The sequence below is a fragment of the Hyposmocoma kahamanoa genome, unplaced genomic scaffold, assembly GCF_003589595.1.
Source record: "Hyposmocoma kahamanoa isolate Upper Pololo Valley unplaced genomic scaffold, ASM358959v1 116, whole genome shotgun sequence".
NCBI lineage: Eukaryota > Metazoa > Arthropoda > Insecta > Lepidoptera > Cosmopterigidae > Hyposmocoma > Hyposmocoma kahamanoa.
In genome coordinates, this window is record NW_020653391.1 from 4,541,209 (window position 1) to 4,613,297 (window position 72,089).

Consider the following 72,089-nt stretch of genomic DNA (forward strand, 5'->3'; position numbering starts at 1 on the left):
ATTATAGCAAAGCTCCAAGTTAAACTGGTCGATTAGAAGTGAAACAATTGACGACCTCCGTCAATTTTTTTAAATTCGGGCTGCCCAATCGGAGCGCAGTTGTCACAGTAATGATATGGCAGAATAGTTTTCAAACAAATTAAATGACAATCTTAAAATTAAAAGTCAATATCACAGGACTATATTACTAACATCATAAATGACAACTTTCGTTCCTTGACTTTTAATAATTCATTAGACTTTACATTCGTAGAAAAATAAAAATATGTAAATAGATCGCTTTAAATGGTGATAACTCTAACAAAAGAAAGCGCTAGCGTAAATACCAATTCGATGCATAACGCAGTAGTGGTAATCGGGGTTGGCGTGGAGGACGCTTGCACGTTTGAACTTACTACCACATGAATATCTAAAAACTGTCAGAGAGTATAACAAAAAATAAGTTTATTTTGTTAAATGTTTTGTAAAAAGTCATGGAACAAAAGTTGTTGTTTATGATGTTAGTAAATATAGATAGATGTTAATATTTTACAGATAATCTGATTTAAACCTTCACGATTTTCACACATTATTTGATGTTTAATTCGAGACTTAATCACGTATAAAACATATTTGAATTACCTCGACGTTTCGGATGTATTGCAACGTCCATGGTCTTGAAGGGAAGGGTCCCTTATCGCTTATAAGGGCCCCACAAATAATTTTACAAATAACCCTGTATTCCGGATATTAGAAGAGTACTTACGTTTCCAAATACTGGAACACCCGGTACACCGGCTTGCGGTACACCAAAAATCCATCGCAGCGTTCCATGATATTCTTTTTACACAAGTACACACCTATTTGATGAAGTCAATAACGTACAAAAGAATCACTTTCATTGCGCACGATTTTAGTTTAGTCGCAAATTTTCACTTTTTTTACAAAGTTACACTTTCTTTTTTTTATAACAAGCACCGAGCACAAAAAGTCGATAAAATATTAAGGCATAGGTATGTACGTAAGGTTTCTATTATCTATTCTTGGTCCATTAAATATTCGTTTGGATATAAGGCTGACTTATATTTACTGGTTAAATAGGTATAAATATTTGGTAAAGAAGCACTTATTTCTTATTTACTAACATTTAATGCCTATTGGCGATCACAGTCCAATTGAGTCTTTTTGGCAGACTAGTTTTTGTCTTAGTTCCACTGGAAAAAAAAATGATTTTGGTTTGTGAAATAGTTTATATAAAAAAGCATAATGGCGTATGTATGCGCTGGGTAATCTTCCTATAAAAAAATTGTGGTAAAAATTTGTAGTTAAATTAGTAAGTTAAGATGTAATCCTAAAACAACTTTAATTTAGCTAAGATGTATTTTCTCATATAGCAGATTGCGTATATATCCCACGATAACCATGAATGCTAAAAAGAGGCCAAGTTCTCTTTAGGTAATTGTTGGGCTGATAAAAGATTTGAAAATCAATTAAACGCCGAACTCAAAGAACTTTTTCGTATTACAAGAAATATAGGATTATATGATACAATTACCCCCTTTCCAACTTTTAAAATTTCTATCCTAAGGTTGCCAGGAAGAAATTGTTACCAAGCAATTCAGATCGCCTGTTGTACATTAGCTTATTCTATGATACCTACTTACTTTTAACTGCCTCTGTGGCAGAACGGTTACCATGCCGGACTGCCACGCAGAGGTCCCAGGTTCGATTCCCTAGCCGGGAGAAATATTTTTATATGACCTACATTTATTTCTCTCGTGAGTTTGGGTGTAATTTGTGGTTGTCTATGTGTGAGTTCATGGCACCCGCGACTCAGGGTTTCCCTAGTGCAGGGCTATGTTGAGTGTGTGCGTTATTATTATTATTATTACTTTACTTTTCTGTGTTGTCATTGTATTTTTTTAATGTGCAATAAAGAATATTTAATTTGTCCATTCATTGTATATTTATTTGTTTGCGCTTTAATGTATATCTATCACAGGCATCACTAATTATTTATTAGCATAAGACAGAAATAATTCGGTTTTACCAATTTTGCTCACTGAGACAATAACAAAGGAATACGGAAGAATAGGTAGTTAGTACTTGAAAAACATATTTCCGCGTAACTATAAATGTCAATTTATCGTTTTACGGCAGGACGCGCTCCATCCTGTTACAATTCAGATAAACTGTGTTTACCATAGGGATGACAATACTTATTCCACTCGTCATCATTTGGTACAATCAGTAGTATTAAAAATTTCCGTTATTCGGGACAGGCTTAGGCGTCTAAGCCATACTGCAGGATCTTAGATTTTAATTTTGTTCTTGATACTTAACTATATCTATGTACGAGCGTACTAGATGCGGCGTTCCATACACACGCTGTGTTTCGCTGATGTGCGGTGAAGACGCTGCACATCATTTAGTCGGTTGTCAAACATTCAAGATGGCGGACGCAGATGCGGTCCTCTTTGAAAATATCAATAATCTCAACAACTCGACTGTATTTTTTATCTTTTATCTAATTTGTTTTTATTTTTAGTTATATAATAATTATAAATAGTAGCGGAAGGCCCCTGAATCAAAGCAAAATATAATGTATTGTGCAACTAACAGCGACTTTGCCAAGGGCTTTACGTTAATTCCCCAACTATGGATAAATAGCATTGGTAAACACTCAATATTATCTACCTGCTTAGCTCATTCCTAATAGGTATAGACTGTCACGTCTGTCCACGGTACTATGGTACAGATACTACTCTTTGATAAAATTCAACTAAAAATTGTTTGCTATTGACATTTTCATTTCGAATAAAATTCATATCGACTGATATTAGAATGGAGGTCGAATCAAATTATTTTGTTTTTCAGAGATGTTCGAAATTTGAACGCAATAATAAAATCAAATTCAATGTTAATAAGCAATTAACATTTTCAGAGATAAGAAATTTGTTCTAACAAAACACCGTAAATTAAGACCAGCTTAAAGATAAACTCTTTATCTTAATTTGCGGTTTTTGAACAATCATAGAGAGTTTATGATAAAATATGTGTGTAGAATAAGGTTTGCTTATAATAGGCAAACTTTTATAAACCGCTTTTGAATTCTTATCGTATCTATGGCGTGCATACAATAATGCTTGCCACAGTGGTGAAGGATTTGCCAGTCGGCGTAAGGTACTCGCCGGTTGTTGCCCAGGGCCCAAGGTGCTCCAGACGTGCAGGAAAGACATGGTAAGTTGTTCGGGAAGACTCCTTGCATAGAAGGAGCGCTTTTGAATACTACATGATTCCTACTATATGACGTAAGCAATTGTCGACATGGAACGTTGTTCTTGGCTTTTCGCAGACAGCGTTTCAATTATAGGTATTTGACTTATTTTAAAAACGGGGAAACTTATATAACATAAATTTGAAATTTGGAAAGTGGATTAGGGAGGTGGAGAAAGTTTGCAAAAAAACGTGCAGTACAATGCCGTGTGAACGCGACATAAGGTCTGCCAACTTGTTCCGTAGCTTAGAAGATGGGAGGGCGATAGCCCGCGTTAAGGGCTGAGTAAGTCGCTAGTTCAAGTCCAACCAGACCGAAATAATTTTTCTTTGAATTTTTGTATCAATTATATTATATAAATAAAAACTACAACATAAGTTCAGCAGGAGACTTAATATAGGCAGAAAGTTTTAAAACAGCAAAAGTACACAATCCTATGTGATCGTCATGTATTTCATGCGCCTCAAAAGCCTAATTACTGTAATACGCATTCTATAGTCAAGTCATCGAACGTACGATGGCTGTTAGAATAGACGGAAGCAGGTGGCTCGAGTCCACACCGGGCGAATACCAAAACAGTGCTCGTCACTTGACACTGTGCTCTTGTAGGGCTTATTTAAACAACTGGCGAAGTATAAAACCGTCCTATCGTAAGTGAACTAGTGTAATTTAGATCTTAAGTCTAAAGTTGAACATGCTGCTGTTGTCGATATTGAATAATGGAGTCACTTACCAATATAATAATAATAGCACATAATAGTTAGCCTACATATCGTCGTCTTAGAGTGAATGCCTCGTATGTGATTTCTATGTAATTTTTCAGGTCGAAGATAATAATGTGGTGTAAAATGTAGTAAACGCAATAATGTTTGTAGTTAGCATTTTAATCAGTTAAATTATACCTCTTTGAGATAGGTTATTATTACTTTAATAATATATTTGGCAATGAAGTTTATAAGATTTTCTTCAACAAAAATCAGTAAAAATGAACTATGAAAACGCGTATGCGAGATTTTCACTCGGCAATGATATATAGTCCCACTGTTGAGCACAAGTCTCCTCTCCCAGTGTAAAATCCTAAAAGGCTTGGCAACTACACATACATCATTACATTGCTTGCAGATACGAGCTCTTCACAAGCTTTTTTTCACCGAAAAGTTCATGGTAAATTTAAAATTCAATTTTGTACATAAATTCCGAAAACCTCAGAGGTGCAAGCCCGGATTTGAACATGATTCTCTGCTTGAAAGCCGGTGGATCAAACCACAGCTACCACGGCTTTTTTTTACACTTATCGATACGGATTCGCATTAAGACGGCCAGAATAATTATTTTTGATACAAGTGCGGAAAGTTAGTCTTTATTCACGAGTCTCGAGGCTTCTTGGCCCGAGCCAGAGGCGAAGGTCAAGTCCGAGACAAGTGAAAATGACAAATCCGCACGTGTATCAAACGACGTTTTTAATACATTTGCCAAAAAACTACATTGAAAGTAAATTAAAACAGTATATTTTAGTGGCGCGGCGCGCAGCGGTCTTGCGTAATACTCACCTCCGGTCATTGTTAATGCTCAATCAGCCATCTTTATGGAAAATATTTTGGTATTTTTGAATGTAACCCGTTGTTTTATAAAACACCTATGCAATTTAAATAAATAAGATGCAAAGCACATAAATATAAAATAAATATACAACCTCTTTAGTTCTATATTTAAGACTTAAAACAACAGTAAATTAAAAAAAATGGAAAAGTAAAAAGCACTAGTCATTGTCTAGTGCGCAAAATCCAACTTTCGGCACGATTTGTAGTACGAAAAATGCCACGTTTTGAGCAACTGTATTAAAAAAAGTATATCCATTTAATAAGAACGAAAAAGACGAAGTAGTGCGACTTGTGCGTATATCCGCATCGTTCTATGGTCTGAATGGAAACGAAAGGAGTAAAATATTTTTTCGCACTTATTATATGGACATAAAGCTTTTCCTGAACAGCTGAAGTCGGATGCGGTGTTAACAAATGTATAGTCACATCCCAAGATAACAATAAAACTAAAACCTTTGAAACACAGTTAGATTACAGAGTCTGTAATTAGCATGTTCTAATAGATATTTTCGTAAAAAAGCTGGTATCGCTAAACGATTAATTAAGTTGTATTTATTTTTCTCCCTATATTTTATACGCAGCGGAGAAGTATAATACGCCGTAACGAGGAAAGAACACTGTAATTAGTGATAATCGTTTAATGTCCACGAAAGTCTTAAAATGAACATCGCTTTGTATATCGTGCGTGACTAGAACAAATTATGCCTGACATTTTGCAGTCACGCAATACCGTGCATATTTAGTACATGGCAAGGGTCGGGTTACGTTGGACTACCATATACTATCTCCAGAATGCTCCCTTGTAGTCCAGGCTTATGCCATAGTATAATAAAACAAGTATGCTAACTCCAAACAAACATAGCAGCGCGGGTTGTACGTGTGCACGCCCGCCGCCCGCAGTATACGGATGCACACATTCGCATAATCTCGCAGTGCACTCGCGATGCATAGCGCGAGTCGTCTCCCAAAATGACATCAAATGGTATTTATTATTACGTTTGCACAAGAGTGCTTCAAATCCAAAATTGTTCAGCATTTCATTTCTATTTTTATAATCACACTCCATAATTAAGATACCAATCCGGGATGCTGGTCTAATAATACCAATAAATATGTGCCTATATTAAAAGTTAATAAATATTATTTGAATATAGCACGAGAATACTAGTTAGTAAGTTATGAACACATTATTTATTTCTCGAATTATTTTTACAACCTGTAGGTACAACTAGAATAATAATGAAACAACCGTACGCTCCGAGTGAATTGTAGGCATTTTTTTTATAATATCAAGTGACGGGACGAACAAGTCGTGCACCTGGTCTTAGCGACACGCCAGTCCACAACAGTTGCAATGCCACTCAGAGCTTTAAATCGCAAAGAACTAAGGGATGCCGGAGACATAAATTGATAAGTCCCATGGCTGTATCTGTAATTTCATTTCCACAAGGGTTGGCCTTCTAGCTCTTATTATACTGTACTTATGCTCTCTATAAGTTTTGAGAAGTCCTCTAATTTAATGAACTTGTATTCCGTGCTCTATTAAAAAAAATAATCAAATCGAATGTATAGGAAAATCAATCTCAATTTGAAGCAGAATTTTTTTATTGGTATATCCGTAGATAAGGCCGAAGATACATGGGTGAATCAACTTGTTTGCTTTAATGAAAGATGTTACGATCAACTATAAACACACGAAACGACTATAGACGTGAATAAATTGGCGATCCAGGAAATTCGATAATGGTGATTTTCATCTTCCTAATAATTTTCTTGGCGACTGTGAACAGAAATGCAGAAATTCCGTACATTTACAAGGAACAAAGGTGTCCATTGGATCATTATCGAAATTCAAAAACATATTTCAAATAACAAACAAATTATAAATTATCTTTCAATATTTTATGCGTCCACCTTAATTAATTTTGCTGGTCAAAAAATGAGACAGCAGCAAAATGACGTGGCAGAAAAAGTTGATTCACTTAAAAGCTACTAACTGTGTAGATAAGTACTTTTGTTTATAATACAAATTAGAGTTTTGTTTTATTTTCAATTTGTAAACCGATTCTTAGTATAATGGAGGTTAACTCGATGATAAAGCTGCACGACCTTAAAGATGAAAGAAGTTAGTTTCAATCTATATCCACAATCTCTTTTTTAATTAGGTAGTTGGAAAGTAGAACATGTTTATGTGTCTAATAAAAGTGTAGCTATAAATAACTTTATAGATTTAGCATCTAAATTACGTTTTTTACAATGAAAGCCGATTTTAGGATGCGTCTGGTTCCACCATCAGGACAACAGAGATTCGCAAAAGGCTGAAATATGCTAACCTAGTCACGCGGGTCTTGCCTAATAATGAGTAACGCTCAGTCCACTTGAATTTTATTGTAGTAGGTACACGTAACAAGTAGGGAAAAGGTGAAAGAAAAGAAAGAAGAAAGGAACAGGCTATAACAAAAAGTAATGGTATAAATACAGGTACAACAGTATAAAAACATTCCCTACTTATTCGACATAAACGTAAGTGAACTTACCCCAAAAGGGCCTGTATTCGTATGTAATGATTGTTGCTTTATAATCAGCTTAGGTTTACATTATTGAAGGTCTTTTTTCCTCGAGAATTTTGATGCGAGTGGCGACGAAACGAAGCAAACTAAACGAAGAAAAAGAATTAGAGAACGATTCAAAATTTCAAAAGTACAATCACTTTCTCGAGACTATCAGTGCTTCTGCGTGCTATGTAACCAAAGATATTGCAGAATGCGGAGCAAACGAACGGAGGATAAGCGTTTGTGATGTTACAACTACAATTCCAATAGTTAAATAGATCGCTCTAAACGGTGATAACTGTGTGTTCGATGCAAAACGCAAGAGCGGGGGGTCGTCGGGGAGACGCTTGCACGTTTGAATTTACCATACTACCGAATACAGACCTAAAAAGTGTCAGATAGTACAACAAAACTTAAAAATATATTTTACCTAGAGTGGAGATTCAAAAGTAACCAGGAACCAGAGAACAGGGTCATAAAACGTTGAAATGATGATGAATGAGGACGCATCATCACAACCTTAGCCAGTGGCACTAGCCTTGTGTCTTTGGGTGGAAATCCTGGGTATCTTGGGAAAGGTCCTCGCCAGCGCCTCTGCTAACCTATGTAGCGCCTGGGTGCAATCAATACCCTGGTACACTCTAGTAGGCACGTGATTAAAATGGAATTCTTACAGTCTCATATCTTTCTACATAAGTTTTGTTTATAGTGCCCCTCCCTATCAACCTCTTGGTTATGCGGGAAGGGCACTGTGACCTGTGCGAGCTTGCACAGGGACCATCTGAGTCAGGTCCTAACCCCGGATCAGCACGTTTGCACGTATTTCATCCGGTTCTCTGTAAGGCTAATGCCTTAGGCGAGCCGCCCCGGGTGCACGTACAGCACCCTCCCTATTTGCCAGATAGGTACCGGAGCTGTAGGCACGCTCACTTCTCGTCGCGCTCCGCACGACTAACGGGTGCCACCGCTGAGCTGCCGACTCTAAGCCGACTACCAAATTTCCTCATTGGTGGCGGAGCTGTAGGGCACGCTCACTTCCCGACGCCGAATGAAAGGCGTCTCTCCAGTTTCCAGATTCCTACGAGGCCGGAGGGACCGGAAAATGGCTTGCTTATTCTCTACTAGCTCTCCGGGCTAGGATTTAGGTTAAAATTCAGCCGTTCAGTGGCCAGCTCGATCATGTGAATTAACACCACTGGATTATTTTTTATGGGGTTATGTTAAAGACAGAGTCTATACGGAGGCAATCGAATCGATTGCAGCCTTAAAACTTAAAATTCGTAAAGTGATTAACGAAATAGACCCACCATTTTGTCAAAAAGTGATTAAAAACTTTGATGAAAGAATCGACATCGTCGTGGTGGACATTTTTCAGATATCATTTTTCATTCATAATTGCCAAACCTTACTTTTTAAATACAATAAAAATGTGAATCACTGTCATCTAAATTTTTTGTTTTATTTTGACTTACAAAACAAAGTTCTTGTTGAAAAACCTTATCTTAGCTCCGCTATCCCTTTTCCGCCAGAGCTGCGCGAAGCGAGGCTAGAACATGTCTAAAAAATTCGTTTCGTTGATGTCTTCAATGACCAGTCTGGCAAGTACTTTGCTTCCTTCACTACCCCCAAAGGATGAACATTGTTAAACTCTTGAGCACCACGATCGACCGCGGCGTAGAAAGAAATATTCTACCTTCAATTCTTATACCATTTTATTTACTATGTAATTGGTTTCATTAAACACAGTGTTAACATTTATAAGCTTAAGTATATAGGAAGAATGATTTATAAACAAACCTTGGCATAACTCCGTACACACAAGATTTATAGATCATCATAGTTGATGTGTATAATTGTGACGCCACAAATAACTGTAACTTCATACCTATTTTAATTATGAATATTTTACATCGCCAATTTTTTTTGCTAATTATTAAATTGCGAACATAACAACAAAAAACGCGACACGCCATAACATTCCGTATAAAAACACACAATGTACAACAGGTTAATTATGAATTTTGAACGATTTTAATGTCATGAACCACATTCTGGCAGAAAGATGCTGAGTCAGAGCCTTTTTGTTTGCATGATACACATATACGACCGTTTGATACCACCATAACTAGAAGTCTCACCATTAAACGAGTGGAAGTTGTTGAAGCGTGATATAGGTATTTTTGAAATAGTGTGCAATCCAGGAAACAAATTAAAAATAGATAGCCTACCTACTTTAATCAAGAATCTTTAAAAGTTTTAAACGTTAGATAACAGAAAACCTAACGTAAAGCAAAAAAAAACTTCACTGTATTCTTTTTTAAATTCAAAATTACATTAATACTATTGCTCCATAACATAAATAACGTAATCGACAGTTTTAGCGAAATTGAGATAATAACATAATCTGGATTAAGCGAAACTAGGGACACGAAAAAAGTATCGATACTTTGAGGTAAAGATACTTATCTTATATAGTTTCATTATTATTATCAAAATCAAGGTTGATGACATTTTTCAAAGAAAAAATTACTTTAGATACCAATATCTCGAAAACTACTAAAATGCAAATGCGTTCATTATGACAAAAAGGGCAGAATAGATATTTTTAAAAGCAATTTTGTTCTTTGAAGCGTTATGTCCCAGATAAATTAAAAATCAAATACAAACTTGTTAGCTGTTCATGACTGTGTATCATTTTTTATCTACATTGAATCCAGTAGTCACGAATAAATTCAAAGTTATTCATAGTGGGTGAATCATGCCGAGCACTGGACAACAGCCTATTATTACGGCCATGTTTGTTATTAGGTAGTTTAATCAGAGGATGAAGGTTGCAAAAATCTTATTCATGTGCAAATACTGGTAAAATTCTGTACTTGATGTTTTTGTAACTGTAGTGTTGGAGAGGTCGGCTATCTGATCGATACATTATCTTGTATTACTGGTCACACATACGTATTCTTAATTTGAGAAGTGTTGAAATGTAACAAAATAAATTAAAAAAAGAACCACGTGAGAAATAAACAAATATCATTTTCCATTAACAAGTAGAATTATTTCATACTTGGCCCTTTTTTAATTATAAAATAAAAGTATAATCATAGATTGTCATATAACTATTTCTAATAATTATGTTCTTTGTGCCTACTCAAAAGTTTACATCAATGGAGGTTACGAGATTTAGGAATTTAGCCGCCAATATAATTTCCTTAAATGTTTCTGTTCTGGATTTGTTCTCGACATTATGCATCATCAGACTTCAACATGCTCATTGCTTCATTTAACCCTAGACTATTTTTTCCCATACTCTAAACTTTTAACACATTTCAAAATCATACTTTTTTCCATTTCCTCGTATAATTGGAAAGTCACAAAATTTGTCTTTGGCTAAAATAAAACGTTATCCGCGAATAGTTCATCACGATAGAAAGATTTCAGCAGAAATTTTAAAAATTTAGGTGCTAGTAGTTTAAACCCAAACCTATATAGATTACTATAGTACACGTTGCTTTTGCAAATTCAATTTGAAATTTGATACATTGCCACGTCTCCGAACAAATTTTTTTCTTTAATATCCATTGACTTTAATATCATTTATGAAAGCCAACAATAATCGAAGCGCAACGAGTGAAGCTTTCTTGGCGGCATGCACTCAAATTGCACAAACTACAAACGGAATGACCCGCCCGAACCTATATGCATGAAATTGAAACTACCATAGAAAAAGAAACCCCAATTTTGAATTTCGATCTGTGACTATTAAAAAGTTATAAAATAACATATGTAAGTAAAAAAAATTCAATTCGCGTGATTGTGAATAAAGAGAAGAAAAAAATAAGACAGGCGCTTATGTAAGGAAACATTCTGCCTAGTTAGGGTTTCTACATTACAGGGCATCATTTTAATTCAATAAAGTAGTTTTTAATTACATTAATTTTAATTCAGTATACAAAGCGCTAGTCCAATCTTGCATGGAGTATTGCAGTCACTTGTGGGTGTCTTACCGAAATATCAACTAGAGGCTCTTGACTCTGTTGAACGCAGAGTCAGCAAACTTAATGGCGACGATAAGTGCGAATCTAAACTTTATAGTTTAGCCCACAACCGGAGCCAAGTTGTCTGTTACTCGGTTTTGTACAGAATAAACTTCGGGGTGTCTGGCCACGAGCTATAACATTTCATTCCGCTCCTCATTTAGCAGTGGACATCGAGACGTACAGCGGGATAATTACCCTACTTGGTCAACATTCCCTTCGTATTAAGCGCTTTTCGTCATCTTTTATTATGCGCGCTGCCCTGGAACGGAAATCCCTCCCTGCGACTTTGTTTCCCAGCACATATAAATCGAGCATATTTAAGGTGCGACTGAATAGGCATCTTCTGGGCGAACTCGTTGCATCGTAGGCCCTATCTTTGCACCTAAGCCATGTAGTGGTCAAGAGCAAGTCCATAATGTACTCTCGATTTTTGCATTTTTTGGTGTTCTAACATAGGTTAAAAATTACGTCTCTTGGCATAATTCGATTCAGAATTTCATGTTGTGATAAATAATAAATAAATTTTCACAAAATTGTAAGCGACGTCCGTCCATCAGGGACGATACGATTACTGATTGCGATAGCGGCGGTAATCTTCTTGAGAAATTTCATAAAACACGAGAACGAAAATAGCAAAGCTAAATAATTAGCCTGTTGCCTTGGTTGGTTTGGTTGTGGCCTGAATGGATCAATTACTTAAAGGACAGGAAAATTTTATCATATTAATAGTTAGAAAAGGGAATATGTAGTATATGAGTATTGCATTATTTACATAACCAGTTGCGCTTAATGTGGTATTGACTGAAAATTATTTTATAGCCTCAACTTAAAAAAAAATAAAATAAAAAGAGAGTATTGGGTTCGAATCTCTGAGTCTGTCGGCATTTAAGTGCGAAATTTAATTTGAAATTTACAATGAGCTGGGGTGCACGAAAGGAGCCTCGCCACACAACGTACCATTACTTTCCTGTAAGTCTGGTCATCCTCGGCAAGAATTGGCGAGTACCTTACGCCAAAGCCAAAGTCAAATAATCTTTAGTTCATAGGTAAGCGAATTACACTTGAAATTAAAATCTACTGCTCATTCCTAAGGCAGATTCCTCTGAAAAGAATAAGCAAGAAACTCTAGTGGTTCCTCTTTGTAAATATACATTTGAATACACTTATCATTACAATTTTTAATTTAAACATCTTAGATCGAGAATACGTGAAAAAGTTAAACGGGTCACAACCATAAATATAGGAAAAAAGGGGAGATATGTCATGACTGTATGTATACTTTCTAGCTTGTGTGCAATTCAAACTTTACGCTCTATTATCTACTACCATAACTTAACCATTTTCATTAGTTAGGGCTTAAAACGTGAAAATGACTTAACACAATTATTAACCGGTGATATGTTATTCCACTGGTTTTTAAATATTTGTTATTTCAATTTCTATAAGCTATAACGCTACAACCAGGAATTTACACGTCTCTGTGGCGAAGTATGAAGGTCTGTCACCTCGATATGCGCGTCTCGCGCATATCGAGGCGACATACATGAACCACGCTTTTTGTTTCACAAGTTTTAAACCTCGTAAATGGCAAATTTTGAATATCAATCGGAATGTTATTATTGAAGTGTACATTGCCCCTTAAATGAATTTGAGACTTTATGAAGACGAAAACGCCGATTGGGAAATCCTTTCAAAGCGACAGCAAGCATTATATTGTATGCCACTGATATAATAAGAAAAACCGTGAGCTTTTCGGTGACGGAAAATATCCTGAGAAAACCTACACACATCTGTAAAGCAATTTAATGATGTGTGTGAATTCCCTATCCACATTGGGGCCGCGTGGGAACTGTAACCCAAACTCTGTCATTGTGAGAGGAGACATGTGTTTCGCAATGGGGCTGTTACAATCAACTTACACGAAATTAGTTTTTCGATAGGTAACTTAAGTTGAAGTGATATTCAAATAGACATTTTGACGAATTTTGAAATTCGCCAAAATTATGAATTCAACTTGTTTTTATAAATGATAACGAAAACAAAATAGGTAGTGAACCACGGGGTACGAAACATGACTACCTTTAGGTGGCTCGATAAAAAATAATCACAAAAATTCTGCAAAATTTTCTATTTTTCATCTACGGAAAAATCAGTTTCATTCGATGGTTGTCAGAGATATTTCCATGAAATTATTTCTCCCGTGTTCCATAATAAATACTTCACGGGACTTGAGCTTATTTTACAGTAAGAGAGTATATATTATTTCTAAAATGTTTAAAAATCGTGCAATGAATTTCTCCGCGTCTCCCCCAGACGCTTTAAAACCACAGCAAGCAACCATTTCGTCAAAAAATAAAAACAGGTTACATCAGTGCCACCAATAGCTGAAGTCATCGGGGGGTTGCGGTGAAAATGCTCCCGTCCTTTTTAGCAAAACGGTCATTAGTACGTGACTTGTACAGGGCCATTCCGGTTATGACGTCACAAACAAGTATTGCCATTCTTTTAACTCCTAGAATTAGATATGTTCTTTTTTAATGAATATAAATTCTATTTTCACTTAAGATTTTCACATTCGTTCATCATTATAAGTTTATATTTTAATGCTAACGAAAAGTTTTTTTCTATACATGTCCAACTATATATTTTTTTAAATGGATCGATATCAGCTCTTCTATTATTCATTGGAAAATATTTTGGGTGGTGATTATACGTATTTGTTACGAGTAGGTAAGGATGCGTTTATTTTCAATAACTTGACATAATATTTAGTTTGTTTTTTTATGACACTAAGCGATGGGACGAGCAAGTCGTGCGCCTGATGATAAACGACACGCCTGTCCATAACAGTTGCAGTGCCACTCAGAGCTTTAAATCGCTAAGAACCGAGGTGCACTGCCTCTGCGCCCATCATCCTAAGACATAAGTTGAAAAGTCCCATGTGCCTGTAATTTCCCCAGCACCGGAAAGCAGTAATGATCACTTTACTGCTTGGCTGCAGAAATAGGTAAGGTGGTGCTATTTCCCTGGGTGAATTATTTCACAAGGAGCTCTACTGCTACTCAGTTCATTGAATATCTTGATGTTCTATTACCATGATATTCAATCAGGCATGCTGAAGGCGCTGGTTCTAATCCAGCTGGATCGAAGGAAGTTCTCTTAGTGTTCGATCTTTGTATTAATAATTATAACTTGGAATAACTTAAAGATGTTAAAATTAAGTACGACGGACCACATACAGATAAAGTTGTACAATCTATCAGTGACGAAGGGTTAAATATAATACGACTCTCACCGGCTTGCCTAAGAAACATATTCTCCATTTTAGTAAGTAGCAGATATTGAACAAACAACTGCCAACAAATATTTTAGCAAATTATACCTAATTATGTTATCATAATGTCTGAATTGCTTATTTAAAAGCTCTTGTCCGTTGAGTAATCACCAACCATGTCTGTAAAACGCCCTATAAACGTCTATAAACCTGACGTATTAGAATTCCGGATTCATTGTTTGATCTAAATAACTTCATCTAGGTCTTTCCCTGCATGTCTATCCTTCCAACGTCTCTTCTATAATGCTACTAAGAAAACTGTTGTGTCGCATCAGACGCTCATACATGTTTCCCCTGCGGTTTTCCTATTATCTTTAATAACCTCATCTTTTCCTGCTCTATTCTTAACACATCCTCAATGGCTTTCCTTTCTGTCCAACTGATTCTCTTTTTCACTGATTCTTTCAAGCTTTCTGTCTCTCTGTGTCATTGTCCACGTCTCTTTATCGTAAAATTCCAATTTCAAATGTATACTTGCAAATTGGCAGTTGTTGTTTGAGCATACATAAAAATAATAAAAAGTTCTTTAAGTATGACCCCCAATAACGAAACGAAATTTTATTCACATGTTCGCTGCATTTCTGCTCACTTTTACATAAATATCTATAGTACTTATGTACACGACAGACGGTGCCATATAAACCCACAGAAAATTATATAAAACCCAATTACATTAATTAGAAAAATAAGCTTCATTCTTGTAATGGCGTCACGCGCCATATAACAAATTTAAGTATTCGTTTTGTCAATTCGAACAGGAAGGGGAGGTTATCCCTAACCTTTCGTGTCTATCCAACATTTAATACAATAAATAAATCAATCTCTCGTGTTTTGTTATTGTAATGTTTTGTTTTGTATTGTGTCATATTACATTTTTCATTCCCGATTCTCATTTATCTCTTTGTTGCTATTAATTCATTAATAATTTACTCCATTGATCGCATTTGATCGTGATAAAAAATAACGTATGTCATTTTGCGAGTCATTCGTCATCGATGAAATCTTCGCATAGATGTGGATAGACGCTTATAAGTACGCATACTTGCTACATGAACTTAGTCGTGTCGAACAATGACTGTGTTCTTATTTTCAATAGACTACATCATAATTACGCAATTGTAACATTGTTTATGTAGGAAATAAAATGTCTATTAAAAACCAAAACAAATCTTTAGAAGAAACTAGAATCTCGCTTTCGACTATCGACATACATATGTATTTAAAATGGTCGTTGCTCAAACACCCCATCAATACAAAGAGCATAGCTGGTACGACACGACACCCATCATTCAACAAAAAGAAAAAACAAACTGATTTCGTCGTATACGTACGCCATTATTTGTATACAAAATCGTCTCTCAATTGTTTAACTTTCACAAACCATTGAATCATTTACCGTGAAGTTTGCAGTCACATTTCACTATCACGGTTGTATAAAAAGCACTAGCAGTATTAGGCGTGAAAAATTGCCGAACTGGAACATTGTACGAACCTACCGCAATGCTCCGTTGGTTATCGAACGAGACGCTCGCGAACACTCCCGAATATTCCAGAAGAAATCGGCACGAGTGGCGAGGCCGGCGGCCGGCGCGGCACTGCGGAGACCGGCCGGCCGCGTGCTCGGCACACCCCTCACATCCATTACGACCTAACTCCTCGTAGCCAGGAGCAAAGCTACACCCTATGTTCTACCTAAAATGATCCTATCTCCTGGACGGAACCAGCAAATCGATTCTCACCAGGACACTGTGTAAGTAAAAATGTTTGTTTCACCGACACTGGACGAATTACGAAACGTAATGTAGAGGCGAAAATATAAACAAATCGCATGAACTGCTCGTCGTCTCTCGAATTTAATTAGCTGTCGATGTCCTCAGTTGACTCTTTAATGATCAAGAAGTAATCTGAAGCAATTGCGTCTTATGATTGACTGTCCTTTTTCTTTTTACGGCGCAATCCGCTCTACATACAATGTATAAACGTTTTCTGGTCGGTAGCCGCTTGTGATGCGAGTCTTTGGGCTAATCTTGCAAATTACATAGCAGTTTTTTTTTTACTTTTTTTGCAGATAAAAACGCAATATGCTGGCCGAGTCGCCACAGTAAAAAGGATACCGTCCGGAAAAACGGATGAAGAATTTCTTTGTAAAGAAAAAACAACACTTGCTTATATGTTTTATATTCTTTATTGATGTTGGTTCGTTTTCGTAAGCTTGCGTTTTCGGTAAATATTTAATAAAACGCGAAATCAAGAAACTAGGTCTTCAATTTATAAGATACTCAAATGGTCGTTACCAAGTTCAACACCCTCTAAACTTAACAATTTTATGCTTCTGCAAAATCTGTGTCGAAAATTCTGACCTCATCAAAGATTTTACAGTTAGAAAGCGGGCGAAGGATAATTTTAGTTTCAGAAAGGCGGTAGAATGTTTAACTTTGGGGAAAAAAGGAATTAAGGAAGACTAAGTGGTAGTAAATAAGAACAAAAAACTAACACTATTTTACCTAAAACGAATGAACAATATTTCAAGAGCTGTAGCGGACTGTTTAAATGGGGTTGGGGTGCTAACGAGTAGTGAGTAAATCCTCAGAAAATGTATCTAACAGTTTATTTAACACAAGTAATAGAAGAAACGAAAAAAGGTAGTTATATACGAGCATCAAATAATTACAAAACTGACAAATCACAGAAAAGGAGCCAAAAACAAATACATTTAAATTTAGAATTTAATGTTAAATTAAACAGACAAAAAAAATGTATATACAAAATGCAAAACATATTTGTAGCGACTGCTGTGCTGGAGCACGTTAGCAATCACAAACAAAAAAGATACAAACAGCAGTGTTTTCTCTTTCGCCGTCCAAAATGTTTTCGTATCGCGTCATAAAAAGGCGTCTTTATACGCAAAAATATTGTAGGCGGGACTTTGCATAATCCATTAATATATAAATAAAATAAGCAAATTCAGTGCATGGGATTTGGGAAAAATATTATATTCTGTCAATTTCATTGCGAAAATGAACTGAACGAAAGGTATGTCGTATCGTATTCGTGTCGTGTCCCAATGAACATGAATACACGATTATTTAGAGCTTGAGTTACCATACCCCGTTAATGTATAATCAAATAAAAGCGTATAAACATCCTTGAATTACAAATTGTTAGCCAAATCAAACCGAACTACAATTGTGGTAAAGTTTCCAACTAGTAATCTTGTTGCTATCTTGATATGCCCATTAAATGAAACTATAAATTTTCGAATGAGTATACATCAATGCTTTGAATTTTATACCCATAGTGCCATCCTTATCATAACTAAAGTAATCGATCGATATCTTTTAGCGCAATTGAGTTATTAACATATCAGTGATCAGCGAAACAAAATCTACAACCTCCTCGAATCGATTTTTTTAACACCTTACGAGTGTTTGGTTTTAGTTTTATTGTCAGCAAAATCAACGTAATTGAAAGTTTAAGGTAGCAACAAATTTGTGCAAATATCTCGAAACATTGAACAAATCAAGAATATTCTGCCATGTTTTTAAGATTCGTGCTTTCCTGGAAATAGATAAGTACGTATTGTAGATTGTGGCGCAAATTCCTTTTAAAGTTTCAAAGCTGCCAGTATTTAGTAGCTATCACAATACCCGTTCCAACAGTACACGTATACATACATCTGATGAAGCCCGTGTGAAACTGAACGGTTCACTTCATTGTAAAGTTTCTTTAGAGGACGTTAACATCTACCGAAGCGTGAAGCGACCCCATTTTGCGACGTCACATTTCCGGTTTTGTTGGCATGTTTTTACCTACACTTGATAAAAATAAAACTGAGTAACAAATATGTGTTATTTAGTAGAGTATTCGGGACGCAAGGATGGTGGGTTTCAGGGATACCAGGGTCTGTAAAAGAACGGAATAAAGTTAAAAATTTGTGTACAAAGTTCAGGGTCCAGGACTGAAATATGAGGGAAGCATTTCGACCTGTCAAAAGTATCGCTATCACAGATAATCTGTCATTATTGACTAAAATACTTACCAAAAACAAAGCCATCATTTTTTCTTGACAGGAACAACAAACAAATAACAGAAAAAATACTTACCCATTTGAACGGCTGCTGAGATGGTCAACGAGTTTCCTGTAAAAAGAGAGAAATATTTGTACAAATCAGATCCATTATGATTCATTATGCTTATAGCACTAGTAAACCATTTTCCTTCATTTTTCATCTTAATCTTAATAGCACTAGTAAAACCTTTTCCTCCATATTCCCTACATTAACCAACACAAGCGTATTGGGCAAAATGCAATAGGAAATATTACATTTTAAATACAAATTAAGGCTGCTACCAGATGGACTGTATGCCTGCAGTTAATGCGGTCATCGTGGGCTGCAGCCGATGTGAACGATAGTCCGAGAATCAAAAACAACAATTGACATTCTTAAGAGGATATATTATTTTTTGAATCTGAATCTATGCCTTGATTTTTTTCAGGAACTTACGTAAGGGTTTCATCACTATAGTGGTAAAATATAAAGACGATTGGTGAAGCTTTTCTCGACTGAATTATTTCACATTTGCACAATTCTTAAAATATTTTGTCTCTGTAATGGCACATCTATTTACATTTTTCTATCGCAAATTCTACCGCAGAGTATATATAGTCAAGGATTACGGACTGACATGACTTGTGTAAACGCGCTCATCAGTAGTTTGTTTATGTTATTAGAGAATCTTCTCAGTTTACAGACATACGGTGTGTTATTGCGCCATACATGCATACGTATGTAGCCGGCTTGGGTCTAATTCTATCATTTGGGATCCTCATGAAAAAAATACTGTTATAATTATTAATACAAAGATCGAACACTCAGAAAAAATTCCTTCGATCCGGTCGGATTCGAACCGACGTCTTCTTGCATACCGTGACAGACGCTATACCAACTAAGCCACGGAACGAACCAACGGACCTCACGAATTAGTTGGTGCACGTTTGTACTAATCGAGTACCTAATAAGTTAAAATGTAGTCATGTCGCTATTGTAAGTTTCTTTCTGTATTTTTAGTTCTCTTTTTTGGTATCTCTAATCAATGTACCTGTTTGGGAAACTGTTAGTGCAGAGTTATGGAAAATAAATAAATAAATTACTTTGATGACATATTAAAATGGAATATGTCCATAGAGACATGTTTATTTTCTTAATGAAAAGTGAGTCAGTGTTTGGAATCATAAATGTTTCGAATGCAGTGACAAACTACAAATGACATCTGGATAACAACAAATATACTGAGCTCGACGGTGTCGACTGCGCGCAGTCAGTTGTGCGTCTGGTAGCAGCCTTAATTATGGTGTTTCTGCGTCAAGTCATTAATTTTTTTGTTTTTTTTTTATATCATCAAGTGACGGGACGAACAAGTCGTGCGCCTGATGGTAAGCTACACGCCTGTCCATAACAGTTACAGTGCCACTCAGAGCATTAATTTGCAAAGATCTGAGGGGCCACTAGCACTGCGCCCGTCACCCTTACACATAAGTTGACAAGTCCCATGTGCCTGTAATTTCACCAGCACCTTTACCCTTAAAGATAAAGATAAAGATCATTTATTTGTGGTAGTAGGTACAGTGTGATAAAAAATAATACATGTAAGATCCACTACAACCAGTTTCGCCGAAACATACAAATATAATATAATGGTGGTGGTCGCATAATATTCAGACACGTATTAAAAAAAAAAATCACAAAAATATTAAAAATAAAAAGAATAAAAATGTAGAGATATCATAATAAAATAGTCAAAATTAATGTCAAAATATAAGGCTAAAAATTTACATGTCAAAATGCGAATGTCAAACTTATATACTCTACATTCCCATGTCTCCCTAGGTCACCATAATTATATGGTCCGCATGTCAAAAATTTATAAAAAACAAAATTCAATAAGTCCGTTAGAATTAATAAAAACTTTCACAAATTAAACTTAAATCCACGTCGAATTCATAAACTCTTCTATATTATAAAAACATTTGTCAATCAAATACTGCTTACATTTTTTTTAAAAGATTCTGAATGCAGTTCTCTGGTGGATTTGGGTACTTTGTTATACAATCTTGGCAGCATACAGAGCACACTTCAAAACCGGAACACAGTAATGCTAACATTATTGCTTGGCGGCAGAAATAGGTACGGTGGCAGTACTATCCTGGACGAGCTCTTTCACAAGGTGCTCTACTGCTTCGAAAAATCGTTGACAACTTTTTTATTTCCTAAAATATGAGTTCACTCTTGCCTGAAATCAAGATGAGGTCACCCTTGCTTTTTGTTTTACACATATCATAGACTACTATAATAACTCAAGAGGACTGCTAATTAGTAACTTTCAGGTAAGTTTTTTGTACTCAATCTTGGTGACAATTTTTATTATTTAATTCCTCGAATATATCATCGTGAAATATTAAAGAATATTTCAGGTTACCACACTCGAATATTAAATAATACTTCACGACGATTTTCTATAAATATTAAAAATAAAAAGAAATTGGCTACAAAAATTCAGTACAAAAAATTTACTTGAAAATAACCCTAATCTCGATACTACAGATCGTAACTCTGAAAAAGGTCAAAATTCCATTAGACATCTAGTTGACGCTGATCGATAGCCTGGAAGTAGTTTATAATATAAAACTGGCCGTAGGTATCAATTAATGTTTAACATGAAATATATGTACTCAGTTTTTTCCTTGTAATATTTATTCAAATATAATAATAATAATAATAAGAGAGTCTAAAATAGATATAATAATAATAACGCACACACTCAACATAGCCCCGCACTAGGGAAATCCTGTGTTGCGAGTGCTATGGACACAAACATAGACAACCACAAATTACACCCAACCTCAGGAGAGCAATAAATGTAGACCATACAAATATTTCTCTCGGCCCGGGAATTGATTCTGGGACTTATGCGTGGCAGTCCGGCATGGTAACCGTTGGGCCACGGAGGCAGTTAATACATATATTAGTATTAACCATAACCTAAAATTATTTTCTGAACTTTGACTTTGAATAGATTGCATTGTGTATTATAAGCTAATGTATAAATTAACGCCTGCTTATATTCTAGGTAGATACTAAACACTTACACACTACACACTTTAAAAGAATAGCCGGCGGTATCCATGAAAGTCTGTGCAATAAGTGCCATCTCTCATCAAGAAGCTTTGATAAATTGGACGTAGTTAAACGAAAAGGATCCCATCCACAAAATTATCGAAAAATGAGTTATATGTACCCAACGGTTCCTAAGTCTAATCTCTCAGATCAGCATAGTGTATCGATTTTATATTTTTTTTTATTTGATTTTTTTATTGATTGTATATCGATTTACAGTGTCTTTATTATTATTATTGTACAGTGTCTTTATTTATTTTCGTACATGAATAATACGTATCTATTATTTTTCTCATAAACTATGTGACAAATATAACACCGTAACTTACCAATAAATATTCATCCATGTTTTTGAACGTTACACTAAAAAGCACGAGCGAAAATAACCAGAGAGAAGTTGGCGAAAAATATGTATGTCCTAATACGAATTTTATCCAGTCAGATTTTGGGCGTAAAAAGAACTGCCTGGAAATTGCATGGTTTTTTAAAAGTTCATAATACGCCCCCTGTACCTAGCAGTGGGACGTAAAAATAGGTTGATGATGATATCTTTGTATTGTACATTACGCTTGCCAATTTTTCACCCTCTTTACATTATTTGCTATAAAAACATACGAAATTGAAAATGGCATTGCAACACGAGACGAACTCGACTTCTCAACAACTCCAACTTCTTGTCCCGTTGGAAATAGAACGCGGCTTCCAGACACTTGAGCTGAAACCTTCATTGTGCTGGGACAGTATTCTCTAAATGCACTTTACTTTTATACTTTTATCTATCCACTAACCAAAATGGGTAACGAACAAAGATTTAATACTTGTAGAGAGAGAGAACTTTTAGAGATTCTATACAATTATTGTCAAATGGATTGGTTGTGCGTAATATATAAATCAATTTAACAATTTCGATAAAGCTTTTTACTTTTACAAGTCGAGTGAAAAACAAAGTTTGTAAACATTTTTCCATGTCTTTTTCAAATTATAAGTATGATTACGTAAAAACAGCCAAATATCCAGGCTGGTAGGTACGTCTGAGTAAATATCGCGAGGAAACTTGCACACATCTGCGAAGCAATTTACTGACGCGTGCGAAGTTCCCAAACCCCATTGCACTCACGAGAGAACTACACCTCAAACCCTCTCATTGTGAGTGGAGGCCTGTGCAGTGACTATTAAACTATTGATTATTAGCCTCGGTTGCATTTTTAAAGTGGAGCCATTTGTTACTTTTAATCTAAACAGTATTTTTGTGAATTTTATATATTACTATTATATTATGTTTACGCAAAAAGGCGAATAAGAAAAACTTTTAGTAAAGTACATTTTTTTTGTATTGACTTTTACATCCTTTCTTATCCGAATCAGCGATTTTGTTTCAGTGTATCTATTTTGTAACAATCATACTTTATTTTTAACAAACTTCGGCTGTATGTATATTTTTTTGCATGCACGTTACGCGATCGCTCGACATTTTGATAATTCTTTTTGTTGGAAAGAGATTACCTCAGAATTGGTGCCATTTCAATTTGAAGAAACTATTCCACCTCTAAGAGTGGCAAACTAAGGGACGAATCCAGTTTCGCGCACTGTCCGGTAACCGATCTCAATGAAACTTTGGCAAATAGAAGTATTCCACAAACTTTTGAAGTGGGTTTTTATTAGTACTTTGTAGTGAGATTATTGACATTCATGATTTGATTTATAATGTCTGTTTATTTTAAAGTAATATTAATAATCCCAGAGCAATTGGCTAAGAAAATTGACAATGTGTATATCTTATTCAATCCATCCATCAATGTTTTTACATAATTATGTAGATTTGTTAAGTTACTTAAATACCATATCATTACAATAAAATTTCATAATCGGTCCGCCATATTGGTTTTATAAGTGGAACAAACATTCCTGCTACATTACCTGGTTTTGTAGCACGAATAATTTTTCTCCCCCAGTACTGTAGAGCTAGCACGACAGGGCGCGACTTACATGAGAGCGATATAAAGGCGAGATTTCTATGCGAGAATAGCCAGTATCTCGCGATTTATGTCTAGTGCTAGCCCTGCTGGTAATATAGCTTGTTTATATGTGGGGACAATCCTAAACTTTTTCGCAAAATCGCAGACAATTGAAACAATAGTTTCTGTTTGTGTTTAATGCCAACGAGGTCGCTGGAAATAGCTGGCCAGAAAAGACTTATTAAACCCAATACAAAGATCGGCAACAAGCACAAAGAAATTCGTAAGTTCTGCTGACTCGGTCTGTAGCTCAGTTGTTAAGAGCGGTAGCCCCGGTGTAGCAACAGATGCTGGTTCGAGTCCTGTCAGATCGAAGGAATTTTTCTTTTTTTCTCGACCTTTGTATCAATAATAATAATAAACAAGTGTGGTATTTTCACAATTTTTAACATTACCAAGTAACGTGATGAACAACTCGTACGCCTGATGGATGGTAAGCGACGCCTGTCCACAAGAGTAGGCACTGCACTACGCTCAGAGTTTTAAATCGCAAAGATCTGAGGGGCCTGCCACTGCGCCCGCCCGTGACCCCAAGACATAAGTTGAAAAGTCCCATGTGCCTGTAATTTCACCACCATTACCTTTCAAACGAATCGCAATAATGCGCACATTACTGCTTGACGGCATATATATAGAAATAGGTTACAGGGCAGTACGAACCCTTTCACAAGGAGCTCTACTGCTATGAATATCATGGTAGTAAAAGCATCACGATGTTCAATCAAATAAAAGAAAATAGCAAGATTTTTAAATTTCCTATCGTATTTTGAAGTAGCTCGTTGTCGCATCGCAACGCGTCAGGCTACTTCCTGGCTCGACAGACGGCGGCTCGACAATCGACGCGGGAAAATAGGACAACGTTTCTGTCGCACAAAAGTTGAAACATGCATTGTGTTTGGGACACTTTCCTGTTTTGTTAGATTTACACCATTATATTTATATGTAACAATATTTTTATTATGTTAGAATACGTAATTCTCCATTAACTATAACAAAATTATATCTGAAACAAACATCAAAGAAGCCTTTTGAGTTTCAAAACAGTTTTGTTTGCAAGCGGAGGTTCTAGCTAGCCCCATCCCTTAATTTGTGGACCCTTGTTTTAGAGTGGTTCACAAAGTTTCAGTTTTTTCGTCACTGGATATACTAGATCACAAAAAAAGTGAAATAGAAAATATTAGAGATCGCCCGGGAGAAATTGCTACTTAGCAATAGGCCCGCCTCTTGTACATTAGCTTACTTGCGTTACTGTTCTCTTAGAGACACACCACACTTATTAACGCGGGATCGGCTTGATGCGATCGTGTTTAACCACACTTGTCGCCTCCAAGATGCATGACGTCGATGCGCCTTTCAAGGGGCCGTTCGCGCGCCAAAATATGTGATCTCGAGGTTATTTTCTTGAAATCAATATCTCGAAAACCTAATTAACGTCCTAAGTTCGACGCCGCCGCTGTCGTCGGCTGGGCACGGACGCGATCAAAAATTAGCAAGAAGCAGTTTAGTTGCCGACCTGTGCCGAGTGAGGCAAAAGCACATCTTTTTCGCTCTTACGTCCAAGGAGATAAAGCTTTTTTTGATCGGCTTAATGCGATTCTGCGTTAATAAGTATGGTGATTCCCTTAAACAAGAAAAAGAATATTTTTTTTTTTTTAAATGCGTCACTTGGAATAGAACGTAGTAATATCCGTTATCAATATTTTTATGATTAAATATTTCTATAATGAGTGTTATGCGCTTTAGAAGTCCGTTGTGCATTTCTGTATATACCGAGATAAGAATTGCTGGGTTTCCTCCTTTACATTTCTTTGTTTTACTAATAATTCACATTTGACTATCATTTATTTATGAATTAATGTAATACACAGATTGTAATTCTATACTACCTTACAGTGTACATTATGTGATGGGAAGAATTTGTTGTTCAGCAATAACTCACTTTGATTTGTAATAAAATTTATCTACACAGCTCTGCAAAAATTTACCTAAGTACACTGAATCACTCATTAAGCATATTTTTTGAAACTGTATGCGGCAGGGCACAATATTCCACAAAGTAATTTGACAGCTTGTACAACTCTATCTGTGATCAATCGTACACATTTTACCGTTTTTGATCTGGCGCAGCGACACACATTTTGAGCAAGGTCCACGGGAAAAGTACACAGAACAACGTTATACGCCACATGGCAGATTCGGCACGAGCGAATGTACAGGAAGTGGTTTTACATTATTTTAAATCACTTGCTTTATTTTAAAAAAACTTGGTGATGCGGACGTTCAGTCCGACTAACTGCGTAAGGCGTCAGACCGGTGCTGGTATTGATGATACGTCTATCCAGCTTAATGTTGTTGTTGTGTAATTCACTGTTTTATCAGGGTTGCCAGGGCCCTTGAGTCGAAAATTACATTACCTTACCTGCAAAGTTACATTTTACAAGTTCGTTTTTTTGTAACTACACTCAAGAAAACTAGAAGCTATAACCAAGAATTGATCGATTTCATTAACCGGCTCCAAAAAAAGGGGAGGTTCTCAATTCGACTGTACGTTTTTTTTGTATGCATGTTACGCGATAATTACGGCATTTCTGAACCGATTTTGATGATCATTTTTTGTTACAAAGAGGATATCTCAGAAAGTGTTCCCGTTTCAATTTGAAGAAAATATTCCACCTCTAAGGGTGGCAAACTAGGAGATGAATGACTTTTGAAGTCGGTTTTTTTAGTACTCTGTACTGAGACTATTTTGTTTGAGTCATCTGTGAGTTTCTGTATCGTCTAATTTTGGTGCATTCGTAAATTATTTAAGAACATTAACAAATGTAGTAAGAAATGTAACCATTCTGGCAACACTGGTTTCTACTAATAACTATCCGTCAAACGGCAGTATTGCCATTTAATCCACTGTTTGAAATAGAGGTTTCAACGGCAACACTGAGCAGGAAAGATGAACATCGCCTTACCAGGTAAACCGACTGGTCTGATACATTGGTAGAATTCTACACAAGCCTGTTTACCGTTTGAGGCTTTAAAAATTTAGAAACAAATGGCAACTTCTACACAGAACGAGACAACTGGTTTAAACGGCAACATAGAGCTGGAAAGACAATGCCATTTGGTTGTCTATTACCATAAAAATTTTAATTATGACCTATATACTTCTTCGAGGAAACCCATTAATTAGACAATTATCGATAATACCTATAACTACCGAGATGAAAGAAGGTAAAAGTTTCCAAGACGATTACGTTTAAATTTTCGCCTTAAAATGCCTTTTTTGTGAATAACAAAACGCTGAAAAATGAGTAAACAAGTTTTCGCGATTGTTACACACAGGAAATGAAACTGCTGTCTGGCTGGCAGTTGTAACCAGTTGGTTTGTTTGAAAAAACTACAAATAAATATTTATATGATACTAAATGACGGGACGAAATGGCCGTACTCCTGGTGGTAAGCGACAGTTCAGTCCATAACAGGTGCAATGACATTCAGAGCTTTAGATCGCAAAGGTTTAAGGGGCACTGCCACTGGGCCCATCATCCTTGAACCATAAGTTGGCAAGTCCCATGTGCTTGTAATTTCATAAGCACCCTTAACCCTTCACAACCGAAACAAAGTAATATTCACATTACCTTGGCGGCAGAAATAGGTAAGGTGGCAGTATTTCCTTGGACGAACTCTTTCACAAGGAGCGTTACTACTACTAACTAGTTTCAATGTCTGTTTGAGCAAACAGATCGATTTAACAATTTTTTGATAAATTTGGCTTTAACGTTCTTTTTTCCCCGAAGTACACATCGATAAGTTAATACAGTACAAACATGCCATGCAATAGATAACGTGAAAGCTGCCTACATGAAATTAACACAGTGTTCAAAATGAGTTTATGATGAGTACCTAAGTGGTTAGATTAATTTGCAGTTTTGTAACATTAATTCTCATATGATGGAGCAATTTTGTTGGCTTACTTAATATCTATAGCTCGTGACTATGTGGTATAACTGACGTGACCATACGTCCCGCTTTAAACGGGACAGTCCCGCTTTTAAGCGTACCTCGCTGTCCCCAAAATAATAAAAAAGTCCTTCTTGACAAAAAAAGTCACACGTCACAATAAATTTAAAAGAATGGCGCGAAAGCGAAAAATATACATACAATGCCAACCCACCAGACTACACAAGATTTTTTGTTTTTTAATAAAAATTAAATTTAATCATTTAATCAAATAAAAATTAAAATTAAAACATTCAACATTCGCCATTCACGATCATTTAACAATTTTAGTTCGTTTTTAATTTTTAAAATCATTTTACATTGCGTAACTATCATAAACATGTATTTTTATAAACTTTAATAAATTTACAGGCGTCCCGCTTTGGCCGAAAGCAATAATGGTGACGTTAGGTCTAACATGTTAACTTTTGGTTGCTATATTCAATTATATAGCGTCCGACATCAATTTTACGTATTGTAACGTATTTAAATTCATTTACCTTTCCACACCTTTAAATAAACATAGTACCTAGAAGAACACAAGCTTTGTATGTACATAAGAAAAATTATTTCACAACAACATTTTGACAATTTTTAAGACACCATTTATATACTATAACCTTTACATCGAGTATTTGTTTCGGCTATTTAATATCGCCAGCTCAGAATAGTCGTGACCTTGTGACCAGTAAAGATCCCGAAACATGGATTTGTTTCAAAAAAACAAATATATTTTTTTTATTCCAATGTCTAGCAAGTATACTTAGTATTTAAATCAAAATTACATATACATGGGACTCTTAACGTGATGGTTGCAATGACAGTGCTCCTCAAATATTTGTTATTTAAAGCTCTGAGTGACACTGCAACTGCTACGGCCAGGAGTGTCGTTTAACACCAGGCGCATAAATATACAATAATAAAATCTGCAAATTCATAAAAATCATTCACAAAAGAAATTATTACACGTATAATTTGGAATCAATGTTATGTTACACTGACAATTAACACGCCAAAAAAATTTCTGTATGCAATTTCAAAAAATTAAATTGTACAACCCTAAACACGACGTATAAAAAAGCATTAACACGATAACATTTATGTAAACGTATTTAATTATGGCAGATACTATATTTATTCATAATTTATAATTACGATTCTTTTTTGATAAATTTTAATAGCAACTGGATAACAAGTATATTACACTGAAATAATGATTTAAAATTTGTAAAAACATAAAGTGGTGTTTGCATTGTAAAAATGTATTGTAATAAGATCATTATTCTAGTCAAGTAATTCGTAACAATGTAATGAAAAAATGTTAATAGAAAAAAAAGACTTAACATATATATATATATTTTTATATATAAAAATCTAAATGAGTTACATGAAGTAACTATGATGAAACGTAGTCAGCCAAACTAACAATTCCTTGTGAATCAAAACATGAGTCTTAACAATCTAATTAAATGTAATAAGATTTTTCCAATTGCTTGTTTTGTTACAAGATATAGTGTAATTATGAGAAAGTTTTATTGAAACTTCAAAAATAAATATTTTTGTATAACTGCACGAAAGTTGGTTAAAATCCTCTTAGTTTCACATAAAGTTATAAATTCTTATTGACTTCTTAGGTTATCGCGATTACTATATATTAAAAATGAATTTTCCCTTTTAAATACTAGCTAAATTCTCAAGGCAAAAAGTATAATGACATGCAAAATTCTTTCCAAGTTATGTTTACAATGTAAAGACAACCTAATTAGTGTAACAGTTCTTTTAGTAGCAACATTCTAGCTGTAAACTAGATAATGTAGAAAATATTAAATTAGCAATATTTTAATTCACAGACTACCGGTTCATACCTGCCTGGAAGGTCCAATTAGCATTTAAGATTAAATCAAATGCTTTTTTGATAAATAAAAATGGTAGTGTCGGAAAAGTGAAGAGATTAACCATATCCCGACGAACATCTAGAAAGTAGTTTCATAAAGTACAGTTTTAATGAAGAGATATATCTGGATTGCATGCACCCTGGGTCAGGTATACATAACGTGGCCATTTTATTCACTCAGAGCAGGAAGCCTGTAAATTTATTTTTGTTTTAAAAATAAAACACATGTTAATGATATTTACGTAATGTTTAATGATTAAAAAAAATTTAAAAAACCTAAAATATTTAATGATAAAAAATTTTAAAAAGGAGTCTGGCACTTCACGCCACCGATTGATTCCTGCCAATGCACATGGAGTACGGACGCACATAAAACTAAATAAAAGGTACCGGTGAGAAGGTTTACTTGCTGTTACGCTTTCGTGACATTTTTTGAAGTTTATTATCACGTGTGTCCTGTTTTGTCAAAGCGGGACATTTTTAAGTATTTTGGGGACAGCGGAACACGAAGCTCAGAAGCGGGACACTAGGCTTAGAAGCGGGACACTAAGCTTAGAAGTGGGACTATCCCGCTCAAGGCGGGACCTATGGTCACGTTGCGTATACAGTAATCAACATAAACAATTTAATCTCAACAATTGTTTATTTTCTATAATGCAGCTTTGGTATTAACTCAATATAGTGATTGAACAATGTCATTTTTATGTGTATTTACAGCAATAACAGAAGTGTCTAGAGCATTTAGGGGCACTACCACTGAGCCCGTCACACTGAGACTTAAGTTGACAAGTTCCATGTGCCTGTAATTTCACCAGCACCCTTACCCTTCAAAACCGGAACGCAGTAATGCTGACTTTACTGATTGACAGCAAGAATAGATAAGGTGGCAGTACTACCCAGTACGAACTATTTCACAAGGAGCTCTACTGCTACTGAAAGTAATTGTTTGGTAATTTTACATATTATTTGGTATGCGAATTTATGACATATTCATGTAATTATGAGTTATTAATAATAACATAATAACTTATTATGCTGGACTCATTGACCTACTAACAAATGAACGTCAGGTTCGCGATGGTAAAAAGTGTCCGCACCTGTAGGCTGTAGGGCGTTAAAATTGCATACAGAGCGTCAATCGCGCAACAGTCTTCGTTTGTACGACTGACAGCGCGATTGCCAATCATGCAGTACTATATAATGTAAAAATTACTACAGTCAAGTGTAAAAACAGGATTTTGTATCATATTTTCACTAACCAAATATATTGTATTACCATAGTTATTATTTATAAGTGTTATTTTGTACAATTGTATTGTATTTAATGAATAATTAATTTACGTTAGCTATTTTTACGGACTGTATTTAGTATTCGTCTTCGTTAGTTTCATGTGAAAATCATTATCCTTGTTCATCATACAGAACTCATTTTAAAAATTGTCTTACCTAGACGCCAAAGTTCTTAACTAAACTTATTTCAAGGAACTAACACTGACTAAAAAAGTCATCATCAGTTCTCCAAAGTCGTGTATAACTTTCAGGTTCATGTTCTTTATTGTTATCATGTACTTTTCATGTGTTTTTCCACAGATAATATCAGGCTATTTATATAGTCAAAGTCGACAGTCGCACTTAAACTCGCTTTGAGGTTTTTGTTCAAATATGAATTAAATAAAAATTGGATACGTAGTATTTATTAACTTAATAATGAGTTAAGCAAGATACAATTTCCCCACTTTTCTTTTTTTTAAATTCTAATTTGATGAACATAGTGATTAAGCATGCATGTCGAAGAAGATTCACAACCTTCGGTAAACATACATAGTACCCAACCTTCATTGAGCCAATATAGTGGACCATGGCCCAAACCCTTGCCTGAGAGGAGACCCATGCCCAGCAGTGGGGCATACAAATGGATTGATGATTAATGCGCGTAGAGTTCTTAGGTTTTTGTGATTGTTATACAAAATGAAACTATTTTTTCAGATCAAAATCGTATCCTATGGTCATTCTCAGCCATGACCATGGGCCTAGTAAAGGGCCCCGAAACTTCGTTTGTTTGAAAAAACAAATATATGCAATTTCGATTTCATTAACTATCTATAAAATGTGTATATGTAGTCAGAAGATACAATAGTAACACAAAAGGTACAAATGTGTACAAAAAATATTTTTGTTATGTACCAATTAGAAACCAACTTAAATTTTCATAAATCGATATTTTCCAAAGATCCTTATACTTTCGTTCAGGGAATTTCAAATAATAATAATCTATTCTCTCCCATTCACATTGAGTTTTAAAAATACATACAAGTGAGAACTTAACAGGACACTAGTGTCCAAACTAGGTAGACCCTGTGTCACTGACCTCCGTGCCATTACAAAAGATAGGTATAAAAAAAATTTTGTAGGTACTGAAAAGTTTGTAAAAAATCAAATGCTATCTTATTAGCTCATAGATACAAATCGTGAAATTACTATCTGTATAGACAACACGGTATATAGAGATTTGCCGCGTAATAAATAGTTCCACTTTACGCTTATTTGTTAGTAATTGGCTCAGATTGGTCACAGATTGGCGCTAGAAACCGGTCACGAAGGAAGACAGTTCAACCAAATTTTGACCCAACAATTTACGTGTCAATTGTCATATAATTACGATGAAATAACATCTTTTAAGATAACTATACACGACTAAAAGCTTTAAAATAGTTTATCAAGGTTTTAAACTGTATGGTACTATGCAATTTTTAAAAACAAAATCAAATGGACTTTCTATACAAAGGATTGTCTGACCAAAATTGAGTGAAATGACAAAGTACGAATAATATTACTTACCGTTATTGTGAGCTCCACTAATATTCGTAAAGCTTCATAAATAATATACACAAGATGTTGATGAAATTCACATTAATAACAAAATTGTTTATTCGCGATCTATACGTATTGATATTGACACCCTTTTGATTTGAGCATAGACAAACTAGTAGTTATAGGTCGGAATATTGCAAGATTGCAACATTGCGAATTCTTTCGTATGTGTTGAAGTTTACCATAGAGAATAAATCGGCTAGTGTAGCTCGTGTAGCGGGATAGCGTTTGTAAGTGGGGGGGGAAGCGACTTTTAAAAAACTGATTTCACAACAAAAACGTCAATACAATTTGCAAAATATAATAGACATATGACAAAAAAGGCTGTTTCGGTTCGACCTTGGAAAGGTAAAACGCTTAACGTGCATTTGGAAACTATTACAGGAGAGCGATTCAAAGTATTTTTTTTAAAAAGCCATCACAAATTTTATTTGTTACTTACTATCGAAATGTAATTTTAGACGCAAGGGCCCTGGCAACACTGTTGCGTAATTGTTTTGTTTTTGTTAATGTTAAAATGTTTCGATTGAAGGACTTTGTATCCAGGTCATGCAATAAATAAAAGAAACTATTGCGTAACCTGTTATTAGTGGTTCAATAGAAAATGGTGGCATTAACGCAATGAAATCATATCTGCTACTGTTATAATGCTATTCTTGTTGGTGACTATAATAACCATTAATCAATAAATCTAAACATAATGACTGTTTTTGGCACCAGTTGTATTGAAATTAAAAAATCAAGGGCCTATCTATATCGAATATTAAAATCTGTATAAATTGGAATAATATTAAAATACTTATAGCACAAAATGTGGTATAATTATGGATTCAAAATTGTCATTTAATTTTTACTTAGACCACATATTAAGCTCTGCATTTCGTAGACTGGGATTCATACTTAGAATCAGTAAACCATTTAATAAAACTAGTATCCTTAAAATTTTATATTTCGCTTTCGTCAGGTCTGTTTTGGACTTCGGGAGCGTTGTATGGAATCCATATTTTCAAATTCAAATCAATAGAATAGAAAGGCTCCAAAAAACGCTCGTTAAATCACTTAATTACCGTCGTAACATAAAGAGTGATTCTTACGAGGCATCCCTTAAAGAATATAATTTATTATCTCTTCAAAATAGACGTAAAATGTTTGACTTAGTTTCGCTATACAAAATTTTGAATAATGAAATTGATTCGTCTGCGCTTCTAAGCAGGATACGCTTCATTGCTAATGTGCGCCTTCCTATGCGGTCTTCTCGCAAACGACCACTATTTGTCCTCCCACCATTTACTAAATTATATACACGCAATTCCTTCATTTACCGTTCCACTAACATGTACAATATTTTTTTTTCTAATATTGATTTCTTTGACACCACTCTTCATAAATTAAAAAAAAAAATTGTAAATGACATTTAATGATTTTGTAATCGCTTATTAAACTCTGTCTTATATATTTAATCAATGATATTATACTTTGTTACTCATGCTCACTTAATTTAGAAAGATTAGTTAATGATATTAATGTAAAACTCTAGTAACGCATAAAACAAGAATGTTATCATTACAAATAACAGTATAAGATATATTACAGCCGTTCTTATCTATTTATAAATATTTATAATCTGCTGGCACTATAGGTCTATTTTAAGAGGAATATATGTAAATAATTATTATTTCATGTATGACTGTTTGTTGCCACAAATAAATGAAAAAAAAATCGTAGTCTGTAATAAGTAACTTATTAATAATAATACGATTATTTAGAATTAAGAAGATTATAATTGTATGATTTGCAAATCTAATATCGTCCAATCATTTGATTAGCGCCATTTTTCTATCACTGCCTGTTGACATTGGCATACTTGCTCGTTACTCGTTCGTCGAGAGCCGCGACGCGCAATCGCATAGCAGTATAATAACAGTTTAGACAGTTGTTGGTTATTGAGTTATTTATTTATTGCTAAAGAACATTATTAGTTTTGCTTTTCATTATCTGTTATTGTTTTATTGACCACTTTACGCCATTCTATCCATAGATAACACAATATACTTCTATTTCTATTCTTAAACCGCCATCCGTCAGTTATGTACGTAGTTGTCTATGATTTTGATTCTTGACTTGATCCGTCATTCGATTGTACAAGTTGTGCAGATTACAGATGTTCTGTGACGTTAATATCATTTTTCAATTATCTGTTGTGAACAATAAATGGCGTAGTCTTCTTATCAGTGTACGTGCTTTTCTCGTTACAAGTCATATTTGACTGGTATAGAGTGCAATTTAGTGTTGTTAAAGATGGGTGAACCGTCGAAAACCTTTGAAGGAAATACGGGGCCTAATTTATCTAATGCGGCAATTACGCCAGGTTTGGGTGAGGGACATTCTTTTAGAAATGCTATTCCGTCGACATCTACTGGAATAGGAGTGTTAGGACCTCCTGCTTTACCCCCCAGACCAGAATTAAATACGTCTGGTTACAATAGCTACGGAATGAATTCTGGGTATGGCGTAGGGGGATTCGGTAGTATGGGAGGATACGGAGGAGTTGGTGGTTACGGGTCGTATGGAGGATACGGGGGAATGGGCTATGGCGGTATGGGATACGGAATGGGGATGGGCGGAATGGGTGGATACGGATCCTATGGCGGTTTTAACAGATTCGGAGGTCCGATGTATGGAGGAGATATCGAAAGCAGGTAAGACTTATCGTTACGTCTAGGTTTATCATTATGGTACTTCGAAATAATGCGACCATTTTTTACTATAACAACAATTTTAAATAGAGTATAGTCTGTATTAAAGTTTTCTGTGATATCAAGCTATGGGACGAAATCATGCGCCCGATACTACAGCTAGACCAAAACCAATTCAGAGAAGTTCCTTTCCAAAATTGGTCCTTCCAGATATTGAACTCTGGACCTTCTCATACATAGCCTAGATTGTGAACCATGTAACTGAGGCACACATGGTCATTATTTTTGTTATGTTAGCATGTAATTGTCAATTATCAAGTGATGCAATGAACAAGTCTGGTATGCATGGTAATCTAGTATGGTAAGCCCCGCTTTGAATGGGACAGTTCCGCTTTTAAGCATCGCCTCCCATTGTCCCCAAAATACTTTAAAATGTCCCAGTTTCCAAAAATAGGACATAGTTGTCTATGCACCAGAGCACACAGGATTCGCTTTTTTTTTTTTTTAATTTTTGATCATTAAACATTTTTAGTTCTTTTTCACACTTTTTAATCATTTAATTTTTAAAAAGATGTGTTTTATTTTTAAAACAATAATAAAATTACCAGTGTCCCACTATGAGGAAAAAATAATAGTCACATTAGGTGTGTATCACGCTTATTCGTAGTAGTTGTAGTGCACTCAGAGCTTTAAATTACAAAGACCTGAAGGCCACTGCCACTGTGCCCACGCTGTCACACTGAAACAAATTTGATAAACCCCATGTTCCTCTAGTTTCACCAGCAATCCCAAAAAACTGGAATGCAATAATACTCTTAATGTTGTTGGGCAGCAGAAATAGATATATTGCAGTACTTCCCTGGATAAATTCTATCACAAGGACTCTACTGCTGTTTAAAATTACTATACATGCTTATTATTCAGATTTTTTGTGAAATAACTCCACTAGTTTTGTTATGATTATTATTACAAAGATCGATTGTATTTTTTAAATTGTGCAGACTGCACAATTTTTTTTAAATTTATTTATATACAACAAAAAATCTCAATATATTTGATCAAAAAGCTACATATACATCAATTGAGGCATCTGTAAAGATACCGGCTGCGGTGAGGTTGTTAAAAAATGTCTTACCAACCCCCGTAGCTTGGCTACACATGATAGGCGCGACCCACGCGATAAAATTGGAATAAGCGCGCGCTATTGGCTGTCTCAATAAGATCTTATTTAGATATAGATAGAATTAGAGATAGATGCACATGCATGGCCATACTACAGAGGCTGATGTCATTAGCGGCGCTGAAAGCCGAAAGCCATACAAAGATCTATAACAAAAACACATGGGACAATTTCAACAGCTTGTTAACTTGACCTGTGGCTCAGTTGGTAAGAGCAATGCTACAGTTGCAGCATGGCCATGGTTTCATGTACCACCAGGTCGAAGAAAAAATGTTTCTATGTGTTCAATCATATACATACTTCCAACTACACAGTACTTCCTAGGAGTTCCTATTGTCATGTTGATAGTTGCTTGACCTTGTAATGGTCCACCTGTTTCTGACTATAAATCCTCTGATCCCTTTTTTTATGATATCAAGTGACGGGACGAACAAGTTGTGCGCCTGATGGTAAACTACACGCCTGTCCATAACAGTTGCAATGCCACTCAGAGCTTTAAATCGCAAAGATCTTAGGGTTACTTATCAGTAGTCCGAAATGACATTTTCCAGAAATAACGTTTGGTCGAAATTTCATAACCCTGAAAGTAATTTTGAGAGGAAAATGCTTTTTCTTTTAAACCTAACTTAACCTAACCGAACCTAATCGTGTCTTTGCAATAAACATTCAACATATCCTGAATTTCAACTTATTCGTTATAATTCGGTTTTCGGTGTAATGAAAATTCGAACAAACGTTATTTCGGACAAAAAAATTTTCGACTTTGTGATAGGTTACCAGATCTGAAGTGCACTGCCACTACGCCCATCACCCTGAGACGTAAGTTGACAAGTCCCATGTGCCTGTAATTTCACCATAACCCACCCTTCAAAACTGGAACACAATAATGCTGACATTATTGCTTGGCGGCAGAAATAGGTAAGGTTGCAGTACCACCCTGGATGAACTCTTTCACAAGGAGCTTTACAGCTACTAAAAAATCCTCTAATGTGTGTACATATAAACTCCGACAGCCTTTTCTTTGCCGCCCTATATTGCCTCTCTTGTAGTAGGTACCTTCTGTAAAACAGTTCTCTTCAACTGTAATTCTAGTGAATAACTTGATACTTTATCCTCAGACCGTCATGACTACCAGTAGGTCTAGCACGACAGCGCGCGATGTCGCGCGAGAGCGACATAAAGCGCGAGATACTCGGGAAAGAAGTATATCGCGGTTTATGTCGCTCTCGCGTAAGTCGCGACCTGTTGTGATAAATGAATCGTAGTTAGCTATAAACACATGTAATGCAGTACCAATTCTTATAACCCAAGTTGATATCTTGATATCTTATCTTGAGACCTTTGACATTATTGAGCTAGTTTCTTAGTTTATCATGACTGATTAAGTTTTTTAAACATAATAGTATGTTAACTCCATAAGTTGGTTAAACCTTTTTGGTTACACTTTAATAAATATTATGCAAAATAATAACGATGTATGGAATGTTGTAGCTGGTTTTCGCTACTCGACGTGCAATCATAACTCACTTATCAAACTAATACTAAATAGATGCCATAATAATGACAGAGGGGCATTATTATATGTTTATATTTTATGTAAACAGTAACTTAATGTGAATAGCTGATAATATAAGTACGCTTTTGGTGGGCTCATGTTATCTTTTTATCTGTATACAAATGCAATTGCTTGGTGAACACCATTTATTGCCACATTTTGTCTTACAATTCTCATATTTTAGTAGCAGTAAAATGCCTTGTAAAATCGTTTGTCATTGAAGTACTGCCATCTTACTTCTTTTTGCCGCCAAGCAGTAATGTCAGCATTACTGTGTTCCGGTTTTGAAGGGTAAGGGTGCTGGTGAAATTACAGGCACACGGGACTTGTCAACTTATGTCTCAGGGTGACGGGCGCGGTAGTACTGTCCCGCAGATCTTTGCGATTTAAAGCTCTCAGTGGCACTTCAACTGCTATGGACAGGCGTGTCGCTTACCACCAGGTGCACGACTTGTTCTCTCATTCGTTCCATCGCTTATAATAATAACCCACACACTCATAGCCCCGCACTAGGAAAACCCTTTATCGCGAGTGCTATGGACGCACACAGACAACCATTACAACCAAACTTACGAGAAAAGTAAGTATACGCCATACAAATATTTGTCCCAGTTCGGCAATCGAACCCGAGACTTCTACGTGGCACTCCAGGATGGTAACCATTCGGCCACGGAGGCAGGTATCATAATTATATACATTGTATCATAAAAAAATACCCATTGCGCTTGCATTAATTATATAATAGATAGATCTGTTTAATTGTTTACATTGTGGCGCCGCACAAACGTGTTTCTTGTGTTGCGCATCGCCTAAAAGATAAAATTAAGTACCCCATTTACTGAGATAATGGTGATATGGAACAAATTGACAGTGAGTATAGATTGTTTTCGCATTTTATGAATTTTCAATGGCAACGAAATTATTTATGGTTTTAACTTTGTCTTTAGTACGAGGCTAGTGGTGGAACATACACTTGACACTTAGGCTCAATTTACATTGCGGAAAGGAGTGGAAGCAAATTTTATAACGACATTACACAAGGCATAATGAACTTTATGTTAATTGTGTAACAATCTTCCGAATAGTTCTCGCGCGTGCACGGGAATGCCCATAAATAAGTTCTCGGAAATGCTCGCATATTCACAGAAGTGCTTGCTCAGTGCGACATCAAGCGTCTACGAATGATATACGTCATGGATTCAGTTGAAAGATGATCTGTTTGGTGCAAAAATATGATTTTTCGTATAATCTATAAGCTAGGAACTACAGCGACAAAAATTTCAAGAATTATGCATGGGGAAAAGTCATAAAAAATAGGTGGATAAGATATAAATCTTTGAAAATGTTTTATACTGCCCAAAACTTTTGATAAATCATGAAGCCAAATATCTTTTTTCCTTTTTCTCTTCTTCTGTTTCACGAAATAAAATAAATATCCAGAACCATCGTTCTTGTCACGTAAAAGATCTAGACTGAACACCTACTACAAACTCAACGCGCAGTCGCGAGAATGTTCAAGTATTTTAGCACATGCTCGAGCATTCCCGCAAATGCGTGCGTCTTCTCGCACAGCGAGGCATGATACGCTTCCGTTCCGCCGCAATTAAAATTGCGCTTATGGGCCTAACCTTATTTATCTGCACGCTTCAGAACTTCAAAACAAATTGACAGTGTGCTTAAAGCTGAAGCAAACCCTTGTTTGATACTTTAGAAGTGTGTAAATTATCACTAGACATGAAACGGGTATCTGGGAGCTATCCATATATTTTTTCAGTATATAAGAACATTGCCGTATACTTTATAATTACGCCAAATAAATTGCTTTGTTGATTAAAGAGGATAGTAACAAAGTAAATAGAAACTACACAATCATTGTCAATTATGTTTATTACTTGTAGTTATAAGGAATTATGAGGTTAGAAAACGTGAGCTTATGATATAAGAACAAAAATTGAACCTAAGGCAAATTATATGATGGATGAAGATCAGTTTTTTTTTTCTACATTAAGTGATACATTTTCATATTCGAAACCAGCTTTAGAGAACAAATAGAACTTTCGTAATAAATCCTTTTCTATAAGTATATTGCAGCGAAGTGCGGCGGCAATTGAAAGCTTAGTTTTTCACATTTTCATACGTGAAAATAATAAACACATAACAGAAAAAAAGAACTTTAAGTTACTTTTAACTGTATATTGACAAATTGAAAAAAGACATGTAGTAAAAAACATGCAGTTGCTACTCAATACTCAATGCATTTATTGCATTCATATGGAACGTACATGTCATTGCATTCATATGGTACATACATGTCGTTACCTTCGTATGGTACATACATGTTATACATGCCAAGAAACCAATTATCAAGAAGGAGTTTTATTTTCAACATATGTATGGTCTTTGATGTTGCCATAAGGAGCTGGGAGTTAAACTCTCGTATCAAAACGCACCCTTCATGGAAGTAAAGTTTATTGCTCCATTGATTAATAATATCGATTAATATTGTCGATAGAGTTACAAGAATTGGGGAGGATGTAGGTTATATTTTTCTGTATCCAATCGAGCAATGAACATTTCTGACATAATTTCACTTATGCCATTCTTCCATGAGGGGTGCGAAGGTCATGATCAAAATTTATTTATAATGTCTTCAATCAATAATCGATTAATACGTTCGCAGCAAATAACTAGATATCTGGCCATCCGGCCCTGATGCTCGCCGGATATCCGGTATCCACCCAAATCACTCTTTTTCGTTTAATTTTTAATTATCATATATTACGTAATGGTACTATTTCTAGGTTCATTCAAATGGCAGAGGAAAATTCGAGGCCAGCGTTTGACTCAATACAGAGTCTTGTGAATGCTGTTGGCGGTGTCGCTATGATGCTGGAGAATACCTTCTTTGCTCTCACAAGCTCATTTAGAGCTATTCTAGGTAAGTGCTACACTTTTTAACTCTTAACAGATTGCTAGGTTCGGTATCTGGAGGTAGTAGTCGCGCAGCGACTGCGTGCGTCTAACTGTCACGGCAAAATACGCTCTATTTGCTTAGCTTTTACGTTTTAACTTAAATGAGCGTCTCGGGCACGCGGGCGAACCTGGCTTGAACTTGGTCTACTCGGCGGTCCGCGCGGTTGAATTATTCAGAGGAATTAAATGCTTTTGCCTAGTAAATAGAATACAGATTCGCTATTAATGTACATGAATGCGTAGTAACTGGACGGTCGCCGCGCGAAAACTTTCGCCTCATGTAACTGGGCGCTTACTATTTTGACATTTGATTTGATTTTATGGACAACAGCATGTTCTCTACACTTAAGATTTTAAATCAACTGTATGCTACTTCAATAGTGGCAGGTTTACACAAATTAAGTGCAATGTGGTAAGTAAAGGTACATACATATCGTGGTACATGACGATTGATGTACCATCTTTGAACACGTTAAACTCGCCAAGCAATGTACTTCTACCTATCACTTCACTCGTGTAAACGGGGCATTAGACAGTCCAAATTCCATAATATAAACTCCAGTAGGACTAACACGACAAGGCGCGATTTGAGCGAGAGTGATATAACGGAGTTACCACACTTATTAACGCGGAATCGGCTTGAAACGGTCAGAAAAATCTCTATGTCCATGTCATAAAGCCGTTACGTGTCTTTATCGCACTTATTACTTTTTTTTATAATATCAACTGACGGGACGAACAAGTCATGCGCGTGCTGGTAAGCTACACGCCTGTTCGTAACAGTTATAGTGCCACTCAACTCTTTAAATCGCAAAGGTCTGAGGCGCACTGCCATTGCGCCCGTCGCCATGAGACATAAATTGACAAGTCTCATGTGCCTGTAATTTCGCACAGGTCATAGTGCCCCTCCCGCATATCCAAGAGGTTGATAGGGAGGGTCACTATAAACAAAACTTATGTAGAATGATATGGGACTGGCCGGCTGAATGCGATACAATGTCCCCCTAAAGCGCGAGATACTGCTATATTCTTGTGCTTCTATGTCGCTCTCGCGCAAGTCGCGCCCTGCCGTGCTAGCCTTAGGGCGTGTATAAGTACGGTCAGGCGTAATAAGTAAATAAAAAAAGGCGTAAATAAGTACTAGCTTTAGAGCTAGCTCTTGACCGTACTTATTTATTTCTTCTCTGTACGCTTTTATCAACTTCTCAAATTAATTAATAAGTGACATTTTTTGCTGGTAATATCCATCTATGAAACAGGTTGATTGTATTATCAGAAACAAATTGTTTTATTTAATCGTCAGGTGTAGCAGAAAACTTTGGACGTTTAAGGACTTTGTTTGCCCAGTTCTGGTCGACATTCGCTGTAGTGCGTAGCCTCAACTGGCTTATAAGAAAACTTATGGTTATGCTTGGCATAAGGACCGAAAGTGAATTCAAGGTGAGTAAATTTTGCACTTGACAAATTCGACGTTTCCCCCAAATACCGTAAAGGCAAATGATCCTGATAAAAGATATCTTTTTTTTTTAAATCTTTATTTATTTAAGAACTTTTGTACAATGTATATGCCAGTTCCATCGTATCCTGAACTATAGCTTACATGTCTGGGTGGCGCTGTTGGAGAGCCAATTCAACAAATAGTAACAATATTTTTACCTGTTTCGTGTGGGGGATATTAGTATACAATTTATAGCACCTACTAAAGTTCGGTAGATCTGCAGGTCTCTCATCAACGCCGTCCTATGTTGCTCGTACCGGACACATTACAGTAATAAGTGATATGCAATCTGCCACTACTCCACATAACTCGCAATTAGGCGATTATCACACAGCACCGCGCCCCGCGACGGATCGCGGAACTGCGTTTTTTACCATTGTACTAAAGTACCTGAGTTTGTGTGAAAAACACGCGCCGTCGAACACACTAACAACGCTACTCCGCGCGGAGGGGCGTGGCGAACCGCAGGGTATGGCACACTACGCTCCGCACTACCGCGTAGATTTTTAAGCTTAAGGACATGTTCAGTTTTCTACAATAGATGTCGACGTCGATAAATTTATATTTGCTATTGAAAATCGACTAAATTTATCTTCATATTTTCTTAAATCTTTGCAATGAAGTTGAAATTATCCATTTATCGATTTTCTTCGTAAAAAGGGATGTATCCAATATATTCGGCGTCTTTTTATTTGAGTAAACAAAAACCAAATAGACCGTATAAACTGCAGCGTCCTGAATGAGTTCTGTATTATTAATCGTTCTTGTCAAAAAAGGATCTCGGCTACATATACAATCACTACGGTGATCAACTTCGAAGCGAGTACTTTAAGTGACGCGGGGCCGCTAGAAACGCAGATCTGCGTCTCCGCCACCGCGCGCGTGTGTCCGCGTCCCACGCTCCGTCGCGGGACGCGGTGCAGTGTGATAATCACCTTAGGAGAATTGTTTTCTTTTTTTTGTTTTCATTAAGAAAACAAAACTGTTTAATGGAACGTGTCCAGTTCTCGTCCTTAATGCGATGACAACTATTTTCCTACCATAGTCGCACTTTGCAAACCTAAGAGATCATTCGATATAAAGAGAAAACCACGATGAAAAAGCAAGCTTGTTTTGAACAAGTGTCTGTTCAGTAATCTAATTCAAATTCTGATGTTGAAATACTAAATTGTTTCAAAGTGTCCATAGGCAATAAAACAATAAACCAAGAAATAAAAAAAGTAAATAAGAAGATTTATGTGTTGTTTTATAAATGCGCTAAACAAACTAAGATATAATACTAATAATGTGTCAGATAACCACATCAATGTCCTGGTCTGAGACTATGCAATTCCTTACTAAGAGTACCAGAATAACTAGAAAATTCAAGTAAGAAGTAATTAGAAAAGTCCTCTTTTCAAACTGGTCCTAATCGAAACCGGGATATCTTCACCCAGTGCCCGCAGCGCGAACCGTTGGACCGCCATAATCTCGTTAACCAAAATAATAGTAAATACGTTTATTTCTATGGCGTACATATCCGCGTACATTGCGCGCAAACGTGTGTCTTGTATTGGATACACAGACATATATCTAGATAGACGCCTCAAGTGTACGTACTTCGCGTGCCCAAAGTAAGTGAAATTCAGTTACTTGCCTCTGCTACAGTTCAGAACGCGCTCGACCGTTACCGTAGATAAACACCAGTCGAAAAGTGTGTGCAAAAGCACCATAACTGTGGGTAAACGGGTAAACAGGGATGTTTCCTTCCACGGGAAAGTGATTTTGTAGCATGAGCATTGCTGAGGTTCTGTTTTGAAGGGTAAGGATGCTGGTGAAATTACAATCACATGGGACTTTTCAACTTATGTCTCAGGGTGAAGTGGAAGCGCCCCTCAGATCTTTGCGATTTAAAGATTTCAGCGGCACTGCAACTGTTATGCACAGGTGTGTTGCTTACCACCAGGCGCTCAACTTGTTTGTCCCCTCACTTGGTGTAATAAAAAAACCTTTCAATCGTATTATTAAGACAGAATACAATTTAGTAAACAGATAATTTACATTGTTGATGTGATTCTTGGCTTGTTTACATTTTAAAATAAAGGTTGTTCACCTTTGCGCATTGTATAGCATGAGTACAATATGGCGGAAATACATTATTTTATATTGTTTTAAAGACCTCTGCTCTTTGGGAAAAAAAGGACTTCAATTTGTTTTATGTCCTATGTGTTTTGCGTAGTACTACCTCTGCAGTTTATATCACTTCTCTGGTAGGTACTAGTAAGTTCAAGAAAAAATCAAACTATTAATAGCTTTGGAGGAATATAGAAGAGTTGAGTTTAACAATTATACTGAACATTCTCATACCACTAGATCTGTTAGCAATCAAAAATATATTGTATCTAAAACTATAGATGATGCATGTCCAGTTTCGTGAACTGTTTGATTACAAGGCTTTACTTGTAGTTCAATTTTTTTTTTATAATACCAAGTGATGGAACGAATAAGTCTTGCGCCTGTTAGCAAGCGACACGCCTATCAATAACAGTTGCCACACAGACAGTGACACACAGAGCTTTAAATCGCAAAGATCTTAGGGGCACTGCCACTGCGTCCGTCACCCTGAGACATAAGTTGACAAGTCCTATGTGCCTGTAATTTCACCAGCACCCTTACTTACCCTTCAAAACCCGAACACAGTAATGCTAACCTTACTGCTTGGCGGCAGAAATAGGTAATGTGGCAGTACTTCCCTGGATGAACTCTTTCACAACGAGCTCTACTGCTTACAAGATAATTCAAGTAAGGCACTTCAACTCTGCAGGAAATGTTATACGGTGATAAGTCAATATCAAAGCGATAAAAAATAAATATCTTGCTTAAAATTATCAATAACATGCACAAGTGCCACTGTAACTTCAGTTAGGCAAGTTTATCTTATAATAAACCTTTTTATCACTTGCTTATCGCCAAATCTGCGTAAGCATCTTTTGAACTCGGACTTTATTATATCGCATCGGACATTATTACAGCGGCACATTTTTAATTTTGGACTTTAGTCGTGCAATAAGGGTTATTCCTAAAATACTAACAACCTCACAGGAGTATAGTATAATAAAATAAGTAAGGTAACTCCACACAAACGTAGCAGCATGGCGTGTACGGACGTACTCATTCGCATAACCTCACGATGCACTTGCTTTGTATGTAACACTGCTCGTCCCAACGCGCCTTTCATTATTGTGCGCAACACTTAGAAATGAAATCGTATACGAATGACATGCATATATAATGGAATTTTGGAAGTTATACTATGTTAGTTGTCATGTGCGATATTATGTACATTTTATTGTACACGGGGCTTTAGAAAGCTAAATCATAGGTTTCCAAACTTTTTGGCAAGATAAAAAAATATTAACGCCCCCCACCACAAAAAATAATTGAAAACACCTTTTTTTATATTAATTTAACACAAAAAAATCACAAGGAAAAAAAATGTAGTGTAGTTGATGTAGATAATTTTAATTATCTATATATTAAATTAATTTAGCTATTTTTCTTGAAATGCGGTAGCATCCCTGGTCCGCAACAACGCCTCCCTAGGACCCTTCAGCGCCCACTGGGGGGCGGTAGGGACCCCTTTGGGAAACTACGAGCTAAAATAATGGAAGCTATTCCTAAAAATTTATTGTTTCTAGGCATGGGCCGAAGCAGTAGCCGCTACACAATCCGGCACCGGCACACCAGAGCAGAAGGCCAAGGGCTCCACGTGGCCAATCCTGCTCTTCTTCGGCGTGATTGCTGCAGCGCCTTATATCGTGCTCCGGATGCTTAAAGGATTAACCAGCAGTATAGACGAAAAACGTTAGTATGACTAAAAATATTAATAAGATATGTATGTAGGTGAGAGGTAATGAACCTTACGTAAATTACTATTTGAATTTTTACTACAGAGCGTTTTAAAGAGAATGAGGCTCTTAATTAGGCGTTTAAGTCGTAACTTGAAGGCGCCCTTAGATTGCCTTCAAGTTACGACTCTTCTAGAAGCACCGCAATGGCGCTGCAGCCGCAGACTAGATATTATCGTCGGTTGTGTTGTAAGCGACATAGAAAAAAGTTTCAAGCAGCATGTTTTATTTTTTAACGATTGTTTTCAAATATTTATTTCCTTTTTTCAAATTCGATCTTGGTTTTAATTTAGTTTAATGTAATCTCTTTTACCGTTGCGTGATTTTTGGCATTCTAAAGCTAATTTTTTTAAAACTTGTAGGCTTAAGGTGCTTACTCAACACATATTTATTTCTTTAAAGCTTACATATTTATTTTAACTGCCTCCGTGGCCGAACGGTTACCATGCCGGACTGCCACGCAGAGGTCCCAGGTTCGATTCCCGGGCCGGGAGAAATATTTGTATGGCCTACATTTATTTCTCTCGTGAGTTTGGGTGTAATTTGTGGTTGTCTATATGTGTGTCCATGGCACCCGCGACACAGGGTTTCCCTAGTGCGGGGCTATGTTGAGTGTGTGCGTTATTATTATTATTATTATTATTATTATTATTTATTTAAAAATTAGAAAAAGCGGAGTCGTTTGCTGATTTCCAATATTTATTTCTTTGAATATCTTAATGTTCTACCACCATGATTAATATTATATTTTTTTGTGAAAATACTCCACTGGTTTGTTATTATATTATTATTGATAGAAAGATCGAACAAACAAAGTAAAATTCCTTCAATTCGACTGGACTCGAATTAGCGTCTGTTTGTCAAACCGGGGCTACCGCTCTCACCAAAGCTTGGCTTAGAGACAAAAATTATTACAAAGTGACTGACTTTTATATAAATCTTGACATTAATTTAGTGTTTAATGTGTATGTATGTACAATGTAAAATTGATGTATAATATTTAATAGTTTGACAATGATAGTTATTATTTTGTTGTTATTAATTGATTGATTGTTCATTGTGCATGTCCAATGACAGTGTTATAATAAGTTAAATTTTGCTTGCCTAGTCAGGTAAAATGTGTGTTCTATTATTGTATATTATTACATCTTTCGTTCACCATGTTTTAAACAAATAAAATTTCATTTCATTTCCAACGAGTCGATGGTTTCTAATCATTATTAGAATGCTGTCATTCTGTTAAATCGAGAACATGTTTATTTACAGTCAACGACCCGACGACCTGGCAGAATCCACTCCGTGCGGTCGCACAATACGATTTCCAAGCTTCAAACCCGCAGGAGCTCAACTTCTCCGCCAGCCAGGTCCTCACACTGGCCCCTCAACACGTCCAGGGCACTCTGTGGAATTCAGGATGGCTCATGGCATCGACGGACCGAAAACGAGCTGGTTTAGTACCAGTCAATTATATTAAAGTTATAAAACCTAATAACGGCGGTCATGAACAAAGTATAAACCAGAAAGAAAATAAAATCGAGCAACCGGCAACCAATATGGCCGATTTGGATAAATACTATACACAGGAACTGTAAACATTTAGTCTAAAATATATGTTTAAGCAATGTGATACTTCCTTAAATAGCCCACACTTAATATTTTTTATAATATTGAATTCCTCAATACAACTCTAAAGAGAACTAGTGGGAACCAATGATTGTGGGCTTAAAGCGGAAACACAGAGTGGGTGCGGGTCAAGCCCGTCTAGCGCCCGCGCTAAGTGTGTTGTCGTCTATATAAATACACGGACTTAGACACGCCGCACTCCCGACCCTACCCGCGGACGACCCGACCCGAGCCTGACCCGCAGCCGACCCGACCCGAGCCCGACCCGAGCCCGACCCGCATCCGCTCTCTATATGTATCACGCTTTAGGCCCAGCGCAAGCCTTCGCACGGGAAGGCATTGGATATTAAATTTGTATATTTTGTGCTATTACGAAATGAACTATAAATTTCAATGCTCTGAGGTTGACCGGCCTTGGAATATCGCAGCACATTTCTTTTTGCGTATTGAAAAGAGCACGCTAGATGATACCCCGACGCAGTCGTCGTATTCGTGTCTATAGTATTTTGTAAAACACGGAAGCGTTTCTGCTGACCACAATATAATATTATTATTCTAAGGCACATTTTTTCATTACTGCCAGAATATAAACGATCAATTTGAACCACAGGGAAAACACCCTATCTAGCTGTGATCAAGACGGGAATTATCACACGTAGTACATCTCAATTTCATTTATTTGAGAAATGATATAAACAAACTATATTTGGGGTTCTGGTAACGTAAGCATATTTAAAATATGTCGCAACTCTCCTCACTAACTGTCGTATCTAACCTTTTTGTCGTAACTGGTGGATTTGCCATTTCATTAATTATTAGTACCTTTTTTTATATACTAGGCGGAATTTCGATTCCCTACTTTGATAGGGAATCGAAATTCCACAGCAATCTTTTTATTCCCTTTTTTCTTATTTTCTCTTTTTACAGTTCTACATATTTGCGCGCGCGAATATTTTTCTTTTTTGACATTTCTGCACATTGGCGCTTGCAAATGGGTTTCTCGTTGTTTTTTTTACAGTTCTGCACATTTGCGTGCGCAATGTTTTACAATGCAATATTTTTCTCATTGATAGGAACTTTTGTAACCTTTGATTTCAATTATATCAGGTCACAGACCGAAATTGAAGATTTCGCGCTTCGTCACGAGACTTGTAGTATAGTATTTTTTACTCTAGTTTCAAATAGATGCCCAGAAATTAATGTAAATTTAAATTCAAATCTTCATTTCGGACAAAACATCCATATAGCGTTAATAACAAAATATGTACAAACTATGTTAATATAAATCATATAAACATTGACGTATACCCGTACCCATCGATATAATATGGTCACGGCCGTCTAACATGGCAATACGAGTTGTCATTAAACAGTACGTCTAAAGGCCCGGGCCTAGGGCGGCCAGATTTTAGGGGCGGCCAATCATGACTAAAAATTCACTGATGGTAATAAGAAATAACTCAAGGTTCCTAAATATTTTAAAGGCTCACGCACATTATGGCGGGCCGCACTGCGCCGCATCGTATAACAATAATCTTCCTAAATCGGAGCGCAGTTGTCACAGTAATGATATGGCAGACTAGTTTTCAAACTAACTAAATGACATTTCGTCTCTATTTCTCGTTATATACTCGATGTTATTTTGTTATCCATTTACGACTGCTAGTCAGGACAGTGACGATGTATTATATTTTAATTTAATTATTAAATTTATTTTATGAGCGCACCTACATCGACACCTTAATTAGAATAATTAATCTGAATAACGATTTCGTAATTTTGTATCTGAGATTAACATAGAATATTCTAAAGTTAAACAGCGCTATAGTAAATAATAATTAATCAATTAATCATTGCATTTAACACGTTCATGGACAGTACTTATACACACGTCAAAAGTGTCTTAAGGATTAAGGATTTTTATTTTTTTATTAAATTATTTATTTATTTATTAAATTATGAAATTCACCAAATAAAAAACCAATGATGTAAAAGAATAATTTAAAAACCTGATTTTTCAGTAATTGGCAAAAACATGCTTCCCTAGACACTTTTCATGAGTGTAGAACCACACACAAAAATATCACTACTTTTCTTTATGCCGTAGTGCTTATACTGATTCAATATTGTTCAAAATAAATATTGAATTTTGTCAGTACGTTGTTGATACTTCTCTATAGAGAAGCGGTAGGCGACAACTACACACAAAACGCTTAGAAATTGCACTATAAACCTTGTAGTTGGTTTTTTAACCGACATGAAAAAAAGAGGTTTTTTTTTTCAATTCGGCATTTGTGAACCGATTTGGATGATTCTTTTTCGTTCGAAAGCGGCTACCTCAGTTTTGCTCCTATTTAAATTTAAAGAAAATATTCTACCTCTAAGCGCCCAGTTACACGAGTCTCAATAAAATTACGCGCGGCCGCCGCGTAGACCAAAATCAAGCCAGGCTAGCTCGCGTGTCTGGATCGCTCATTTAAATAATACATTAATTGCGAATCTGTATTCTATTTACTAGGCAAAAACATTTAAATTCCTCTAAATAATACAACCGCGCGGACCGCCGAGTAGACCAAGTTCAAGCCAGGTTCGCCCGCGTGTCCGGGACGCTCATTTAAATAAAAACGTAAAAGCCAAACAAATAGAGCGTATTTTGCCATGACAGTTAGACGCACGCGGTCGCTGCGCGGCGGCAACTCGGTGATGAAACCGGTTTCACGCATTTTTCGGTGACTGATTTCAATAAAACTTTTCAAATAGATGTAATTCCACGAAATTTTAAGATCGTTTATTTTATAAAATGGTTATAATTATTGAGATCCGTATTACCGAAACGGTGTCCCCCTACTATCATAATATGTTGATATTAAATTTTGCATTAAACGCCACTACTGTCCATGATCGAGTTAATACAATTGCTAGTTTAAATCATCTTTAATTGAACGTAGTTAAACCAAAAGGATCCAATGCACACCCAGTCACTTTCGAGATATGACAGTTTGAAGTTGAAAAGTGTTTTTTTTTTTTTTTATTTTTTTTTTTTATTGCGACTCGACAAAATGACTGCACCGCGCCTGATGGAAAGTGCGAATACAGTCCAGAGATGAGAGTAACGGATGGAAAATACAAATATCTTCACTCCGTCACTATCATTTTGCCGGTCTGGCCAAATGCACTGGATGTACACCAACTGATCCCTGAACGCGATTCGCAAAAGCGTTTCACTGTGGAGGGTTTTCCGCCGTGTGTACTGTGGTCGCTATCCAGTCGGCACAGAGCCTACCACAACGCTAAGCAGATGGACACTTGTGACGCCCTCGGTCGCCTCTTACGACCCCCACGGGCATGTATGGGGAGGCGACAATGTATTCTTAAGCCGTCGCCCCACGGCTAAAAAAAAAAGTGTTTCTCACTCTTGTTTTATTTTCAAAACTTATAATCTCATGTAACTCCAGGAGATATTTATTTATGTTTATATATTGGATTTTTTGCTGATCTAAGAGGTTAGGAATCTAAGTAGGTTAGACTTTAGGAACCGCTTAATATACATAACTCATTTTTCGATAATTTTGTGGATGATCTTTTTTGCTTAACTACGTCCAATTATAAAATTACTTGTATTATGGGTAGGAATGACGAGAGCTTTATTTCTTTAGTCGATTCGGTTGACTCGATGCATTTTCATGTAAGACTTCTTTTTTGTAATTTTTTATGATGTTGTTACATATTCTTTTACGACAAGTTAATGTGTGATGCTTTTAAATAGGTTTAGTAAAGCTTTACACACAGAATCACATTTTATATTGTACGTATGTAATCGTAATATTATTATAATGTATAGAGTTTGAAAGTTAAATAGGTACGTACGTAAATTGTATAAATAGGATATTGCGGGATGTATGGACTGGTCTACTAATTAGTATAAATAAATAATGTAATGTAGCCTGGACTTTTATTTCTTCAATTACCATTCCGCGTCATCTTGCTGAATTAAAAATAACTGAAATGTAACGAAATACTTTTATAGATTTCTCATAAATGGCATTACGGCTAAAAAGTCGTTAAAAACCAGATACAAAGATCCGACAACAAGCACATAGAAAGATTCGTGAGGTCCGCTGGTTGGTTCCGTGGCTTAGTTGGCACAGCGTCTGGCACGGCTTGCTAGAAGTAATTTGTAATTTTTGGGCGAGTGATAGAACTTACCTATGATAGATGCCTTCGTATTCATTTAGTGCTTGCGAACGTGTCAACATGGTTCTATGTGACGGCTTGGCCCGTGGAAATACCTCTTACAGACTTCAGACTACGGGATTGAACATCTTAGCGCCGTTCAATACAATTCCCGACGTGGTGCAGGAGCATTTTTGGAAGTGCGAACGGCAGCCAAAGTTCTACGGAGACCACATGGCCATCGCGCTGGGTATGTACTGAACGCGGGTTGAAGACACTCATGCGCTCCGTTGCATGCGTTAAATGAAGATTTAATTAAGACCTACTAATTTTCATACAATATCTAATTTGTAAAAGTAGAGTGACTGTGGCGCTGGAGCTTCTAAATATTGTATGAAAATTACGAGTAGTAGAGGGGCGACAGCAGCGCTACTTTTGCAGACTAGATAATTTATGAAATCTTATTAGGTACTATAGCGCCTAACGTGAAGGCGCCCTAATAACAGCCGTTTTTAATACAAAAAAATAAAAGCTTTTTCATGAACTTTTTATCCAAACTAAGAAATGCAAAAATAGTCAAAGGATAATTACAGTGATCTTATATTATGATACGTAACAAAAGCGATAATTATATATTATACAGCTGATAATACAAATGTGCTGTCGGAATAGTGAAATGTCAATAGTGTAAGTCGAAACAAGCATGTTTTAAAAGTTTTCGGTAAAAGGTTAAATAAATTATTTTCTTTCTTACCCACACGGTGTAATAAATTCAAATCAAATCAAATATCTGACGAAAGAGGAAACTGACGGATGTGTACTAAACATCGAGTATATAATATAACCAGAAATAGAGACGAAATGTCATTTGTTTGAAAACTATTCTGCCATATCATTACCGTGACAACTGCGCTCCGATTGGCTAGCCCGAGTTCGAAACAATTGACGGGTATCGTCAACTGTTTCACTTCAAATCGACCAGTTAACTTGAACTTTGCTACAATGGACGAAAATTGCAAAATTACATATTTATAATTTAATTAACGATGAAATGTGATTACGTTTGTTTTGTAATTAGATGTTTTGCTGTTTTTCCCACACCTCCGAATAGAACAGCACGGCATTGTTAGAGATATTATCTTTATTACAATAAGTACAGAATAGTTTTTGGAATGTACGTACACACAGATCAGTAGTTGGCCTATCTATATTTCAGTGCAAACGAGAGTTGATATTTATTTATAAGAGCTGTATCGCTAATGTGTTACCAGGAATATATGGCCCTTATTTAATGTCTATTTCTGGTTATATACTCGATGGTACTAAATCATACATTCAGTTTACATTCTATTTTGGAACTGAACTTGAACATTAAGTAAACGGTAGTTTTCAGGTTAGTTCCCTCTACCTAATATTGATGGCAATGTTCTAGAATACTATCATGAAGTATTATTTAATATTCGAGTGTAGTATCTTGAAATATTATTTAACATTTCAAGATAATCTTGTATACTTAAATAACAAAAATTGCCACAGAAATTACTAACCTGAAAATGACCCCAGTCAGATACAATTTTCATAAAAGAATAAGGCGCATTGTATTCTGTCCCCTTGAAGTACAACCAAAGAAAATACATTATGGAGTTTTTTTAGAATAAAACTAGTGTGTTAAGTTTTTATTTTTATTGTAAATATGCTAAGTTTACAAGTAGGGTTCGGGGAATTCGAACGTCACTTCACGCCCCGTCAGCTTCTTGTACACTGATTGGAAAGTGTCCACCTGAGGACAAAAAAGCATTAAGTACCCATACAAACAGATTATACAGAACATATGTTGACAAATCGAGTCTCAATTAACCCGGTGTCCTTAACGACTTTGGTACTAAAGCGCCCTTGAGTCACACAGTGTCTCTAACGCGCGCAGCTGTTTTTATCCACCATTAAAAAAAAAATATAAAAAAATAAAAATTCAATTTTTTTTCTAAATGTCGATAGGGACACCATGTATCTCAGGACGCGTGACGGATTAAAGTCCAAAAACTCATGAACAACAGAGACATTTCGTATCATTTTAGAGCAAAGCAAGCCCATACTATCAGGAAAGTTTGCTTGCCTAAATACATAACCAACAGAGCATATTGAATGCCTATTCACATACGCATATATCGTCGGGATAGTGCAATTAGCGTAACTCGTGTACGTTATGAAGTTGCCCTTTCGGTAAGTTAGTGACCAAACCAAATCCACGTAAACCTCGTGGTAATCAAATTAGCTTAATTTACTGGAATTTATTGTTATCAGTCCTTAAATAATATAAATTAATGCTTACTGTGCAAAAATGAAAGTCGCAAAAATTGAAATAACAAAGTAATAACATTTGGACGTAGTTAAGCAAAAAGGATCCAATCCACAAAATTATCAAAAAATTATTAAATAAATATAAAATATTATGTACCAAATCGTTCCAAAGTCTAACCCTCTTAGATCAGCAAAAAAATCCAACATATAAATATAAATAAATACCTCTGGAATTACATATATTATAAGTTGTGAAAATAAAACAAGAGTGAGAAACACATTTAAACTTCAAACTGCCGTATCTCGAAAGTGAGTGGACGTGGATTGGATCCTTTTTGTTTAACTATATCTATTTAAACCTGTAAAATTTGATCTCGTGAAGATACGCGCCTTTTACCAATGCTACATACGCGCTTTTGCACTATCCCCGGCGACATGCTCCCTTACTGCGTAACTTAGTATACTGGAATATAGGGTGAAATTTGAAATCCAATACCTATTTAAAAATCATCAATTCTAAAACACAGCAAATGGATTCCGAAATAATAGTCTTTAGTAATAGTATAGTCATAAATAACAATTAAAAAATTACAAACTACATGGTTCAGTGCTATCTACTACACTCGTCAAAAAGTCCGCCCCTTCGATTTCCAATTCCGAAATATATAGGACTTTAGATTTTGACATTAAACTGTGAACATCAGGCTGACTGGTCAGCTGGACTTTTACAGCACTGTACACTGTATTAAACTAAACCCTGTTTGTTATGCAAACGATGTAAGGTATAATTTTCAACAAAAACTTAAAATATGGCACATCATATCAGTCTGCATATTAGTTTTGAATTATAAGTATGTTTTAGAATAGATTTAAGAGTGTCATTGTAATTTGTTTTTGTAAAATAAACATTCCTTTTGTGTGTTACCATAAAAATAACACGAAATTATTGTATTTCGTGACATACCTTGTGTTCAATGGTGGTCTGCTGATTCTTATCTAGGTGCACCTTGATGAGCTGTGAGCCGTCCAGTTTGACGCGAATACGCTTGCCCACGATTTCCGCAGGGAACACCAGGTCTTCCAGGATCGCATCATACACCGATGTCAATGTCCTGGGAATTCACAAGTTTATTTAACAACGGTTAGTATTGTGGTATTAGTTGACATTACTCTAAAATTGAAATTCCATTGGGACTCCGCCGAGATCATGTTGCAGTTATGATAATAGTTCTTATTCTACTTAAATCGAGTGGTTTTATGAAAATTAGTTATGATCTGAAGAGACTGGTTTCCAAGAAAATAACTATCAAAACTGCACAGTGTTGATACTTTCCACTCTGTCCATAAATTTTTCTTTGAATGGATACCCTTAAAATAGAATCGTCAATAAAATTGTCTCTCTACATTTACCACACAAAAGCTGAATCTAGGACGTGTGACATACCACCCAACCATCAATAATAAAATTGTACCTTGATCTGGGCCTCTTTTGCTTGTTAGCAACGCGAGTCTTGTGGCTGGGCTTGGGCAGGATTTTGCGATCTCCGATGAAGACGACATGCTTGCCACTGAATTTCTTCTCCAACTCTCGAACAAGGCGGATCTGGATCTTCTGGAACGCCTTCAGCTTGGGCATAGGCACATAGATGATGATTGACTGAAATGAAAATAAATAAATGCTATAAATTATTAATAACAAAGATCGAACACTTGGAAAAATTTAAAAGTTGTGAGCGCTGGATGTGAATGTGGGAAACGATTCCCACATTCGCATCCAGCGCTCACAACGCAAACCGTTAAAGGTGTAGTTCCAGTTGTTGTAAACAGAAACATAGATTTGATTTCAGGCTTCAAATAGAAATCAAGTTGCTCTTTTTTATTTGAAATAGCAAACTGACTGAAACTAATGTCAATTTGAAAAATAATGCAATCTTATGTAATGATGGATTTGGTTCAGCTCTCAATGAATTTGCTGAAACAGAACCTCTATGAGTAATTAACTTGTTATTAGTCCTACTAATGTATGTGTATATTGTGAACACCTTCAAAATATGACATATTTTTTTTTTAAGAATTTTGGATGAAAACAGTAGTGCGTTAGAGACACCATGTGGCTTTAGAACGCTACAGTGTGAAAATCGTTAGGTCGTAAACGTTTTATTTATCGTTGAACGACTGTTGCGTTTAGGGTGTTCCCAAATCACGACTACATGTCGTGACTGTGTTGTGGACGTTTACTTTATCGATGACCGACTGTCATGTGTTGCTGTTCCCACTAGATCGTGGCGACAATTTATCTGTTCACGGTAGCCGCCTTGTCGTTTGAAGAACAGAAACGCTAAAAAAAGCTACGATTATCAGTCATCACATTTTCATTGTGACGTTTTATTTATCGTCTGACAACTGTCGTTCTAGTTCTTCCCATCATCGCGACAGGCTCTCGTCGTCGTAACGTCAAAAAAGTCGTGAACGACAGTTAATCGTGTTTTACTATATGTGAACAATTCATTTAATCATACAAGCCACGACACTGTAAACTGCACGACTATCTATTGTCACGACAACTGCACGACTATCTATCGTCACGACACAACCGTGTGTCTCTAGCTATACAATACTCTTAAATTCACATAATAATAATAAGTATAGGTCACATATTTTATATACAGATAAATGTCTATATATAGATACAAGGAGTGACATAAGAGTGGTTAAAACCACCAAATGCAAATAATATCTACATTAGTTAACCCCTTCATGGACAGTACTGAAATAATACCGCACACCAAAAGTCACTATTTTTCTATATGCTGTAGTGACCATATTGATTCAACATAATTAGTACGCTTTATCACTGACGGCTGATCCCGTCAACATTCATAGCAGCACTGCAAACTGTTCTTGCAAATGTTTCTTGTGCTTAAGTAAGTACGGCTATAACAGTAGTACAGTGATTTTATTTATTTCAGCAAAAAATGTCTAAATCTATACTTTAAAATAGCGCACACTGCAAAATAGTAACCCTTGAAGTATAAGAAGACAAATAAAAGTTATTGTGAACTAACAATTCCAAAAGAAACTATTACTAATTAGATTATATTTAAGCAGTGATGAAGGTTATTTATTTACTATTTGAATAATTCAATCACAGTTTGGAAAGTAGTAAGAGAGACGATTTTGATTACTAATAGTACACTATGTATTGACACAACACACTCATGGCCCAAATTTAAATGAAAATTAAGTAATTCATTTCACCTAAACGTGTGAAAACACAATTAATTATTATTTATTATATAATAGGGTTTCTGCAATACACATTATTGGTTTCTTGAATTACTAAGAAACTATGCATTGGGAGAAAAAAAAATTGAGGGATTTTGTATTGTATATATTTTATTTATTTAGTTCCAAGGCGAAAACAAACTACACAACCACAAAAGGCAGTCGCTGGCGACGCACTGACATGTGCGGTTTTTACATCACCTCATACAAACATGTCGGTATTCACCATACTGTCCTGGTGTGCACATATGAAATATGTGTATGTAACGTCCACAAACGTATCTCAAATAAATCATTCAATTTTGTCAGTACATTTTTGATACTTCTCTATGGAGAAGCAGTATGCGGCAACTACAAAGAAAGCACTTGGAATTCGCATGGTAAAGCCCGTAGTAGTTTTTTTTAGATCCATATTTCGAAACGGGATACCATACTGTCCATATTCGAAATTTCATTTTACTGTTAACGCCTTACAGTGCATTAAGTAAAAAGAAAATGAAATGATATAGATAACCTTTTTATTTTTTTATTATTTGTCCTTAAATTGTTTTCTGTAAATCGATTCTTAACAAAAATTATCTCAATAAGATATTTATATCGATTTTGACCTATTTTATATTAGTACATCTCTAGAAACTTCAAATCTCAAACGTCACCAGAATCATGCTTTGTGAAAAGAATGTATTATAAGGACATTTCTATTTCATGAATTTAAATTAACAATAAGCTAAATTACGTTTTGTTACACTACAATAAAGTTCAGATCTAACCTAAAAACTTATTTATTCAGTACACATGTTTACACACAACAAATTTGTATTAAAAAAAAACCTACGTTATACACCGTAATTACACTTCTTAAGCCAATTTAAACCTACCATATCCAAATTCTTACCTTCTTGTTGTGTAGTTCGATTTCTTTTGCTTTAGTAATGAAAAGCTCCCTCAGTTGGGCCTTGAGGTCGGAGTTGGTTTCCAACTCGACCAGAGCTTGCGAGATCGAAGTCTCGAAGGGGTCGGCTTCGGTGCCGCCAGCTTTGATGATCTTCGTACTCATCTGTGGACGAAACCAGTAATTTTACGTCGCTAAACACTTTGAAGAGGTTAGAAAAACTTTACACCAACAAGTTATCAAAAACTATGGTTTTGACACAGAAATCACGGTTTCACTTCACTAATATATACTTTTAAAGTGATTAATGGGTTTAAATTAGAGATAAAGGAGAAAATACACTTTAAGAAAACAAAACGTTGGACGAAAGCAGTGCATTCGACACCCAAAAATATCTAAGTAATCGTTACCCTTATGAGACAATTATTGCACTAAATGAATTGCTGTATTATTACAGGCCAATAATATTACGTTATTTGTGCAATTAATGTATTTATTTTTGTAATTTTATCAAAATATTCACAAGTTGCACTACCTTGACAACTGACCGGGAGAGAAAGAGATAGAATATCAGTCTTGCCATGCAACAAACAGGAAATTGCCTAGAAAAGAAATTCATTTCAAATACTATCATTTTTGTGTCAATGTTACCTTAATGACACAATCTACGTCTCTAATCGATAAATACTGTATAACACAGAGCAACGGAAACATATATTTTAATAGAAAAAAAAGCAAAAACATATTTGTTCATTATAAATTTTCCTTAATTGGAGGGTATATTTATAAAATGACAGCATTTTGCTTGTCGTTTAGAAATTCTAGGACACTACTTTTAACATTTAAATTATAGTTCAGAAATCAAATTCTTGCTTGTTCGTTGTTTAACAGCTCCTCTCGGTATAATTTAAGTCGAGGTAAGGAAGTCGGAAGTCTTCTTGTTCAGGAAGCAGCGAGCAGCAGAATCTTATTTTTAGTGACGAGGGAACTAGAAAAAATTAATTTGCATGTATATACGATATGTTTTAACGTAACTTATATTCATATTAAAGTGTAGTGTTGGATCATGGAAAATTTCCATTTTGAAAAATTCCTATCAAAAAAAACCATTTTCCAAATATATTTCCATATATGCCTGATTCGAGTCAACATTATTTTTTATTGGGAAAAAAGTCCAAAAATAAGGAAAATCAATTATCCATTGAAACCTTTAATGAAATAATCACAATATACTTTCCATAAAAATTGCAATAGCATTTATCGACTAAATTACACAATCATAACGATGCTCATAAGAATAACATAAATAACAAAAATAAATTTATTTAGGAAATAACATTGTTGAATTACAAAGCATCACACTGATTAACATAGCTTTAGTATACACCGCTGATTACCCTACATGCAGACAGACAATTTGTCAATAAAAAAATTTTGTTCTCTGTTCAGTAACTAGTAGTATAGCGAATGTAACGCTCAAACAGTAGGATAAACTCGGATATTAAACATTTATTTACATATAAAAGAAAAAACAAAACCATATAAATTATAAACAACTCACGACGCGGTGGAATGCTAAGTATTCATTTACAATATTATTAATTAAACGAATTCAACAACGTTATTTCTAAAATTATCCACCTTGCACCTCTTCCTGGTTTTTGAACACATACATGTGCTTCCGTATGTGCAAAATGCGCAGAAAAATCTGATCATTAGTGGATATTGCACTAAACCTGCCAACTCGCCTATTTTGCCGTCTAGAACCAAATACCGTTATAATTTCTTTATAAAAATAATAACTTTGCCCATTTTTCGAAACAAGTACTACTTTACCGAATGTAAAAGAAATGGCGCAATATATAAAGGAAAATAATTGTTCAATTTTGTTCCAAGTTTTCGAGAATCTATTATGAAAACATTTCATGAACAATATGTTTCCTTTGAGTGACAAAACAGCCACATAATACAAGATTTTCGCGACATTCGGATATACTATAGAAAATATTTAAATTGATAAACAAATCAGTGAATACAAATTGGGCAAAGCATTACTTTTATATATACTGAATTCTTACTACAAATCCTTTTAAATGTGTAAACAGAGAGTATGTTAACAACAGCAGTACATTATGTTTGAAAAGTATAGTTCACAGCAGCATACTTTTTTAATTCTTTTGTGTAACCAACAATAAGAAACAGAACCATTGCAGTGTTACAAAAGTCAAAGTACCGTTTGGTGAGTTTCATAAGTTCAACATGGTGCTTCATATACAAAACGTACTAACGCATGCACTGCTATTTACCAAATACTGCTAAGCTCGTGTGAACCGGTCACAAGTAAATAAGAGATACGAAACATATTAACGTGTTACTTAGTATACTCTGCCCATTGTGCAGGAATATTTTTTAATGATGTTAAATTATAATTGCATTTTAAGTAACAGATCACTATACTCCGTCCAACCATTTATTTAACTTTTGACATATGCATATCTCCGAAGTTCCGTATTGATGTCATACAACCAAAAACAAAAAATGCAACACTTCCTGGATTCTTTTTTTAATTTTAATAAAGCGACGTGCTCTTTAGCTCCGATATTTATCAAGCCAACAGATTATGTAACGAAGGTTATTCAAGTTGATAAATTTTGATACCTGTCTATTAAACAATAATGAAATGAAATAAATTATAAATAATTATAATAAATCCGTATTGTTTACTATAATGAATCGTCAGATTCTTCTCCACATTAACGGGAAACATCACTGGAATCCTCATTAATATTAATTATTAATTCTCGAGTACACAAATTGTCAAACGCTACATCACGATCCCAATCAGACAATATCTGCTTTTTTAAACCCGCAAATATTCACGATTAAAACTTCTTCGTAAATAAGCTTGATTGGTGTAAAAAATCAAATCGGAAACACAATGACATAATTTCGATCAGAATTGGAGTTGTCAAAAGTAAAATAAATTGTTGGACGATAAAGTAAAGAATCTGTAGTAAGGACAGTATAACATGACATTAATTTCTAACCTACACCCCAAAACCATAGGAAAATTGTTCATACAATCCATTGGCATACTTTACACTAGAGAGCGGTAATATCGACACGAGCAACACATACAGTAGCTTGAGTAAATCAAATTCATTAGACTTTGTCAAAGGAACTCAATCTACTTTATTCCGCAACATAGCAAGCTTTCAAATCGAATTTGTTCACATTCAAACAAAATAGGGTTTTCTCTATTTTTCATATAAGTTCACAACATGTATAATATTAGTATTCTCACTGGACAATAAAATCAAAGGAATGGTACTTATAACATAGTTTAAAATACAAAATTTGGTCAAAGGTGTAGCTGTGCCGTATAAAAATAATAGTGTATTGTAAGCTCAAAAAAGTATAGCTGTTCCTTTTCACTCTAATTATACAACGTTTGGAAGAGCAAGAACAAATTTTGTACTAATTTTAAACACTATATTATGCAGCTGTCACTTAAAGACTGCAATTGAAAGGCTGAGTACATGATATAATGCATGGCAAATTACCAGCCTTATCGTATTTATATTCCAATATCAATACGATTCTGATAGCTCGCCAGTCGCTGTTAGCCGGAAGAACCAATCGCTAAGAAAATTTAAATACTGGTAAGGTTCGGCTTATTTGCTCCCACGTGTAGTTTTAGAGTAACAAGTGTTGGGAAATTTAACAGAAAAACATTTATCTGTCAAAGTGATGAGGGTAGGTAACTATTAACTTTTTGTAGCCGCGACTTTCTTCTGACAGTGGTAAACTTTTAGCAGTAGTATACTCTTTAGCCTTGGTGTACCGTCAATGGTATATTTTTAGCAATGGTATACTGGCAGTGGTATATACATCAGGAATGGATTAAAACGGTTCTTTTTCAGGATTATTAGTTAAATGGTAATTTCCTAATCACTATTAGAACTCGCATAATACTGTGCTCTACTGACACCGTTACTTATGGTATACCGACTGCTAAAAGTAGTAAGATGCCAAAAGTAGATAGCTACAAGTGGTATACAGTTAAATATTATTGCTTAGCAACGGTCTAGACGACGATGACGAGAGGCAGATCGTCTATCATAAGGACGGCGGCGGCAGCGCGCGCCTCGCGACGAGGCCTCCTGCGTCCAGCCGGGGCCAGTCCACGAACTCCGTGCCATATCTAGGAGATTAAACAAATAAATAAAATTTTCAACCCATGAAATACATAATTAATCTTGTTCCTAAGAAAAAATTGACCTCAAAAGTTTGTAGAATTAAATCTATTTGCCAATTATTGATATTACTTAATGGAAAGTGAGTGGAATCGGATAAACCGGATTCATTCTCTAATTTGCCACCCTTAGAGGTGGAATACTTTCTTCAAATTTGAATGATACCACTACTGACCTCCCTTCTAACAAAAAAAGGAGTAATATAGCGTAACATACAAACAAAAAAGTACAGTCGAATTGAGAACCTAAAAATAGATACCATTAAACAAGGTAACTTTTTGAAATGCGTATTTTGATAGACGAGAAGTTCGATTTCGTGTCAGGTATGAGTAAACAAGTGAACGACCTTTGAACCTGCCTTGTTTTTGTGAGATTATACGTAGTACGAAATTGGCAGCCAAATTCAACTTAATTCAGGATTGCTATAAGGCTTATAGAAGATCCTCTGGACCTAAAATTAAACACTGTCTTCTGTTTAATAAATGGATTAAAAGCGTCCGGTACTTTTTGTGATTCGTTTACCTGAAAATGAGGGCGAGAGTAGCGCCCATACAGGCGCCCCACATCATGATATAGGACAGCGCCTTGGTGTTGTACTCCTTTGGCAATATTGCGCTCGCGCAGAACATTGACATCGCGAACAGCAGCACCGATGGGAACTGAAATCAAGCGTACCAAAGTTAATAAAAAAAAATCAGTTCTGGACAAATAATTCAAGCCACTTTGCATTTTTATTTTTAATTCGTTTTTACATCACTACATGTCTAGAAACTTCAATCAAACCTGAAACGTCACCTTACCCATGCTATGTGAAATGAACTATAATGTGGATATCTGGCATATTATTGTTACACAGGAACAGTCACGATGACACAAATCTCTTTTTATTGTACGGTCGTGACATAATCGCGTGTTTTTTTTAAACAAGTCAATAGATGACACGTACCGTATAGTACCGCCAGTTCCGTTGCAGCCGCAGCGGGCAGCGCACCGAACAACCTTCGCCATCTTGGACCTTGTACTTGCCCAATAACAAGTCCATTGAATCCTGTATTCAATCATTAACATAAGGTTTTATTAGACAAAAAAATACACTAGATGAATCGCTATGTCAAAGTTGGGTGTATTACTTAATAAACATATTATTTACATTTTTTTACATGTTTAAGTTATTGAATGTCACGATGTTTGATCACTATAATATTCAATTATTTTTGTGAAATTACTCCACTAGTTTGTTATAATTATTAATACAAAGATCGAAACACTTTGGAAAAACTCCTTCGGTACGACTGAATTCGAACGAACGTCTTCCAGCAAACCGTGTCAGACGCTATGCCAACCTAAGCCACGAAACGAACTAGTGGACCTTACGAATATTTCTACGTGCTTATTGCAGATCGTTGTTTTTGGTTTTCAATGACTTGGTTACAATTTATTTTTGTACTTTAAGAGGAGCAATGTATATTATCAGTCTTGTATACCAAGTGACGGGGCAAGCAAGTCGCGCGCCTGGTGGTAGGCGACACGTATGTCTGTGACATTGCAGTGCCACTCAATAATGCTTTAAATCACAAATATTTTAATGGCACTGCTGGCTAGTCTCATGTGCCTGTAATTTCACCAGCACCCTTATCCTTAAAAACAAGAACGCAGTAATGCTCACATTACCGGTGGCAGTGCTTCTCTGGACAAACTAAGGAGCTCTACTGCTATTAAATTTATTTTAGCCAACGATATGCAATGTCAGATCGTCAGTTTCTTTTCGAATGTGTAGCAATCGATCGCGAAAACCTAAGAATTCAAAATTGTATTTTATATGAAAATCGATGCATTCGTTTTATTCAGTACTACATTTAAAAAAATATTTTGTTAATTTTCCAAAAATGCTACTTCTCGAAATTCGTTAGCCACTTTATTATTTGATTTTTAGTTCGGGACTTAATCGTGTATTAAATCTATATTTTGAAATTAAAAAACACCGTAATTTTAACAGACAAGACGGTTTTAAGCCTTCGTGGGATCAGTCATCAGCAAATGTAAACAACATCAAGTATCGCCCGACAAGTCGCCTGATGTCGTGAGTGTCGTGTGTCGGTCTGGTGACAACACTAATTCACAAATAAGCATTGTCATGCAAATAAGTAATGAAGACCAAGTGCGGGTAGTTAGAAAAACTCGCACGGCTAGAAGATGTTGACATCCGCCTCTTCAGTCCCTTCAAGACGATGGACGTTGCGATAGGTCCGAAACGTCGAAGTTATTAAAAAATATGTTTTATACCGATGAACAAAAAGAACTATACTATAAACGAAAAGCAAATAATGTGTGAAAATCGTGAAAGTTTGAATCAAAGTAGCCAATTTTTTAATGATAGTGCGATGTTTTGACATATCCTTACCTGTCTCCAGCCGTCACTGAAATTGTTCTTATAGTATCTGGTGAGCGAGTTGATCCCGTCGTTGATGAGACCGATGCGCGTGCGCTTGCCAGTGCGAGTGAAGTCCGTCTTGAGGGCCCCCGTGCCGGAGTACTGTATGGAGATCATGTCCGCGTGGTCGGCCCACACCTGAGGCAAATTATAAAAGCCAAATAAGGTTTCAATTTAAGTGAACGCTATTCGACGACAATAACTCGATTTATTCCGGCTTCGCGGCCGCCATTTCTTTAAATGTTATAAAGCGGATTTTTGCGAATGTGTGCCTATACCTACATTATTAAACAATTTCACAATCCAAGCAGGCAGCTGTTCATTCCTCAACTTGACTTCTAGCATCTGCAGCGATGTCTCCAGCTGCCTTTTAGCGAGTAAACTTTGGACTACGTTGGTGCGGTCCAAACAGTCCACGCAGTTGGTCCGAAATGCTCCATTCTGGTTTAGAAGCACGTGACCACCTCGAGACATGAAGTAGCTGAATTCTTCCTGTACACAAAAATAACACCACATTGATAATTGTCTTTGTCAATGTTATTAAATGCCATCCTACTTTGAGTTTATGACTTCAAATCCCCCAGCAGTTTTGCGATCTCGGTATTTCGGCATTGGTTGTTGGTGTTTTGGAATCGTGATTTTGATGGAAAAATTTGTATGATGGTTGCACACCAGATTTAAAATATTACCATTTCAAAATTAATTTATTATATAAAAATGCAAATTATTATTTCACAGAAATATTGATTGTCGCAAATTATGTCGCGATTTAGTAATTTAACAAACTCAAACTTTAGAAACATTATTTACTCGCTGCAGACTCGGCCAAAAAGTATCGGAGCGGGACAGCAATATTGCGCTCTCTCTCTCCCACTTACCAGTAGAGTACGAGCAGGTACTGGCCTTTTGTTTAAGCGCAGGATCGTGCATCACTGCAGTCGATAAATGCTATCGATATCTATAGATGATGTTCAATTTTGCTGTAATAGTGAAAGTAAGAATGGAAATAAAAACAATTTATATAGCACATTATTGGTAACAGTACGTGCTTGAGCCGTAATATTAGTTCCGACATGTGAAATATGATTTTTATAAAAACTACTCATTGTCAACGTTCAAACAGGGAAGGGTCAAATATTACAATAAAAAAGGTTGCGATATTTAAACATTAGTAAGTAATAAATTACTCATAAGGTACTGCACCGCCCGCACTTGCCACCCCTCGCTCTTAGTTACTCATTTGTTTTTATCGATATCGGATAGGCGCACGCGTCACTAAGCAGGTGAGAGAGAAAAATCGCTGTCCCGCTCCGATGATTTATGACCGAGTCTGCAACGAGTAAATAATCTTTCTGTAAACGTTACATTATCATATTCATTATTATTATTACACAACCATTTTCACTAACTGTAACTACACTATTTTAAATTTTTTCTGATTGTCTATTGTGTAGAATTTTTACGTGATCTCTAATAACTTCCGACTCTGTAAACTCAAGGAAGAAGCACTGGTTTGTCTGTTTTCTGAAAAAGGCAACAGTCGATGTTTTCCCTACCTGCTCGTGTGAGATCCGGTCAATGAGCACATTGAGTCTGTCGTATCTCATACCACGGCACTCCGCGTGGAAGTCGAAAGGCTCGTATCGAACGCCAGGTAGGGCGGCAGCCGCTACTGCCGCACGGTAGCCGCGCTCAAGAGACTCTTCTTTGCCGCGCTGGTCGATCTAGGTTAGGAAAAATCGTTATTATTCGTTTTTTTTAATTAACCGTTTCGAAAATTCAGACTCAAAATATCTATCATCTTATAGGCAAATTTGCTTAGTGTAACATTTGAAATCATTATGTTCATAAATGGCTCCGTGGCCGAACGGCAACCATACATACATGGACTGCCACGCAAGAGGTCACGGGTTCGATTCCCGTGCAGAGGGAAATATTTGTATGGCCTTCATTTATTTATCTCGTGAGGTTGGGTGTAATTTGTGGGTGTCTATATGTCCGTAGCCACTGCGATACAGGGTTTTCCTAGTGCGGTACCATGAGTGTGCGAGTTATGACTATTTCTAAATATTAATTTTACTCACCAAATTGACAAGCACCTGCGATCCATACCGCTGGTGCTGGTCCCTCAAATGTTTCGTATAAGCCGAGACGTGGTCCTCGTGCGACAGAGTCATCGCGGGCTTATACTTCAAGTTGGGGTACTGCGTCCAGAACAGCGGTATGGAGCCGCGCGTTTGCAAGAACGATGTTTTCGTGCCGCCGAATTCTAGTATTTGTTCTGTTTCTACGAAGTTTGCTACATTGCCCTGGAAATACAAATTTACTAGCTGGGCTTCGTAAACTATATTCTTGCATTAAACGATGCGCTAAGATAACGGCAAAAACAATGCAAATAAAACAATTTTTTCGTATCTAAAATTTCGTATATTTGTTTTTTCAAAAAGACCAACGTTCAAGAAAAAAAAAACAAATGAAGTGCCATAAGCCTCGATTACTACCGGAACCGATGTCGCCAAAACTCACACATTCTCAATTTGAAACACTACGAAATCTTGATAATGATTAGTCGTAGTTTCAAATTTAAAAAGAAATAATTAAGAAATAACATTCTGGATTTTTAACATAATTTAAACTTTACCCTGTTGGCATGTCGTTGTAAGTTCAATACCTATTATTGATTGTTACGATGTTTTGATACATATTAAATTGAAAATTCAATCAATGTCCTGCCGTCTAGCGGTTAATTGCTGAATCACCGATGAATTGGAGTTATTAATTTCGTTTTCCAATAAAGAAGCGACCATATTGCAGAGGTTTAATTTCGTTCGAAAAAATTTTTCGATAAGCAGAAAATTGAAAATTTATTAAAATAAGACTTGCCGACGATGTGATACTGCGGGTAATACTTTTGGTGCGACTATAATTTTTGCTCTCCAAAACAGCACAATAAGGCATTTTTCTACAATTTTATCGAATTTATGCGAAAGAATTGACACAACCATACCATACAAAACGAAAACGGCGAACTGAGCTCACATAGGACTTAAGAGACCTATAGTTGGCACGCGTGTGAGGCTAACTAACCACTTCTACTATATTTTCGGTTCTGTGGTTCAGGTGCTAGATCTAGCCAAATAAGCTATAGAATAATTTTCAGGTGTATTGAATGTGACGATGTTTGACTACCATAATATTCACTTATTTTTGTGAAATTACTCCACTAGTTTGTAATAATTATTAATACAAAGATCGAACACTCAGAAAAAAATCCTTCAATACGGATGGATTCGAACGACCGTCTTCCAGCAAACCTTGCCAGACGCTATGTCAACTATAGTGCGCGCGGAACTAGCTGGCCGCGCCTTAGGTAGTGACAGGGGTGAGGGGGCGGGTTGCTTGCTGCTCGCAACGCACATGAGATTAGACAGTGACGACCAATCTCGAGATATCGTGAACAATAATTGTTCAGTTATTGAAAAGAAAAAATTAAAGCCAATTGAACTTTTACAAGTTTATATTATACCTATCTAATTAATTGCAATGTACAGTCGGCAGCACATCAGGCCGCCACAAACTGTCAGATTTCCTCAATTGATTTTCAACTTAAAGTCCAGGGAATAGAGTATAAAATTGATTGGATAAATTTGACATTTATGTATTGATGGACTTGCTGTTGTCCGTACATTGCAATTAAAAGTAAAATAAACCAAAAACAAATTAAATGAAATTCTTCCGACATATTTGAATCATTTATGAAATTATTATTAATTAATTAGTGTAACTAACACGACTTTGTATTTATAGATATGAAATTACTCTGACATATTATCCTCTGAATCACTTGATTCTGAATTGTCTGAACTTGAGTCAGAATCATCTTGTAAGTTTATAATGAATTCGTCCATCACAGTATCATATCTCATATCATGATTCCAGTATTCTTGTTCGTTTTTTTGTACGTGGTCGTCGCATTTTTGCCATTGTTCGGCAGAAAATTCAGAAAATAGTCTTGTTAGTATTGTAATTTTCTCGTCCAATGTAGCATTAATGTGATCTCTGGCCAGGCAATTTTTTATATTTGCCCACACAAGCTCGATTGGGTTGAGATCTGGATGATATGGAGGTAGTCTTAGAACAGTATGACCTGCACCTTTCAGAAGTTCATCAATCGTGTATATTTTTTCTGATTGGGTCGTATTAATCAAGCCCAAGAGTTCAGCTTTGACCATCGTGGGAGAAAAGGGCACGTTATGATTTTGCAACCAATTCTGCATATTAATTTTCATACAGGACATAGTCGGTTTCTTCTCAACTTGCACACAGTGGTAAGCTGCATTGTCCATAACTATGACTGAGTTAGGTGGAAGTTTAGGTATTAACTTTCGATCAACCCAGTTGTAAAAATTTGTAGAGTTCATGTATCCATGATAGTCTCCTGTTTTTGAATCTGATTTAAAAATTAGCAGAGCATCGTCAACTAACCCGTTCCGACTACCAGCGTGAACTATTATTAAACGCCTTCCTTTGCCTATATCTGCATAAACACCAGGCTCCGACGAAGATTGCCAACATTTTTGGACATTATGACTTTGGTTAACGTAAGTTTCGTCCAAAAAGAATATATTTCGTTTGTCTTCTCTGAATTTTCTTATGGCCCTCAAATATTTCACTCGCCATTCAACAATGTTTGGTCTCTCTAATAAAAGGGATCTCTTCGATTTACATTTTTTAAATGAATATTCCAGTTTGTGCAAAAGTTCTCTTAAATAAGTTAATCCGCAATCTAAAATATTATCCTCTTTTAACACAGCATTTAGTTTTCGTAGACTTGGATTTGTTTTCTGTACCGTATAAAACTGATTTATTTTTCTTCTTATCACTCCTAAATCAAAATCATCAACTTGTATTTTCTTTTTTATCTCTTTTGGCCTTCGTGGAGAACTAAATTTTGCTTCCCCTGTATTTTGCAAGGATGTTTTACTTTGAGCAATCACTCTCCTTACACTTCGTTCTGATATCCCGGTTGCTTCTGCCACTAATTTATGAATATTCGCATCAGTTTTATATTCTAAACTATTGACATCGGCTTTCCGTTTTTTAAAAAACGTATGCACTTTAAATATTATTTCCTTAGATTGTCTTTTTATCGGCGGACTCATCTTGACATTGCAATCTCTTGTGCGTTTTGTCTAAACTAGCCAGAACTGTCAACGTGTGTTGCCGCCGCGAAGTCCGGCGCCGAACTGAGTATTCTGAGTAATGACATCAAGTGCCCCCGCCTCCCCGTCCCACCGCTCACATACCTAAGGCGCGGCCAGCTAGTTCCGCGCGCACTATAAGCCACGGAATGAACTAGAAGACTAGCTTATTCTTCAAAACCGGTGGTAATGATCCCATTACTGCTTGTCGGCAGATATAGATAAGGTGACAGTACTTCCATGGACGAACTCTATCACAATGTGCTCTACTGATACAAAAATGCTACTTAAGAACTCGATAACTATAACATACCTCGACGTCGGCGCCGCGCATGAAGAACCTCGTTCCGGCACGTTCGACGCATCTCCGGGAAATCAGAGACCACGTCAGCTGATGCTTCTTGATCGTTAGCTTGTTCACGGCAACGACTGCGTACGTGTTAAGGAAGTTATCGTTCTATATGTATATTAGATATTTATGTACATAGAAGATGTTTACGCTAGTAACTTAGTTGCCTTTTGTATTTACCTCCACTTATAATTAGAGAGTTAAGTCAATTGACTTTGTATACTCTATGTCATAGGTTTCCTTTCCAAAGTTTTTGACTCACCGCCTAGGTATGATATAAAAATTGCAACGTCCACCACCACAAAAAATAATTGAAACCACGTATTTTTTATATTAAGTTAACACAAAAAATTACAAGAAAAAAATGTAGTGTAGTTTAAATATAATTCAGGTTTTTTAAAATATGGTCGCACTCCCAGGACAGCATCCCCAATTGCTCCCGATTGGGGCATCGGGTAGGGGTACCGCCCTACCCTACTCTTACAGTAGGGACCACTTTGGGAAACTATGCTCTATGTAGAAAACTTTAAATGCATTCATATCCCTATCGAGCATTTGCATTCCCTTCGAGTATTTGTATTCCTTTCGAGTGTTTGTATCCCCATAGAGTATTTGTATTTTCTTTCGAGTGTTTGTATACCTATCGAGTATTTTGTATTTGTTTTTAGTATTCACATGTTTGCATGTCTACTGATTATTCATATTGTACTAAACTCTGTCGAATAAAAAGGATACATCCTTGTATGAGTGGCAACGCGAATTTCCCAAACATGGGGTCCATGAAGTCTTTCAACAGAAATCCGTTCCAGAGGAAGCGAGGGTCTGCACGGCATGCTAGCGACAGCTGTAAAAACAAAATCAGATGTAACGCTTCTATGGAGTTAGCAAAGTCACCAAAGGCCAGTTAGACTGGACGAAGCAAGCAAATAAATGACACAATTGTACAACGTCCATTATTGTTATATTAACTTAGAGCTCACTTAATATTTTTGTGAAGTTACTTGATGTTTTCAAAGGCAAATGTGCAAAGTAGACACTGCTAAGTCTACACAAGCTGCGGTCTT

The 72,089-nt window shown here is 35.9% G+C and overlaps 4 protein-coding genes and 1 long non-coding RNA gene across 5 annotated transcripts in view; 1 reads left to right on the plus strand and 4 right to left on the minus strand.

The window, feature by feature from the left end:
* Window positions 1-773, minus strand: part of LOC113239789 (focal adhesion kinase 1) — a 73,321-nt gene extending 72,548 nt beyond the window's left edge. Inside the window, exon 1 of the mRNA XM_026476921.1 lies at window positions 746-773. The gene's annotated coding sequence lies outside the window, so the exon portion shown is untranslated. The remainder of the gene's footprint in view (window positions 1-745) is intronic.
* A 16,198-nt stretch (window positions 774-16,971) lies between these two features.
* On the minus strand, window positions 16,972-26,093 carry LOC113239832. Its single transcript, XR_003311216.1, has 3 exons — window positions 25,956-26,093; window positions 18,884-18,919; window positions 16,972-18,683 (listed from the first exon to the last, which is right to left on the minus strand). It is a non-coding gene; the product is annotated as an uncharacterized LOC113239832 (long non-coding RNA).
* An 8,933-nt stretch (window positions 26,094-35,026) lies between these two features.
* LOC113239812 (probable peroxisomal membrane protein PEX13) lies at window positions 35,027-48,214 on the plus strand. The gene is made up of 5 exons (XM_026476954.1): window positions 35,027-35,427; window positions 40,961-41,097; window positions 42,436-42,572; window positions 46,308-46,473; window positions 47,784-48,214. The coding sequence occupies exons 1-5, from the start codon at window positions 35,027-35,029 to the stop codon at window positions 48,107-48,109; spliced, it is 1,167 nt and encodes a 388-aa protein (XP_026332739.1). The 3' UTR covers window positions 48,110-48,214.
* Window positions 48,215-53,952: 5,738 nt separating this feature from the next.
* LOC113239773 (40S ribosomal protein S7) lies at window positions 53,953-59,354 on the minus strand. Its single transcript, XM_026476885.1, has 5 exons — window positions 59,324-59,354; window positions 58,792-58,953; window positions 56,084-56,268; window positions 55,576-55,723; window positions 53,953-54,093 (listed from the first exon to the last, which is right to left on the minus strand). The coding sequence occupies exons 2-5, from the start codon at window positions 58,951-58,953 to the stop codon at window positions 54,016-54,018; spliced, it is 573 nt and encodes a 190-aa protein (XP_026332670.1). The 5' UTR covers window positions 59,324-59,354; the 3' UTR covers window positions 53,953-54,015.
* Window positions 59,355-61,373: 2,019 nt separating this feature from the next.
* The window catches only part of LOC113239751 (phosphatidylinositide phosphatase SAC1), a 17,280-nt gene continuing 6,564 nt past the window's right edge, over window positions 61,374-72,089 (minus strand). Inside the window, exons 6-14 of the mRNA XM_026476852.1 lie at window positions 71,761-71,869; window positions 70,990-71,105; window positions 67,560-67,784; window positions 67,032-67,199; window positions 65,758-65,967; window positions 65,446-65,613; window positions 63,991-64,092; window positions 63,567-63,703; window positions 61,374-62,992 (exon numbers count right to left, since the gene is read on the minus strand). Coding sequence (XP_026332637.1) covers window positions 62,908-62,992; window positions 63,567-63,703; window positions 63,991-64,092; window positions 65,446-65,613; window positions 65,758-65,967; window positions 67,032-67,199; window positions 67,560-67,784; window positions 70,990-71,105; window positions 71,761-71,869 — 1,320 coding nt within the window. The 3' untranslated portion in view covers window positions 61,374-62,907. The remainder of the gene's footprint in view (window positions 62,993-63,566; window positions 63,704-63,990; window positions 64,093-65,445; window positions 65,614-65,757; window positions 65,968-67,031; window positions 67,200-67,559; window positions 67,785-70,989; window positions 71,106-71,760; window positions 71,870-72,089) is intronic.

Excerpts from the sequence above, each read along its gene's own strand:
- LOC113239812 (XM_026476954.1), top strand. The coding sequence starts at position 35,027 with ATGGGTGAACCGTCGAAAACCTTTGAAGGAAATACGGGGCCTAATTTA. Across the intron at positions 35,428-40,960 it reads GGAGGAGATATCGAAAGCAG|GTTCATTCAAATGGCAGAGG; the intron begins GTAAGACTTATC and ends TACTATTTCTAG. Across the intron at positions 41,098-42,435 it reads CTCATTTAGAGCTATTCTAG|GTGTAGCAGAAAACTTTGGA; the intron begins GTAAGTGCTACA and ends TTTAATCGTCAG.
- LOC113239773 (XM_026476885.1), bottom strand. The coding sequence starts at position 58,953 with ATGAGTACGAAGATCATCAAAGCTGGCGGCACCGAAGCCGACCCCTTC. Across the intron at positions 56,269-58,791 it reads TCGAACTACACAACAAGAAG|TCAATCATCATCTATGTGCC; the intron begins GTAAGAATTTGG and ends TTTTCATTTCAG. Across the intron at positions 55,724-56,083 it reads CAAAAGAGGCCCAGATCAAG|GACATTGACATCGGTGTATG; the intron begins GTACAATTTTAT and ends GTGAATTCCCAG.